This window comes from Helianthus annuus, chromosome 4 (assembly GCF_002127325.2).
Source record: "Helianthus annuus cultivar XRQ/B chromosome 4, HanXRQr2.0-SUNRISE, whole genome shotgun sequence".
NCBI classification, from domain to species: Eukaryota; Viridiplantae; Streptophyta; class Magnoliopsida; order Asterales; family Asteraceae; genus Helianthus; species Helianthus annuus.
The window spans coordinates 204,756,823-204,828,911 of record NC_035436.2 but is presented as its reverse complement, the minus strand read 5'-3'; the positions used below and the strand labels follow the sequence as shown (position 1 = coordinate 204,828,911).

Genomic DNA, 72,089 nt, shown 5'->3' with positions numbered 1-72,089 from the left:
TTTTTAATCAAAAATTTATGGCAAACCTTTACCCAATGAATCTGGCTGGATTTGATGTTGTGTTAGGAATGGATTGGTTAATAGCCAATAAAGCCAGTATTTTATGTGATCAAAAGACAATTCAATTAAAGTCACCCAGAGGTGAAAAGATTTCAATTAAAGGAGATAAACCCTTTAGATCCACAAAATTCATCTCTGTGATGAAAACTGCAAGTTGTATAAGAAAAGGATCTATAGTATATTTGATTTCTATAATCACTAACACTAAAGGAAAAGAATTAAAAGATATTCCAGTAGTATCCCAATTTTCAGATGTCTTTCCAGAAGAATTGCCAGGATTACCGCCAGACAGGGAAGTTGAATTTAGAATCCATCTGCTACCAGGAACAGCACCAATTGCCAAAGCACCTTACCGTTTAGCACCCGCTGAAATGCAAGAACTGAAGAAACAATTAGATGAATTGTTAGAAAAAGGATTTATACAGCCAAGTTCATCGCCATGGGGAGCACCGATATTATTTGTCAAAAAGAAGGACGGATCAATGCGTATGTGCATTGACTACCGTGAATTGAACAAAGTCACGATTAAGAATCGGTACCCATTACCAAGAATCGATGATTTGTTTGATCAACTTCAAGGAGCTCGATTTTTCTCTAAAATTGATTTAAGATCAGGATATCATCAATTAAAGGTACAGGAAGAGGATATTCCTAAAACCGCATTCAGAACAAGGTACGGTCATTATGAATTTACTGTCATGCCATTTGGTTTAACCAATGCCCCAGCCGCATTTATGGACATGATGAACCGAATATGTAAGCCATATTTGGATAAATTCATAATTGTCTTCATAGATGATATTCTAATTTACTCTAAAAGTAAAGAAGAGCATGCTAAGCACTTACACTTACTTTTAAGCTTGTTAAGAAAAGAAAAGCTTTATGCTAAGTTTTCGAAGTGTGAGTTTTGGTTAGAACAGGTACAATTTCTCGGACATTTAGTGAATCATGAAGGAATTCATGTAGACCCAGCAAAGATAGAGGCAATCACTAAATGGAAAACTCCTGAATCACCAACTGAGGTTAGAAGTTTCTTAGGATTGGCCGGTTATTATAGAAGATTTATTCGAGATTTTTCTAGGATAGCCATTCCTTTGACTAAGTTAACCTGTAAATCTGTTAAGTTTGAATGGGGACCAAAACAAGAAGAAGCCTTTAGAATTCTTAAGCAAAGATTAACCCATGCACCTATATTAGCATTACCAGAAGGAAATGAAGATTTTGTAATTTATTGTGATGCTTCTAAATTAGGTTATGGATGTGTATTGATGCAACGTCAAAAGGTTATAGCTTATGCCTCTAGACAACTTAAGAGTCATGAAGGAAATTATTCAACCCATGATTTGGAATTAGGAGCTATAATTTTTGCCCTTAAGATTTGGAGACATTATCTTTATGGCAGTAAGTTTACCATATTCACAGATCATAAAAGTTTAAGGTATGTCTTCGGGCAAAAAGAGTTGAATATGAGACAACGACGCTGGATGGAATTGCTTAGCGATTATGACTGTGATATCCAGTATCATGCAGGAAAAGCTAATGTGGTGGCTGACGCTTTAAGTCGAAAATATTATGAAAAGCCAAGAAGGGTACGTTCTCTTAAATTAAATCTGCAAGTAGATTTAAATGAACAAATTAGAAAAGCACAAGATTCAGTAATCAAGGAAGATACTGAAAAATTAAAAGGAATGATTAAGGAATTAGAACAAGGAACGGATGGAATTTGGAGATTCCATAAGAAGAGAGTCTGGATACCTAAATTAGGAAACTTACGTCACCGTATATTAGAAGAAGCCCATAAATCTAGATATACGATGCATCCAGGAAGTGATAAAATGTACCAGGATTTAAGGAAAAATTTCTGGTGGATAGGAATGAAAAAGGATGTAGCAGCATATGTTTCTAAATGTTTAACTTGCTCACAAGTTAAAGCTGAACATCAGAAACCCTCAGGTTTGTTACAACAATTAGAAATGCCAGTGTGGAAATGGGAATTGATAACAATGGATTTTGTTACCAAATTACCCAAAACAAGAAAAGGTAATGATACAATCTGGGTGATTGTAGATAGGTTAACCAAATCAGCTCATTTCTTACCAATGAAAGAAACCTTTAGTATGGAACAGTTAGCCAAATTATATGTAAATGAAATCGTTTCTTTACATGGCATTCCTTTATCAATTGTTTCTGATAGGGATAGTCGTTTTACTTCTCACTTTTGGTCAAGTTTTCAAAAAGCAATGGGAACCAGGCTAAACCTAAGCACCGCTTATCATCCTCAAACAGACGGACAAAGTGAAAGAACAATTCAGACGATGGAAGATATGCTTAGAGCTTGTGTAATTGACTTCGGAGGTAACTGGGACGAACACTTACCTTTGATAGAATTTTCTTATAATAACAGTTATCATATAAGTATCAATACTGCACCATTCGAAGCACTATATGGAAGAAAGTGCAGAACCCCAGTCTGTTGGGCGGAAATTGGAGAAAAGCAACTATCTGGACCCGAGATAGTACAAGAAACAACCGACAAAATTATTCAAGTTAAAGAACGACTGAAAGCCGCACGTGATCGTCAGAAGAGCTACGCTGACAATAGACGCAAACCGTTAGAATTTCAAGTAGGAGATAAAGTATTATTAAAAGTTTCACCCTGGAAAGGAGTGGTAAGATTCATTAAAAGAGGAAAGCTAAGTCCCAGGTATATTGGACCTTTTGAAATCATCAGAAGAATAGGACCTGTAGCCTATCAGCTACGACTGCCAGAGGAAATGGCAGGAATACATGATGTGTTTCATGTATCTAATCTTAAAAAGTGTCTAGCTGACGAATCACTCGTAGTTCCTCTTAAGGATATAGAAGTTAATGAACAACTCAAGTTTGTAGAAAAGCCTCTACAGATTGAAGATAGGAAAATTAAGAACCTCAAGCATAAAAGACTAGTGTTGGTCAAAGTGAAGTGGGACTCCAAAAGAGGACCCGAGTACACGTGGGAACTTGAGTCAGAAATGAAAAAGAAATACCCACACTTGTTCCAGTAGATCTCGAGGACGAGCTCTAAAACAAGGTGGGGAGGATATAACAACCCTCGGTAAAACCGACATCCTCATAATAATTTTAACGCCCTAATATATCTTGAAATAGCCCAATGTGTCTTTATATGTACCCCGTATGTGAAAACCGAGCCCCAAAATATATTATATTATATAAAATAAATAAAAGTTAAGTTGAGGCGGGCCGCATGGACCTCACCTCAACCTAACGCGGGCCGCGCGAGTAGGAGAACCAGACATGGCCAAAACCTCAAGCCCAAGCGGGCCGCGTACATAGTTGGATAAGTGAAGGCGGGCCGCGAGTGTCCTGGTTTGTGGCACAACCCGGAAAAGCCACGTGTCCAACTCGTGTCGAAGCTATACGCTGACCGGACCAAGCTACGTGTTGACCGCCTGTTGACGCGGGCCGCGTAGACTTGGCCCAAACTCCACGCGGGCCGCGTGGGAGTCCAATTTCAGCAATATAAATAGGAGGCATCGGGCCTTCAGTCTGCTCGCTCAAATCTTTTCTTTCTTTCTTAAATTCTGAGTAGTGTACACTATACCCGGGTATTATACCCCCTAAAATAGCGAGGTTCTGCTACGATGTAAGTATTATAACCCCTGGAGACGTATTAGATACGCTGCCCGATTGATCTAGGGTTCCGTAACGGCTGTCGTGGTTCTGCCCGACGTAGTCGTTGGAATGCCGTCTCGGGAAGGGTATTACTAATGTTAAATTGGGTTATTATACTAACACACGTGCATTTGTGTAAATTATAGATATTCACCAGGAAATCATAAAGGAAAACCCTAAAATAGCAATGTGAGTAATCTCCTTTTTACCAACTGTTTTTACAAAACCTTAACCTTTTTACAACGCAATTTAGCAGTGATTGAGTCTTTGTAATTCTACAATTACTGCCGGTAAGTTGGGGTTTTGTATACAAAATTGGAGTAACGTTACCATTGGACGAAGAGTTAGCCAATGCGTAATATGACCCTCTAGTCAGACTTGACACTACTGAATGAGTAATTGGGTAGATATAAACATTGTAATCGCCCTCAATACTGTTTAAATTGAATTCATTAAATTGAGATTATTCACCAGTATTTTCCACTGACAAAATGTTTTTAAAACGCGTTTCAGGTAACAAAATGTGAAAGCCAAATAGAAGCCAGCTGGACAGCACTGAAGGCTTGGAAAAGTGGCAATAAAAGTTACCTAAATAAAAGAAAGCGTTTTATTTCAATAAAGTGGGATTTATCCCTGTAATTTAGTTTGTAATAAAAACTTGGGTTTTACCCATTTGTTTAATATTATAAAACGAGGTGGTTTACTCTGATTTAAATATTTCCTAACTACGGTCCTGATGAAAATTTCCGCTGCCAAATGAAATAATAACGTGATACCACCGCAACTGGCTCACGGCCGCCCGTTCCTGGGAAATAGGGATCGGGGGTTGTGACACAAACTAACTGAACTTTCAACAAACAATTGGTGACTGTTGTAACACCTCGAAAATTTTCGTCCAATAATGTATTGACACGTGTCATAGACTTTGCATAAGCGAAAACAAACTTTAGAGGGACTAAAGTTGACAAGCGGTGAAAACTATGGAACGTAAGGGTCCAAAGTGTCAACAATGGATAAATAGACTCTATAATAACCCTACATAATGTTTATAACCAGATAGTATGATAAAAGCGCCATATGGGGATTTGTGTATCTTAACATGTTCCATAGATTGCTTCCATGCCTGATTAGTATGGAGGTTTAATGCATGGGACCACGAAGATATCCCGATGGTCATATGGTACTAAAGTCAACTAATGGTATTCAAGGATGATATCCAGAATGGAATTTGCCAAAGTAAATGTTCCAGATTAAGGAATTCCTGGACTTGTGACATAAATGTGTCAGTTATCTGACACAGAAAATGATGGATGAACTGGAGCCTGAGATTTGGAAAATCTCTGTAATCTCCTTGTATCTTGATTATCTTCTTCTAAGATTACCTTGTTTACCTCCTGAGAGGCAAGTAGAATTAAGATTTCTATATCCCATTTAGGGTTGTATCTTTATGAATCCCCAAGTCGGCTAGTACCATCATTGGATAATTCGAAACCCCAATTAAGTAAGTTTTAAAATAAAGGATTCATATAGCCTAACTCGATATCCTGAAGAAATCGGTATCGTTAATTAAGAAAGACGGTTCATTTTGCTTATGCATGAAATACCGCAACCCAAAATAGGCAACAATTAAGAATTTCCATCAGCTGCCCAGGATCGTCGATTGTTCGACTAACTATGAGAATTAACTATCCCTTAAGATTTGTTTTAAGCAGTGATTAGAATAACCATCTCACCTTAAGATCAACTTTTCTATAATAGTTGTTATATAAGTATCAAGGCTGCTCCTTGGGGGACTTTGTATAGATGAGATGTTGACCATCTATGATTAGACAGAAAATCGATGAGTCCAATCCTAAGGACCTGAAAGTTGCCTTGGAAACAACGAATAAGATCGAGCAAATCCATAACCATCTATAAGTTGCCAGTATTCGGCAGAGAATTAAGGATTCATGGAAATAGCAAACCTCCTAAGTTCTTGTTAAGAAATAAAGTTCAGCAAAAGATATCACCCTGGAAAGGTGTGCCAATCTGTTAATTGTCAGGCTAGTAAGCTCTGAATATATGAAATCATTCGAAGTGATCGAATATATCAAGATCAAATAACTTATGAGCTAAAACTCATTTAAGGAGCTTAGTGGAGCTCGCAATGTATTACACCCTAAGGGTTAAAGGATATGTTTCGCCAATAAGTCAAGAAGCACTATCACATAACGGTTGGAAGACTTGTGATATAATGATAAACCCGTATCGAATGCGGATCCAAGACGCAAAGATTTTCACTTCGATGTAGGTGATAAAGTGTTGCTTAAAGTATCGCCCTGGAAAAGGGGTGATGCGATTGGGTAAGAAAGGCAAGCTAAGCCCGAGATATATAGGACCTTTCGAGATTGTCGAACGTGTCGGGTCAGTCGCTTATAAGTTAAACTTGCCTGAAGAGCTTAGCGCTATTCATAATGTGTTCCACATCTGTAATTTGAAGAAGTGTTTCGCTAACGAATCACTGGTTATACCGCGTACAGATATACACATAGATGAGAGTTTGAAATTCGTGGAAAAATCTTGGTCGATTGAGGATCGACAGGTGAAGAAGCTTCAAAGGAAGCATGTGCCTATTGTTAAGGTCAAGTGGGATGCCCGTAGAGGTCCCGAATATACGTGGGAAGTGGAATCCACGATGAAAGAGAAATATCCTCATTTGTTTCAGTAAATCTCGAGGTCGAGATTTCTTTTAAGGGGGTGAGGATGTAACACCTCGAAAATTTTCGTCCAATAATGTATTGACACGTGTCATAGACTTTGCATAAGCGAAAACAAACTTTAGAGGGACTAAAGTTGACAAACGGTGAAAACTATGGAACGTAAGGGTCCAAAGTGTCAACAATGGATAAATAGACTCTATAATAACCCTACATAATGTTTATAACCTTAAACGGATGGATCATAGATCATACGAAGCGGAAATTGCACGAAAGGGAGGAATTACAAACTATAGGGGCTAAAAGTGTCAACATGTTGAATTTATACCTCTGAGTGAACTTTTGGCAGACCCGAAGCTTTGTAATGCTAAAATATACTCACTAGAATATGTGGTAAAAATTTCATGAAGTTTCGTTATCGTATGAGAAAGTTATGGCCAAAACCGTACTTGAGGGGTTAAAAGCGTCTACGTCGAATTTCATGGCTTTTCGGGTGAGCGCAAAGTTATCCGAGGACATTACCATGTTGGTAAATGTCCCAAGGTTCTTAAAATTGAGGGTTTACGAGTCAAAATAAATAGCCGAAACCTCGCGTGTAAAGACAGGGACCAAAGCTGCCATTTTTAATCAAAGTTTGGCAGCCCCAGGTGCAGAATTCGCGATCAGCTGCTGTTGAGTCCGAATTTTGAGTGTTTGACAGCTATTATCACCTCCCTTATGCACCAATGGATGGACATGCAAGTATAGACACTTGTAGACTCCTTACAACATCTGATTTCCTTTATAAATCAGATCAAAAGCTCACATTTTGGGCACTTGTGTTGTAACAAAGAACACCCACAACTTGCAAGAACTCACAAGACTTTTCCAGGAACAATCTGATCGACAAGGCAGCCTCCAAGTGCTTTCTAAACTTCACTAGGACCTTTGTAAGCATTCGTATCATCCTCTAATCCGTTCTAGCATAGATTATTAGTTAAAAGTCAAACCGTTGTTCATATAGTTTGACTTTTCGATTAAACGAGTTTGGCTCTGTCATTTCTCAAATTGAAACCACTTATAAGTTGGTATTTATGTGGGAAACAAACCCTCAAAAGGGTATTCTCTGATTCCCACTCTAAGCATGCTATTTGTCGAGTCAAAGATGTTCTTAAAAAGTCAACAGAAATCGTTTTTGCGAAATACAGCGTAAATGGTAATGTAGATGACATGCAATCAGTTTGATCATCAAAAATAACTTATAATGAATATAAGAATGTGTTTTATCATAATCAACTCGACAATCTTTAGTATAAACTCGGATCGGAACCGAAAGTCCTATAAAACGACTTTTTCGTTGACTCTCGATTCGGATCCGTGCATGCATGTTTGAGATCTGTATTAGAGTTTATTTTTGAGCCATTTTTATTTAGTTTAACTTTCTGGAATTTTTACATCTTGAGTCTATGCTTAACCAATTCATATGCATGTTTCCGATTATGCTTAAAAGTTGACTATTTTGCCCTTTTTGATATAAAACGTGATTTTTGGAAAAGTGAAAGAGTAGAAATCTTTATTATTAATTTATAAACTTGCACCGAAAATTTGAGATCAATTGGTGGTCCAGATTTTGAGTTATGGCCGATAGCGTAAAACTATATCTTTATGTTAAATAAACGGCGCATTTCGCGTATAACCTATTTCAGGCCACGTTTTGATATAAAACTTTTTACCCACTGATGTTATATAATATTCTGGGATTTTTGAAGATTTTTATTTTTGGCTGATCGGATCATACGTCGCTAAGTCGATTCGGTTAATGCCGGTTTTGACCGTTTAAGCCATAAAATGAGTTTTATACATTCTTTTGACCCCAAACCTTTTTCTACTAATTTTATTTATTAAATAAATTATTTTGAGCATTCTGGAAATATAAAAATCTCAGCTTTCTTTTAAAAACCCGGAAACGGCTCTAAATCGCATTTTTAAGCGTTTTTAGCGCATAGTAAGCGTTATACTCATATTAAATATATAAGACTCATACCTACTGATGTATTTAGCATATTTTCATATAATAACAGTAAGTATAAGATTTCGAACTCAGATTTCCAGTTTTGACATTTTTAGCCCTTGTGAAATTACTAAAATACCCCTACGGTGCATAGTTTGATTTTAAATGAAAAGTTTTGTATATGGGTCATACCCTACTGTTATAATATGTCAAATTAAGTATATTTACTGTATAAATCAGACCTGTAACTCAGATTTCCAATTTAACTCTTTTATAATCTTTTAAATGACCAAAATGCCCTTATAAGGCATAAATTGAATTTAAATTCATTCGGGGCATAATAGGACATAACTTACTGATATTATATCATATTTAAAGCATATTATCTCAGGGAACTTGCATATGACTCATTTGGCCACCCGTAACGCTCTTTAGCGCTCGGTTCGGTTTACGTAACTAGTTTGCGTAAATTGACCGAAACGGGTCAAACGTTATCATTTTTATCTCAAAATCCAGAATGTATTTAGTATACCCATATTATGCAAGTATTCAAACTTGCCGGGTCTAAATCACATTCTATCCGGTCTTTCGCTTAATCGTGCGCTTGTACCGTATCATCCTTAAAACTAACCGGTCTAAGCTTGGGCTTAAATAAAAGACCCGTTAGGAATCTAATAGGTTATTATAAACCTTTGTTCCAGAATAGGAGGCCCAGTAAAAGCTATCTACACTTACCAATTGTGATTCATACTTACTCAGGTAAATACATTTTGACTTATTTTCCCTATACGGGCTTGGGGTACGGTATATAGAATACCGCTTGATCGAGCGTTCAATTCTTGCACCCCTGGTATGCAATTGGAATAGTTTGTCCGACTCGTTTAAACAGTCTTGTTTTACTTTAAGCATTTGGGGGGTTATTGACCGTGTCCCGGATATCCTTGGCATTATCTTACGAGATGGCCACGACCAGAGCACGGGGTGTAGGCGTACACCCGTCGTGTATAACTCTTTAATGTGGTGTGTCTACTAATCTTTAACCCGGACAGAAGATCCCGGGCTACCAAACGTACGAGTAGCATGTAATTCGTTCACAAGTTTATACTGCATAATTATCCCAAGTTATAAAAATGTTTTATGCCATGTGCATTTAAATCAATTTTCAATCATTTTCAAAATGAGTCAGTTAACTTGTATTTACCAGTGTAAACTGACGTATTTTCCCAAAAGGTTAAGTGCAGGTACTACACGTACTAGGCTGGCTGTCTCCTAGAGCGTCCACAATAGTCTCGCAAGCTCGGACGGCAATAACTGTTGAACAATTATCTTATTTTATTTGATCCGCCTGTGGATCCGTTTCAACTACATATGATATTTATTATTACATTTTAATTAAAGTTGAAATGTATCTATTTCTGCTTCCGCTGTGCATTATTATATTGTGTTGTTTGTCTATGACGATGCCAACCACGTCACCTTACCCCACACCGGGCCCAGCGGTGACACGTGGAGATCGGGGTGTGACAGGTTGGTATCAGAGCCAACGCTGAGTGAATTAAACACTGTCCTAATGTGTTTAATCTCAGTGACACAATTGCACATACTTGAGTCTAGACTTAACATAGGAATACTCCCGATTCTAATCTGGAAGTTATTGCTTCCAATTATTTTATATATTGGATACGTCGCCAAGCGAAGGAGCCGTAATAGGAGTTCTCCACACCCGGAGCCCCGAGATGCTGAGCTTCGTACCACGGCTAAAATGAAATGAACATCCAAGGAGAAAGCATTCAGAAATAAAATAACGAGGAAGAGGCTCCTTTTACTGAAGATCGTTTCCTTAGAAGGCTTTATAACGATATTTATCTTTTGGTCCCTTTGAGGACAACATCATCTCTTTTAAGTCCCTTTTTGGGCAATTCAGTATTTTTAAAGTCATTGGAATACCTTATCAAAATTTCATTTATTCAATATATAAGAATATAATATATGAAATAAATTAAAGTAACATTCCTTTTTGCAAGATCTACCATTATTATAAGATGGCAAAATCTAAAAAGGGACAAGACCTAGCTCAGGTGTCATTTAAGTCAGAGCCAAGATGGCATCTCCATAATTAGATTCAGATCCATAATTAACGTCTCAACTTAGGATTGATCTGCGTTATGTTAAAAAGAGAATCTTAGGGGTGAAACCTAGCCACGTGTCGTCGCAGGCATGGCCAAGATGGTAGAACCTGTCAAAAAGATTCCAAATTTATGTTAACATCTGAAAGTGTGTTAACATGTTGGGCAAATTGTGATGCAGTATAAATCACACAGGCCAAATTTGAAAATTGGGATTTATTTAAAAATTCCCTGTAAGTAAAACAGCCATCCATTAAGGATGAAGTGCCTACGGGTAATAAATTTGAAAATTGGGATGTATTTAAAATTCCCTGTAAGTAAAATAGCCATCCCTTAAGGATGAAGTGCCTACGGGTAATAAATAACGTCCTCTGGGACTAAGAGACAGTAGAAGTCTGCAACTCACTGTCAAGAAGGGGTAATGAACTGTAACTCAGACCCAGATACCTCGATTCTGTGGAAATCCTGGTTATAAATTAAACTTGTCTACGTGACTAGGCTTTTTGAGCCATAGTTAAATTTTTAAATAAATTTAGGATAATTATAATGAAAATCCTGAATAAAATAAATATGTTTCCTTTCCTGCCAGTATTTATAATAAAAAGAGTCTCAAAGGGTATAACCTAGCTGGAATGTCGTTAGGGACCTGGCTAAGATGGTAAGACCCGTTTAAAGAGATTCAGATCCTTATTAAACACTTGAAAACGTGTTAACACTCCCGACAACAGTGATACGATAAAATCGCGATTGTCACCTTTATATTAGGAACTTCCAAACCCCTTAATTAGCCTATATGATCGATAGGAATCATGGCTAATAAACGTCGAACATGATGTACACATTTAAACATCCACCTGGGATGTATACCTACGGGCAAAGATGCATACAGGAAAACGATAGTTTTATTTCATAACTTCTTGTCAAGACAATGAATTATGAAATTTTCCGATCCAAAGGAATCATTGATTATGTTTTAAAATTTCCCTAGTGACAAGGCATCTGTACCATCGAAAAGTCCTATGGAACAAGCCGTTGTGCTATATAAAATGTCACTATGACATTGACAGTCGTGGCTTACGTCCCCTGTCTAGTAAGTATAAATGATTTTATTCCATTTAAACGCCAAGGATGGTTTATTTAAAAACCTAGGTAAAACATGATCGAATAAACTTAATACTATCTATTGGCCTATATGGTTTGTTGCACCATGGCTATTTAAATTATCAAGTTCGACAATTCCCTATAATTAAGTAAGCTATTACTTCTTGGTTTGTAGCCTTCGAAGCATCATCATGGCCGACCCCTCTGAAACTCCCAATCATCCAGTTAATCAGAATGATGATGCAAGACAGAATATAACGAGCACCGAGTTACAGACTATGATAGATACGGCCGTAAACAACGCTGTGGACCGTGCGTTGAAGGGACACAAGCGAAAGTCCGATGACACCCCGAGTAAGGGTTGTAAAAAGGGTAAGGCCAGTTCAAACTATAGCCAGTTCAAGCCAAAGGAGGCAAAACCCAAGTGTAAAACCTGCAAAAGAAGACATTGGGGGCAGTGTCGATTAAGCCAAAAGATAAAGCAATGTGGCATCTGTAAAAGAGCTGGCCACCGGTCCCACGAATGTAGGGACATGAAGGATGCAAAATGTTTCAGCTGTGGTGAAAAAGGGCACATCGGTACTAATTGCCCTAAGGCTGCCAAGAAAGGAGCAGCTAGGTCTGGAAAGGACTCGAAAGACAACCGGCAGTTAGATAAAAAGCCCAAATGCAAAATCTGTAGGAAAAACCACCTCGGGAAATGCAGATTTGAATCCCGGCCTTTACTCTGTGGAATTTGCAAGTCCAAGGAGCATAAGACCTTGGATTGCAAGAAGTTTAGAGACGCAACCTGCTACGGTTGCAAAGAAATAGGGCACATCAAAACTAACTGCCCGAATAAAACCGAGAAGCCTGGAAAGACTAAGAAGAACAACGCTGGAAACCCTCAAATGGATGCTCAAGAAGCTAATCAGGATGCCAATATCGCAACAGGTAATTCCTTTATCAATAACGCTCATGCTAGAGTAATACTTAATTGAGGTTCAGATAAGTCTTTCATAGACAATGGATTTTATAAATCTTTGAATCTGTCTGTTAAAAACTCTAAGCGTTAAGTATAAAGTAGGATTGGCCAATGGTACCCCAGAAACTGTTTCAAATATCAGATGGATATATCCGTTAGGAACCATCCTTATCCTCTATCCTTGTTTCCGCAGTATAGGAACTCGGCATAATAATAGTAATGGATTAGTAATCCTGTAACCAAATCTATAGTCAAGGTAATGAGAAGCAAGTAGTTATCAAGAGTTTCTATGTTAAGCCCTTGGCAATTCAAGGAAGACTCATGGTAAGGACTGCCTGAGCACTTGTTGAATCTGGTATTTAATACCAAAGCTTCGAGTAGGGAAAACTCGTATAAGGCAAACAACGGTCGCAATGCTAGAGATGCGACAAATGTTATCGGTGCATAGAGAGTAAACCTCAATATCAAGGGAGTTAATCTCCAAATCGGTAATTATCGCAGCCATTGGAAAGGCTGGGAGAAGAGCCATGAAAAGGATCGAGGAACTGAATGTTGTTTGCTGTTTGCTCTAAAACACATGTCGCTGCTCATGAGAAGAACCTTATTCGCGCTTCAAATGCGAAGAATGAACTCAGCAAAACCATAAATGGCAAGGAGCCCATTCTTTTGGATGTACTTAAAAGTACTTCGTCTCGGGGAAGTCCAGAGACTTCAATGAGTAAAAAGGGGCCATCGATTGCAGGAAATTAATTGAGGAAGTAGAAACCATTAGGTGTATCAGTGGTTAAGTTGAAGAGAGCACTGTAAGGTATGCGTCACAGCCATTTGATGGTAATACCCTTAATTAATGAGGACATTAATGAAGTCCACAAGAAAGATTCTCTTATACACTATGGGATGGACCAAGTGTTAAGGACCTTATTAGAAATATCTATTATTCGCATCGAAATGGAAGAAGATGGAATAAGAATTTTCTGACTCTCACCACAAAAGTTAGGCTGTCGACAGTATGTCGCAGATTTTAATTCATTGGCTGAGATAGTACCCTATTCCTATCACCCAAAGCCTAAGCTTAATGCAATAGTTATTTGTGGTTAGCACCGGCGATAAGAGGGCACATTAAGGTTCAAAGCCTGCTTGTCATAAATCCATTATGGATCTACCTCAGCTACTCGCGTTATATGGATCTAGAAATAACCAGTCAAAGCTAAGACTGCCCCGAAAATTGTTAAAGATTCTGCAGCTGAGTTTGAAAGGATTAAGAATAGAGGCGTTTTAACCCTCCCGATAAATGATTAGAGGCAGTTCGCATTAATAATGATATTAGATAAATCCCCTATTGTGATTTTTAGTACTGAGAATTTCGTTTGGGTTCAGGTACTGATAAGTTTCTCATAAAACCATAAGCTTAGCAAACTTTTAGAAAATATCCCGTAAGAACCCCAGATATTAAGTGTAAGGTAAAACTTACAAGCAAGATCGTAAGAACCATTCCTTCTGTTCCCATCAGAAACCTTCAGCCGTAAAATTTTTGAAGTACCTTCTCTATAAAGGAGGTGCGTCGGCATATACAGTTGATATCTCCTTGATCTCAATCGATTACGAATACCAGATAGTATGATAAAAGCGCCATATGGGGATTTGTGTATCTTAACATGTTCCATAGATTGCTTCCATGCCTGATTAGTATGGAGGTTTAATGCATGGGACCACGAAGATATCCCGATGGTCATATGGTACTAAAGTCAACTAATGGTATTCAAGGATGATATCCAGAATGGAATTTGCCAAAGTAAATGTTCCAGATTAAGGAATTCCTGGACTTGTGACATAAATGTGTCAGTTATCTGACACAGAAAATGATGGATGAACTGGAGCCTGAGATTTGGAAAATCTCTGTAATCTCCTTGTATCTTGATTATCTTCTTCTAAGATTACCTTGTTTACCTCCTGAGAGGCAAGTAGAATTAAGATTTCTATATCCCATTTAGGGTTGTATCTTTATGAATCCCCAAGTCGGCTAGTACCATCATTGGATAATTCGAAACCCCAATTAAGTAAGTTTTAAAATAAAGGATTCATATAGCCTAACTCGATATCCTGAAGAAATCGGTATCGTTAATTAAGAAAGACGGTTCATTTTGCTTATGCATGAAATACCGCAACCCAAAATAGGCAACAATTAAGAATTTCCATCAGCTGCCCAGGATCGTCGATTGTTCGACTAACTATGAGAATTAACTATCCCTTAAGATTTGTTTTAAGCAGTGATTAGAATAACCATCTCACCTTAAGATCAACTTTTCTATAATAGTTGTTATATAAGTATCAAGGCTGCTCCTTGGGGGACTTTGTATAGATGAGATGTTGACCATCTATGATTAGACAGAAAATCGATGAGTCCAATCCTAAGGACCTGAAAGTTGCCTTGGAAACAACGAATAAGATCGAGCAAATCCATAACCATCTATAAGTTGCCAGTATTCGGCAGAGAATTAAGGATTCATGGAAATAGCAAACCTCCTAAGTTCTTGTTAAGAAATAAAGTTCAGCAAAAGATATCACCCTGGAAAGGTGTGCCAATCTGTTAATTGTCAGGCTAGTAAGCTCTGAATATATGAAATCATTCGAAGTGATCGAATATATCAAGATCAAATAACTTATGAGCTAAAACTCATTTAAGGAGCTTAGTGGAGCTCGCAATGTATTACACCCTAAGGGTTAAAGGATATGTTTCGCCAATAAGTCAAGAAGCACTATCACATAACGGTTGGAAGACTTGTGATATAATGATAAACCCGTATCGAATGCGGATCCAAGACGCAAAGATTTTCACTTCGATGTAGGTGATAAAGTGTTGCTTAAAGTATCGCCCTGGAAAAGGGGTGATGCGATTGGGTAAGAAAGGCAAGCTAAGCCCGAGATATATAGGACCTTTCGAGATTGTCGAACGTGTCGGGTCAGTCGCTTATAAGTTAAACTTGCCTGAAGAGCTTAGCGCTATTCATAATGTGTTCCACATCTGTAATTTGAAGAAGTGTTTCGCTAACGAATCACTGGTTATACCGCGTACAGATATACACATAGATGAGAGTTTGAAATTCGTGGAAAAATCTTGGTCGATTGAGGATCGACAGGTGAAGAAGCTTCAAAGGAAGCATGTGCCTATTGTTAAGGTCAAGTGGGATGCCCGTAGAGGTCCCGAATATACGTGGGAAGTGGAATCCACGATGAAAGAGAAATATCCTCATTTGTTTCAGTAAATCTCGAGGTCGAGATTTCTTTTAAGGGGGTGAGGATGTAACACCTCGAAAATTTTCGTCCAATAATGTATTGACACGTGTCATAGACTTTGCATAAGCGAAAACAAACTTTAGAGGGACTAAAGTTGACAAACGGTGAAAACTATGGAACGTAAGGGTCCAAAGTGTCAACAATGGATAAATAGACTCTATAATAACCCTACATAATGTTTATAACCTTAAACGGATGGATCATAGATCATACGAAGCGGAAATTGCACGAAAGGGAGGAATTACAAACTATAGGGGCTAAAAGTGTCAACATGTTGAATTTATACCTCTGAGTGAACTTTTGGCAGACCCGAAGCTTTGTAATGCTAAAATATACTCACTAGAATATGTGGTAAAAATTTCATGAAGTTTCGTTATCGTATGAGAAAGTTATGGCCAAAACCGTACTTGAGGGGTTAAAAGCGTCTACGTCGAATTTCATGGCTTTTCGGGTGAGCGCAAAGTTATCCGAGGACATTACCATGTTGGTAAATGTCCCAAGGTTCTTAAAATTGAGGGTTTACGAGTCAAAATAAATAGCCGAAACCTCGCGTGTAAAGACAGGGACCAAAGCTGCCATTTTTAATCAAAGTTTGGCAGCCCCAGGTGCAGAATTCGCGATCAGCTGCTGTTGAGTCCGAATTTTGAGTGTTTGACAGCTATTATCACCTCCCTTATGCACCAATGGATGGACATGCAAGTATAGACACTTGTAGACTCCTTACAACATCTGATTTCCTTTATAAATCAGATCAAAAGCTCACATTTTGGGCACTTGTGTTGTAACAAAGAACACCCACAACTTGCAAGAACTCACAAGACTTTTCCAGGAACAATCTGATCGACAAGGCAGCCTCCAAGTGCTTTCTAAACTTCACTAGGACCTTTGTAAGCATTCGTATCATCCTCTAATCCGTTCTAGCATAGATTATTAGTTAAAAGTCAAACCGTTGTTCATATAGTTTGACTTTTCGATTAAACGAGTTTGGCTCTGTCATTTCTCAAATTGAAACCACTTATAAGTTGGTATTTATGTGGGAAACAAACCCTCAAAAGGGTATTCTCTGATTCCCACTCTAAGCATGCTATTTGTCGAGTCAAAGATGTTCTTAAAAAGTCAACAGAAATCGTTTTTGCGAAATACAGCGTAAATGGTAATGTAGATGACATGCAATCAGTTTGATCATCAAAAATAACTTATAATGAATATAAGAATGTGTTTTATCATAATCAACTCGACAATCTTTAGTATAAACTCGGATCGGAACCGAAAGTCCTATAAAACGACTTTTTCGTTGACTCTCGATTCGGATCCGTGCATGCATGTTTGAGATCTGTATTAGAGTTTATTTTTGAGCCATTTTTATTTAGTTTAACTTTCTGGAATTTTTACATCTTGAGTCTATGCTTAACCAATTCATATGCATGTTTCCGATTATGCTTAAAAGTTGACTATTTTGCCCTTTTTGATATAAAACGTGATTTTTGGAAAAGTGAAAGAGTAGAAATCTTTATTATTAATTTATAAACTTGCACCGAAAATTTGAGATCAATTGGTGGTCCAGATTTTGAGTTATGGCCGATAGCGTAAAACTATATCTTTATGTTAAATAAACGGGCGTATAACCTATTTCAGGCCACGTTTTGATATAAAACTTTTTACCCACTGATGTTATATAATATTCTGGGATTTTTGAAGATTTTTATTTTTGGCTGATCGGATCATACGTCGCTAAGTCGATTCGGTTAATGCCGGTTTTGACCGTTTAAGCCATAAAATGAGTTTTATACATTCTTTTGACCCCAAACCTTTTTCTACTAATTTTATTTATTAAATAAATTATTTTGAGCATTCTGGAAATATAAAAATCTCAGCTTTCTTTTAAAAACCCGGAAACGGCTCTAAATCGCATTTTTAAGCGTTTTTAGCGCATAGTAAGCGTTATACTCATATTAAATATATAAGACTCATACCTACTGATGTATTTAGCATATTTTCATATAATAACAGTAAGTATAAGATTTCGAACTCAGATTTCCAGTTTTGACATTTTTAGCCCTTGTGAAATTACTAAAATACCCCTACGGTGCATAGTTTGATTTTAAATGAAAAGTTTTGTATATGGGTTATACCCTACTGTTATAATATGTCAAATTAAGTATATTTACTGTATAAATCAGACCTGTAACTCAGATTTCCAATTTAACTCTTTTATAATCTTTTAAATGACCAAAATGCCCTTATAAGGCATAAATTGAATTTAAATTCATTCGGGGCATAATAGGACATAACTTACTGATATTATATCATATTTAAAGCATATTATCTCAGGGAACTTGCATATGACTCATTTGGCCACCCGTAACGCTCTTTAGCGCTCGGTTCGGTTTACGTAACTAGTTTGCGTAAATTGACCGAAACGGGTCAAACGTTATCATTTTTATCTCAAAATACAGAATGTATTTAGTATACCCATATTATGCAAGTATTCAAACTTGCCGGGTCTAAATCACATTCTATCCGGTCTTTCGCTTAATCGTGCGCTTGTACCGTATCATCCTTAAAACTAACCGGTCTAAGCTTGGGCTTAAATAAAAGACCCGTTAGGAATCTAATAGGTTATTATAAACCTTTGTTCCAGAATAGGAGGCCCAGTAAAAGCTATCTACACTTACCAATTGTGATTCATACTTACTCAGGTAAATACATTTTGACTTATTTTCCCTATACGGGCTTGGGGTACGGTATATAGAATACCGCTTGATCGAGCGTTCAATTCTTGCACCCCTGGTATGCAATTGGAATAGTTTGTCCGACTCGTTTAAACAGTCTTGTTTTACTTTAAGCATTTGGGGGGTTATTGACCGTGTCCCGGATATCCTTGGCATTATCTTACGAGATGGCCACGACCAGAGCACGGGGTGTAGGCGTACACCCGTCGTGTATAACTCTTTAATGTGGTGTGTCTACTAATCTTTAACCCGGACAGAAGATCCCGGGCTACCAAACGTACGAGTAGCATGTAATTCGTTCACAAGTTTATACTGCATAATTATCCCAAGTTATAAAAATGTTTTATGCCATGTGCATTTAAATCAATTTTCAATCATTTTCAAAATGAGTCAGTTAACTTGTATTTACCAGTGTAAACTGACGTATTTTCCCAAAAGGTTAAGTGCAGGTACTACACGTACTAGGCTGGCTGTCTCCTAGAGCGTTCACAATAGTCTCGCAAGCTCGGACGACAATAACTGTTGAACAATTATCTTATTTTATTTGATCCGCCTGTGGATCCGTTTCAACTACATATGATATTTATTATTACATTTTAATTAAAGTTGAAATGTATCTATTTCTGCTTCCGCTGTGCATTATTATATTGTGTTGTTTGTCTATGACGATGCCAACCACGTCACCTTACTCCACACCGGGCCCAGCGGTGACACGTGGAGATCGGGGTGTGACAACTGCTCAGCAAGAGCCAGGAAGTTTGTTTATCATAAGAACAAACACGAATAAGAAACTTCATTTGTTTAATAAACAGACTAACATGAACATGTGCATCATTCGTTCATTTATGTTCGTGATTTTCGATAACATGTTCGTTCATTTGTGTCTGATAGTTCACTAGCGTTTTTTGTTTTTATATATTTTATTTCAAAATACCTCAAAGATCCCACTAATAAAATATTTAATGAATATTAGTGTTCATTCCTGTTCATCAACTCTTGTTTGTGTTCGTTTGTCTTCATTTATGTTCATGAATGTTGTTCAATCCTAAAATAAACGAACATGAACATAAAATCTTGTTTGTTAAGTGTTTATAAACAATTTGCTTTTTAATGGAAATTCTATCATACTCCTTCAAATGAACCGAACAAACACAAAGAATCAGTTTGTTTTAAAAAAAATATAATATATTTTTTTGAACTCCAAGGAACGACATACCAACTATCATGACATCGGGCACTGTGGCCAAGGTCAACTATTCGACAAACCCGACCTTCACCCGTCCGAAGGCACGACAGTGAAATAACCGGTAAAACCTCGTCTTTCATCCAAGACGAACCGGTGCCACCCGTATTCCCCCTTTACCTAGATGCCGTAGAAAATAATGCGGAGAGCGAGAGTGGGAGTCGTCGAATCACTTTGTTTTAAAAAAATATACTATAATACCAACAAATTAAAATTACAAAAAAGGAAAATAAGAAAGAAAAGGGCGAGCCCTAATTTGTTGAAGATCGCCGCTCACAACTACCAAACCGATCTCTTTTCATCCCTCCGGTTCCATTCAGGTGACTTCTTCTTTTCTTCCACCTATACGTATACATATATATGTATATCTTTTATATAGAACTTCAATTCTATCAACTGCTAAAATCTATGTGAATCACATCAGCTTAGTTTTTCAATCAAATCGACATAGACAAATCATTTTGTTCGTAAAATTTGTATTAACATTCTTTAATTTTAGGAGTAAGATTGTGCTATTGTTGTACAGTAGATACCTGAAAGCATCTGTTATATGTGTTTATGATCGATCATATTTAGGGTTTCAAACGAACCAAACGTTCGGCAAACAGTTCGTGAACCGTTCGGCGGGAAGTTCGTTTGTGTTTGTTCGTTTATTAAACAAACGAACACGAACAAGAAATTTCGTTCGTTTAGTTAAATGAACAAACATGAACAGAGGTCGTGTTCGTTCATTTATGTTCGTGAACGTTCGGTAACGTGTTCGCTTGTGTTCGATAGTTCATTTGTGTTTTTAGTTTTTATATATATTTAAATACTTCAAAATTCTGACAAATTATATATCTAATAAGTGTCGGTGTATTATATTTTCTGTTCATGAACGATTGTTTGTGTTCGTTTGGTTCCATTTATGTTCATGAACATTAGTTTGTTCTCATTTGTGTTTGTCGACGTTCGTTGCCTAAAATTAACAAACAAACACAAACAAACACGAACAAGTTCATTTCCTTAACAAACGAACACGAACATAAAATCTCGTTCGATAAGTGTTCGTGAACGGTTCGCGAACACATATATTTCTTAACAAATGAACACGAACAAGGTCTTGTTCGTGTTCGTTCGGTTCGTTTGCAGCCGTATTCATATTAGTGTAGTAGAGTATAACTTTTAGGTCAGTCAGTATATATGATTTGGATCTTAGTTTCTGAAACTAATTATATATACTTTTGAACATAGAACGATATGAATCTGCTGAAAATTGAAATATTGCTAACTCTATTCAACTCGTTTGGTAATCGGAATCAATTTTAAAATGAATTTAGAAACAAGGAAACGAGAAGTAAGAAGACTAAAACCGCAAGATTTAGGAGTGACCGAGTGAGCATTGTTGTCAATTGCGAGTTGCAGTCAATAGCGACAACCTACCTATCATAGTTTTCAGTAGTGGCTATAGCGATCGCTATAGCGCGCTACGTAGCGAAGCGATGTAGTGTCGCTATTAGGGTTATAGACTTATAGCGACTGATAGCGAGAATAGCGACAATTAAATGATTTTTTTTCATATAAATAGCAATTAAATATAGCCATAAAATAGCTGGATTATAGGTTTTTGTTAAATATACATGTAAAATAGCACATATAGCAGGGCATTTTGATATAATATACATATAATTTTTTTCTAGTGTCGCTATTTATAAAATAGTCGCCCGCTATTTATCACTATTCTCCGTGTAGCATATAGGTACCTTATCGCTATTCGCCATTAACAACTATGCTACCTATATGCTACATAGCGATAGCGATGATATATCGCCCGCTATTTTATGTTTTAGCGATAAAGTAGAGAAACATAAAAATACATGTTATCGAGCAGTGGAGATGAGGAAAATACATGTTATAAGACCAAACATGAGGTATTGAGGAGTGGAGATGAGAAAAAAATGAAAAAGAATAAAACAAATAAAAACGTTGCTACTTATCGCTATATACTGTATGGCGACATATGACCTATGCGCTAACTGCTAAGTAGCGCGCTATTGACAACTATGCAAGTGAGACTTATGGTCATTTACTCATGTGAAATGAGATGCTAATTAAGGGTCAACTTGCTCGTTCTAGACCTTGTTGAACACTATGGTGGTTCTTTTCGGCTTTAGGAGCTTTAGACACTTGTTTCTTGATTGAGTGACCTTTTTACTACTTGTATTTAATTGGCTCGTTGTTTTTGCTTTTGTGTATCGTCTTATTGCTATTGCTCGATTATTATTGCCTCATAAACGTAGGCTAATTGTTACTGGTTTGATCATATAGGTACCACTTGATTGTTGTTACCAAATTGCTACTGCCTTTTTGTGACGACCTTATCATTATAGACTTGCTCTAGTTCTATGTAGTTAATATTCCGATATATCAACCGATATATCAGTGATATATCGGTTATCGGTCCCTTGCCGAGATAGCGGTACAAAATATTGGTCAGAATATCGGTAGCGATAATATCAGCGATATTGTCCGATATTTGACCGATATAGGACCGATATTTGATCGATAAATCACCGATTTTCCCGATATCAATACCATTCTTCTTATTTCTACCGTTCATTTTTCTTCTTATTGTTGCTATTAGTGTTTTAAGTCTTAATTGTTTGTTGTTACTGTTAAATGCTAGTGTTTTAAGTCTTAGTCAGTTCTTACTTGTTACAATTGTTAGTGTTAAATTGCTATATATATAAATTTAGCATGATATTAAAAATACCTATATCCCACCGCGATAACCGATATCTCAAATATCGGTCCTTGACCGATATCCGATATTTTACCGCATTAACTGCTTAGCTCTAGTTTAGTAAGTTACTTTGGGTATGCAACCTATTAAGTATAAACTTCTTTTTTTGGGGGGGGGGGGGGTACTATAGACCTGCCATGGTGGCATAGTCATCAACTCCCCATTCACCATTGATCGGTACATGTGGGTCTGCATGCAGTGTGGCAACACGTTTTTATCTGGAGGAACATGACAGACGAGCGTTTTTGCTATCATTTTTGGATTGCCGTACCCCATTGTTCCAACTTTATTAAAATTTGAAACATTTAAATATCAAGGACACGTTTTAGCTTTATTTTCTTTTCGTTAGGTTTATAAAGACCAATACTGTTATTGATTAGATTTTTTTTTTTTAAACAAACTTTTGTAGCAGACTTTATTTTGCAAGGTTATGTTTTACATTGTGCTTTCTTATTCGAGAATCGCTAAATTTAAAATCTTTTTGCATGAATATTGTTTCAGCTGTATATTATTTATTAAGCTTTATTTTACGTGATTTAATATATTATTTATTAAGCTTTATTTTACGTGATTTAAGGTGGTCGGAAGACATAAGATGAGTGGTTTCAAAGCGTACAAAGCATGCGTCCCGATAGCATGGAGTCCCAATCTATACATAACCTTGGTTAGGGGAATTCCAGGAACCAGGAGACTTCACAGACGCACTTTAGAAGCATTGCGCTTAGGAAAGTGCAATCGCACTGTCATGAGATGGAACACTCCTACTGTTAGAGGAATGCTCCAACAGGTTCTCAAAACCTGCAGTTTTTTTTTTTTTTTTTTTTGGAGTGAATTTCATGAATTGTCCTTTATCTTTATACCAATTTTCAGGCGCTGTCCTTTATGTTTAAAATTGACGAGTTTTGTCCTTTATGTTTTCATATCATACACGTTTTGTCCTTTATGTTTTCATATCATACACGTTTTGTCCTTTAGGCCTAACCCAGTTAGTTTTTTCAGTTAAATTTGGTCATATGCTTTGCACATGAGGGCATTTTTGTCAATTCAAAGGTAAGTTCAACGACAGATTTACAGCTCAAAGCTTCTGCAATCTTTGAATTGACAAAAATGTCCTCATGTGCAAAACACATGACCAAATATTTAACTGAAAAAACTAACTGGGTTAGGCCTAAAGGACAAAACGTGTATGATATGAAAACATAAAGGACAAAACTCGTCAAGTTTAAACCTATGTTGTCAAAGACGCAAGGCGCAGGCGAGGCGCATCGGCCTCGCCCGGAGCCTAGGCGCAAGGCGCAAAAAAAGCATGGGCTTTTTTAAGAAAAGCGCACATAGAGAAAAAAATATAAAAAATATGTTATGCTTTGAAAATAAATAAGATTCCACATATAAAATTAAAAAAACTATTATATATGCCATTTAAGACCATGTAGCTAATAGTCGGTTTCATTTTTTTCAGTTTTCCTGCTTATCCACTGCGCCTCAGCACCGTTTTTGCGCCTAGGCGCGCGCCTTTTTGCGCCTCAGCAGCGCTTTTTTCAAAAAAACCCATTTTTGCGCCTAGGCTACCACCAGGCGCTATAGGTGCGCCTCGCTGCGCCCGGGCGCCTAGGCGCGCGCTTTTTGCGCTTTTGACAACATAGGTTTAAACATAAAGGACAGCGCCTGAAAATGGTTATAAAGATAAAGGACAATCCCTGAAATTCACTCTTTTTTTTTTTGGGAATTAATAGGTTTAGGTTAATCATCTAACTTCCAATGGTTTACTTAGGTTAAAAGGTTGGTTGTCATTGAGACCGAAGAAATGTTTAAGGCACGTAAAGAAAACGAAGCAAAGCATCGTGCCATTCGTCCGCCGTTGGTTGTGAGCCATCTTCCCGCTCCTGCAAGTGTTCCACCTCAACAGGCAGCCTAATATTCTATGTTTTATGTAAGGAATTAGCCAGTTTTATTGCCATTTAGGGTACATGGTTGAGTTTTAAATGCAAGTAGAAAATTTACATGGTTCATCCTTGGTTTTAAAATGCGCGCATAATGCGTGATGCGCCCGATGCACTAATGAGAGTGCATCGCAACAGCTGATGCGATGCGTTTACGTGATGCGAGAATATTGCGCGCATTTCGCATAATGCGCTCTGATGCACGCAACATTGTTTCTTATGCTTTTTTTTTCCAGATTTTATGAACTGTGTTCGGTTTTTTCCATAATTAACATCTTAGTATGCTTGATTTGAACCAAAAAACACAACTCTTATCTTCTAATTACGTCAGTTGTTTTACTTTAAGTATGTTTTTATAAGTTTTTATGTATAAATAATTTTTAACTATTTTTTTATAAAGAACGCATCACATACGTGATGCGCTCGCATCGCGCATCACGCATCAGATTTTTGGACTAAACGCATCGGAGCGCATCTAGCAATTTAAAACCAAGGGCTCATCTTGTTCTTGTGATTGACATTTATCCTTTTTTCTATTAATCCATGTAGGATGTTTTTGAGTATCCGACGTTTATTCAGAGCTGATGTGTCAAGGGCAGTTCGATTTAGTTGAGGTACGCCTAAATCATAATTTAGAGAAAAAACTGATTTTGTTTTTATTTATTCTGTGGGCATATTTGTAAACGCCAAGACTAAAAAATATGAGGTAGTTTGATATTAAATGTGCTTCGCCTAACATAGAGAAGGTCAGCTCGTTCACATTTTTGTGGTCGTAATATTTTTTTTTGAACATTTAAAAGAATTAGCCGTCTCGGGCCAATCTTATATTAGAGGTGCAAATTAAGCATGTATGAAATCATTGTTTATATCACAACTTCATCTGAAATTTTCTAGAGAGCTCTGGGTTTTAAAAAGTGCGTATAGGCACTAAGGCGCAGGCCTTAGCGGCTAGCGCCTCATGTCACCTGAGGCGCCTTTTCCACAGAGCGCAAGAAAAACACAATTTTTGGGTTTTTTGGGGGTCAGAAGCGCACGCCTTGTGTACTGTGGGTCTGTCGGTGTTGTTATGTTGTCTTTATGCATCAACGTGTTGTAAAATAGGTTTTTTTGGCTCGTCCATGTAGGTAAAATCACATATAAACCATAGTTATTAAAAGCCATTGCCTCTTGCGCCTAGGCCCAATTCCTAGCGAGGCAAGGCAATTGCGCCTTAAGTCAAGGCAGTTGCGCTTTGATTCTCCAGGTGATGGTTCACGCACAAATTCTGGCGAGATTCCTAGATTCTTGAGAGTTTTCGGCCAAATTCTCTAAATTCTGGCAAGATTCTAGCTAGATTTCTACTTTTATCAAACGAAACTACTTTTCTACACTAATAAACTAGCATTTTGTAACTTTTATACTATATACACGATATTAATTGTTATATAATAGCTTTAGTTTATTTTATTTGAAGAATAGTATTAACTTTCTATTATATAAAAATATTTTTAGTTTTTTTTTTGTTGTACGCTTTTTTTTTTCTGATGCCCGCGCTTTTTTTTGCGCCTTGCGCCTGGGCCTCAGGAGAGGCCTATGCGCCTTGAGTGCGCCTAACGCCTTTAATAACTATGATATAAACCTTATTTATAGTTGTATTTTGGATGAGGGATGCTAAAAACCTATGAGATATATATAAACATTTGTATAATCTCCTTGCGCCTCTGTACGAAAAGTCCACCGCTTTGCCCATTGTTAGACAGCGCATCTCGCTTTTTAGAACCAAGAGAGAGCTACACCCATCTTAGGTGCTTGGGTTGATATATGAACATTCAAGATAAGTTATAATTTTAATACATTAATTTCTAGAGCATAACAATGTGCCGATTATAATATCTAGACAGTTAAAAAACTAATCATTAAAAACACTTATAAATCACAATACAAACAACTCAAAAATAACATAAGCATCTACGCCAAAACGTAAAAAATATCTACTAAGCTTCAATGGCTGTCTTCTTCGCCTCAACGTCATCAACCATTTCCGTATTCGATATTTTCCAGTTTTCGATATCCTTATTCTCATCGTTACGATCTCCGTTAAAGTTCTGCACTTTATACCGGTGTCTAGATGCCAAAACCAAAAAAACCAAAAAATTTATAGCTCCCAGAATCGCAAGCAGCCAATAGAAATTTTCCAATTTACCCTTGTTCAAATCGTTCGTTAACCAACTTCCGTTTGTTGCCATGTCGGTCAACGTAACCAACACGCTACTCATAAAATAACCCATCGCTAAAGTACTCAAAAAGAGCCCCGTACTCATTGATTTCATCCGTTCGGGTGCTTCTCTGATAAAAAATTCAAGTTGGCCCACGTAAGCGAAAGCTTCACCCGCACCGACCAAGAAAAACTGCGGGACCAACCAAAAAGCCGAAAGTTTCTTCATTTCGTTTTGGTGCGTTTCTCGCCGTTTTTTCTCAACAATAGCGGAAGCAACCATGCCTATAACCGAAAGAACTAGCCCGATTCCAACTCTTTGTAAACTCCTGAGCCCTTTTGGATCGTGGGTTATCTTTCGGGCTAAACGAACAATGACGCTCTCGTTAAGAGATGTAAATAGGAGAATTGATATAAATAGGAAAACCGAAAATGAGCCTGCGGGTATGCTAAAGTTTGCAACTTTTCGGTTCATGATTGTAGCTTGCTCGATCGTGAATGTGTTCATCTGAGAGTAGACTGTCCAGAAGAGTATACATGTTGACCATATCGGGATTAGACTTATGACCATTTTGACTTCTTCGACTTGCGTTACGGTTGAAACTAACCATGGGTTATTTCGATTTTGATCCGAATTTGCATAATCAATTAATATGGCTGCTTTATCAAGAGACCTGTATCACCAATTGTATAGAAGAAAATGTTAATTGTTTTTGAGTTAATTACTGTTTTTGTCCCTGTGGTTTGTCAAAAATCACTATTTCAGTCCATTAGTTTAAAAATTGCGATTTCAGTCCCTATGGTTTCACTTTCGTAACCATTTCAGCCCTTGTGGTTTCACTTTCGTAACCATTTCAGTCCATTTATTTTGTTAGTACAGGGACTGAAATGGTTATGAGGTGGACTGAAATGGTTACGAAAGTGAAACCACAGGGACTGAAATCGCAATTTTTAAACTAATGGACTGAAATAGTGATTTTTGACAAACCATAAGGACGAAAACAGTAATTAACTCATTGTTTTTTCATGAAACAGTTTTTTTTTTTTTTTTTTTTTTTTTTTTTTTTTTTTTTTTTTTTTTTTTTTAATACATACCTGAATTTAGTCGTGTGTGGAACTTTCGAGTTGCCGTACTCATTCAAAAAGCATGGGTTCGCAGGGTACGGGTGATTCCTATTTTTTATAGCGAGAAACACGACTCTCCATATAACCGTTAATGGGCTTCCTTGCGGTTTTTTAAACCGATACTTAGCGGTCCCACAAATCAACACAATAACCGCAATGATCATAGTCCCGGCTGAAATCCCATACCCCCATCCTCTACCCACATTATCTTGTATATAAACTAAAACCGTCACTGCAAAAAGAGACCCGAGGCTAATACAAAAGTAAAACCGATTGAAAAAGTACACCATTGCCTTTTCCTCCTTAGGATTGGAAATGTCGAATTGGTCTGACCCGAAACCTGACACGTTTGACTTTATACCGCCACCACCTAATGCTATGGTGTAAAGTGCCAAATAAAGCATCGCGAGTTGACTTCCGCTAGCTTCTATGCAATGTTGTTTTATCCGGTTGTTACAATGTGGCGGTTTCATGCTCGAGAGTGTTGTCGCTAGTGTCAATAGTGTCACACCCTGTTTCATAATTAAAAACTTAGGGTTACTTCAAAATTTATAACTTGTTTTGCTGTCGAACCCGGAAATTTTAGTTTGCAAACCATGAACCAAATTGACCAAACCTCAAACCGGCTAAACCAACTAATTTGCTTTGGTTCGGACGGTTGGGTAGGGCTGGCAATAGATATCTATATAAGACACGATTAGACCTGTTTACTTAAAAAGTACACAACATGATTTATTACTTTTTTTAAAATAAATAAAATTATGATGTTAGGATCCATCATTTCTTGTTTTCGGTACATAAAACATAAAACTGTGTTATGGACATGAGATACAAAGTAGTTAAATGAGTTGTATTCATGTTTAATACTTGTGTTATATGCGTCGTCAGAGAGAGACCTGTTAAACCCGATAAGACATGATTTGCCAGCTCTACGGTTGGGTCAATATTAGTTGTTTATGAACATCTATGCGTTCAACAAGAGATTTTTTTTTCTCTTTTTAACGTTTTCATTGTCATTTTATGTCGTTGCATCTTAATATAAACGAAAAACGTGATATTTACCACTGCACAGATAGATGCGAAGATAGCAATGGTTAAATAACGACCAAGTTTAGCATCTGCCAAGAATCCTCCGAATAACGCTAGTATGTTTAGAGCTCCCATGAAGTTTGTCACCGTGTTTGCAGATTTTGATGACGAAAGATTCAATTCTCCAACCAAATACGTCACTAAATTCATCGATATCCCCATCACACATATTCTTTCCGAGAGCTCGGTTCCTACAAAGATACATACATCGTTTAATTAAACGCATACCCACAAACTCAAACAACATTTATAACTAACTACCTAAGATGAGCCCGGCTGCAAGCCACCCTCCGGTTTTCGATTTGTCAACAGGATTTCCTCTAAAATCAACTGCATCTTCGTTGTCGGTTTTCGAAACAGCCAAAACCTGTTTGAAAAAGAAGTTTAGAATCACAATGACAGGATGAATGTTGGTATGATATGAAGTTGAAGAGAAGAATTACCATTTTGGGAGTGTGTGTTTTTCTGTGTGTGTTGAAGTACAAGAATATATCTCTTAATATAGAGAGAATTTGTAGGACAAAAGTTAAAAAGAAGGTAGGGGAAAAGAAAGATATGCGATAAAAGATTTCTCTAGAATCAATCTCCCAAATCTTAGGTGGAGAATCCTGTTTGAAGTATCTTGAAATGTACCCGGGTAGTGTATCATTGGTCTCAGATATTTAACGTTAAAAGATATATTTATTAACGCACGTGTCTAATTTAGGTTCGAGGTGTTACATCATATGGTCAATGCCGAAAGGTGTTTTTTGATAACTTATATGTCGTCTTCGTGGATATCGTTATCCCTGGTTATATTTTTTAGAGGCGTATACGGCGTTCTATACTTGTCAAACCAAAAGACGAAGTCGTTTAGATCAGAGGGTGTGGTATACCGCCCTTGGCCAACTCAGCAACTTTGGCGCCCTATAGCGCCCCTCTCCCATTTTCCGGCCGCCAAAGGGGGTGCTATGGCATGCCTCTGCGAGTGGCTTGGCGGGCGTGAAAGAGGAGAGAGAGTCACAACCAATCAGATTTCTTCTTTTTTTATATATAGTAAATGGGGGCTTTAAAGGACTTTATTCCACACCGTGCAAGTTAACAATAACGCATCTCGATTATGTATCGCCTACATGGCGTGAGCTTTATATCACACCACCCAAACTTATTGCTGAAAACCAAAACTAATTGTGTAATTCCTTTTTTGTATGTATATACATTTTCCATGTCACATGTAGGCAAGATTTGGTAATGGAGGGCTGAACATAGATATTTTTTTATACAAATTGGGTGTTGGTATCAACTATTCTACCGACCAATGACAATTAGTGGTCAAATCATAACTTTAAAAAAATGATTGATGTTAGTAGAGCTGGTAAAAATGTGTTGTGTTAAGTAGGTTGAACACGAACACGACATGATACGTTTAACATGATTAGAGAACTCAAACACAAAATGTTTAAATACGTGTAATTCCTTTTTTGTACATGTACTTATTCTACGTAAAAGTGTAGGCAAGATTTGGTAAAAGGAGGGCAGAAGATAGATCTTGGTACCGTTGGCAAATCGTGTTGTGTTAAATGAGTTGACCACGACATGACATGTTTAACATGATTAGTAAATCCAAACATGACATGTTTAAGTAAACGTGTCATTTTTTAACACACCAACATGGACATGTTTAATACTTAGGTTACACGCGTGTTTAAGACGATTAAAGGCAACCCGTCTCAATAACATGATGACGTGACACGACTCGTTAACACGATTATATGTAAAAAGTTCGATAACCTAACACGTTTAACACGGTAATTGACACGATTAGCTAAAAACGGTTAAAAAAAATAATAAGACACAATAAACAAGGTAAAACAAAAGTTACCAAAGATTACAACCAATATTAATCTATAATATATTTACTAGTGAGTGCCTCCGCGATGCGGCGGGAAACACAAAATTTTTGCTTTGTTGGGTTTTGAGTATCCACCGTTATCGAAACTAAAATTATGGTTAATAGGATTTTAAGGGGTAACTTTGTAGAATAGTAACCAAGTTTTAAAAGTGTCCCAATTAGGTCACTCAAGTTTCAAAAGTGTTCCAATCAGGTCACTCAACATTCATTTTTCATTAAAATTAAGGGTGTTTTCATCCATTTCAAAAGTAACCATGGTGATGTGGATTTTTGTTTCTTTTTTCCCTTTTATTTGATGCTAACTTTGAGTGATGACGTGAATTGTAACTTGTTTTTTTAATTTTTAATGTAATTACAGTGTTTTTATTTTTAATAAATATAATTTCATATATTAAAATAATCCGACCCCAACATCTTATCTTCATTTTTTTCTTGACACATAGAAAAAAGGACTTGACTCGATTTGATTGTTAAGTTATCTAATTGAGACAAAAACGCTACGAGTGACCTAATTAGAACACTTTTGAAACTTGGTTACTATTCTGTGACATATTCCCGGATTTTAAAACCATTCGGTTTCGTTATTAGTGGTCATTTGGTTTCGTTTTTTCAGTTATCTTCAAAACCTTTGGCATGGGCTAAATTTTTTGATTTTTGGTTAAAAATTGAAATCAAGATAAATATATTATAACTAAGTATAACAAATATTATACGCAATGAAAATAATATGATTTAACCTCTTTTGTAGTAATATATATGGATAAACATTAAACTCGTTTAGTGAAAATAATATAATATAACCTTAAATAAGAGTATTAAGTCTTTGTAGTAATATATAGAATATGTATGGTTTGGTCGGTTCGGTTATTATTCTCAATCAAAGGCGAAAGCAAAGTCACCAGTCTTCTTCTCAGAAATGCATGAAATTAAGGTATAAATATATGAAATGAATGTATAAATACATGGAATGGTTTGGTTTGATTAATTTGATATACATGGACTGAAGGTATAAATGCTAGAAATATACGAAAATATGAATGGTTCGGTTCAATTTGATTAATTTTGGTTAAACGAGTGTACAATAAAAAACCAATAATTGATTTTTGGTTGATTAGTTTTTGGTGAATCGATTGTTAGTTAATCTAGTTTTTGGTTGATTTCGGTTTAGTTTCATTTGTTTTCAGTTTGGTTTTGGTTAACGATTTAGTTACTGCTCACCTTAGACATTGTTAATCGTGTAACATATCAGATTTTTTTAATTAAAAAGGCTCCATTAATATTATACTTAAATCAAAGAGAACAAAATGCGTGTTTTTATTATGTATTGAAAAAATTATTAACGTACGAAAAAGTTATGTTTGTTTAAAAATCGTAAGGGAGTTAGTTTTTTATAAGGGGATAAAATGTAATTAATAATTAACTAATCAAAATTTTGTTAAAAAATGTGAGATTAAAGTGTAATAAGATAATGGAATTAAAATGTAATTAATGGTTAAAAGACCAATTTACCCTCATTTTAGGTTTGTACATTATGCATCAAAGGAAGAAAGTTCTTATTTTTTGGGTATCTTAAAATACCATTCACTCAAACGCTACATTATTATATATAAAAGTATAACGACGTTAATTTTAATGTTGATTTTAATGTGATCCAACTATAAAAGCACTTCGTGATGATAACGTGTTGTGAAACAAACCTTATAGCTAAACAATATGAGAAAGAGATGTAGGGAGAAAGATGTTTATATATCATTGATAGGCACAACAATATAATTAATATATTTATAATAATGTAAATATCATGTTAGCTATTTAGTCAATTGGAGACTTCTTACACAATTTTGGGACTTTGAATCAATGCAATCCAAGAGTGATTTGGAAATATTGTTCCTTTTCACAATCACATTTATCTCAAAAGCTTATTCGAATTCTACTTTCAACATTTGACAATTTAAAGAAGGAAACTTTAAAGCTATCCGTATTGTTCTCATGCGCAAATCGCTTTCTAGTTCTTCCGTCAATTGGAAGTGTTGCACAACCTTTGGATCCGGATATGAATCAATGCAATCGAAGAGTAATTTGGTAAAATATTGTTCTCTTCCATTATTGGATAGACTCAAAAGCTTATTCGAATTCGATTTTAGCATTTGATCATGATAATGTAAAAGCTATTCATATCGTTTTCATCCTATTGCAAAGCATCCTCTTTATAGTACTTTTAGACTTTTGGACCATTATGCATATAAGATGGACTCAAATAAAACAAACAAATATTAGTGTGGAAATATTTGTTTGACAAGTGACTTCAAAAATGTATCATAATAGTAATAGTAATAATAATAAACTATTGTGAAACATATCTTTTTTTTTTTCTAATAATGTTTCTCAATCAGCAAAAGAACCAATTTGAAAATTGATTGAAATACAAAAATGTACTTTTTAAAGCCGTTAGGGAATACAAAACAACTCATTCTATGGAAATCATCTAAAAAAGATGTTTAATAACTTATGTACATAAAGTCCAGGGCTTTCTTGGTATGCCACATCAACAAACAAAACCCAAATACACCATAACACTTTGGAGCAAATTGGGACTTTGGGTAAATTAGTTGGGGCTAGCCAGGGCATTGTGTGGTGCAAAAGTAATATAGTTGGTTGGTGACATAAAGATTCTTTTATGAAGTAAAAAAGAATGTACTTTTTAAAGCCGTTAGTGGAATACAAAACAACTCATGCTATGAAAATCATCTAAAAAAACATGTTTAATAACTTAGACCTTTCTTATCAAGTGAATGATTCGAATATATAACCATCTTTTTCAGCCTTTAAGGGATATTCTTCATTAAGAAGCTCAATGTGCTATCTTATTTTGTATGTCCTATTTTTATTCGTGTATTATACGATCATACGATTATACTACATACAGTAGAAACTCGATAAATTAATACTCGATTATTTAATAAACTCTCTAAGATAATATTTTTTGCCGGTCCCAACTCGGGGATAGGGTGCTAAATTAATAATTCGCTAAAATTATAAGATAATACATTTTTGATAATTTCTTTAGACCCCATATAAAATATAAATTAATAATTCCTTATATATAGCATATTACATGAATGATTTATGAAGGTCTATTGAAAAATGACTCAATTGTCTTTTGTTTTTTGTTGAAATCAATTTCCCCTTAAATCTCGTCTCTAATTTTCCTTAGTATGGTAAGAACATCTGGTGTTGTTTTCTCATAGCTCAACAAGAAATTGTTCAATGTGATTGCTACTTTAATAGCTTCGTTTCGCGAAGGGGGCTCCATTGTAGAACTTTCATCATCTTCTTCATCGATATCATATTTATTAATTCCAATAACGCTTTCAATAATTTCTTCTTCGTTTCATGATACATTGAACATAAGAAGCATAATAAGGTGGGAAATTGAAGGTTTCTTTCAAATTGGGCCGTTCATTTGATATACATGCATTGTATACAATAATTAAGTGGAAGCTTGAAAGGTGTTTGTAAACTAAGTATTCTACTATAAATTAATAAAATATTAATTAATATATAAATTAATAATTATTAATTTATCGATTAATTAATAACTCTTTTAATTAATAAATTTTGATGGTCCCAAGTGTATTATTTTATAGAGTTTCTACTGTAGTGTGTGATCAGGCAATGAAGATAGGTGGTTATGAGGGTGGCGGTGGAGGTGGTTACCCGCCACCAGCAGTGACCGATAGGTGACGCTGGCAGCAAGTAATGATTATCGTTTTGGACGTTTTAGGTTAGCAAGTTTTATCATGTATCAAGAGTTACTCAAATTAATAAACTTATTTACAAACTCATTTTATGAAAACTAAGTCATGATGATATAATTTGGGTACAAACTCATTTTATGAAAACTAAGTCGTGATTATATAATTTGGGTAAAGAATCATGTACAAATAGCTTTATTATATAAAACGTACGAAATACATGAAAAGGTAAAAAAACACAATGACATTTTCGTAATTATTTTACTCATAATTACCTTACAGGATCAAAATTATCTTACAAGATCAAAATTACCCTACAATATCATTTGTAGACTAGTTATGATGCTCTACAAAATTACCCTACAAGATAAAATTACCCTACAAGACTATTTGTAGAGTAATTATGGTACTCTAAATAATTACCCTATAGTATCAAAATTACCCTACAAAATCATTTGTAGGGTAATTTTGATAATTACTCTACGAGTAAATAATTACGAAAATGTCACCGTGTGTTTTACCTTTTTCATGCCTTCCGTATTTTATACGATAAGACTATTTGTATTTGATATTCAGCCTATATAATCTGCATTATTTTATTGTTTAACACCATGTGCAACATAAAAATCTATATCAAATCTCAAGCTATCTATTGATAAAATTATATATAATTCTAATTACACGCTTTAAAACCATTTCAATTAAAAAAATGATAGATATTGATAGATCTATCACCTCTAATTTAAAACAAGTCTTGTAAAGATTTGAAGATCACGTAATAGTGGTGATTTTAGTCGACCATCGTTTATGTTCTAATTATATTTGTGCTTTATAATAAAGGTTCTAATTATATTAATTAAAATAATATCTCTACCTGTATGCCTTTTATATGTTTGCATTGTGGATTACCAAATATCTAACTTATTTATTCATATCCTAAATATTGGTGGGGAGGTAACACATGATATCTTTTTTTAACTTACCCACCTACATAATAATTATATAGTGGTAGTGTATCCATGAAAGAACTTTTTTTTCATATACAAAAATTGTGTCAACTTTGATGATGTTAGCACTAGTGAACTATGTATTCATGTATTCTTTCTCAATGATTTTAGTGTTATGAAGGTCATTTTAATTTAAATAGACTTTTCTTATTATTAAAGAAGAAAATAAATAAACAAACATTGTTACAAGTTAGCACGTGTAGGGTAAACATTTATACAAGACTATTGTTATTTCTGGTACATATGAACCCGGTGCTCGGGGGGGGGGGGGGGGGGGGAAGCGCCCTAGTGTATATTCATCTAAAAAATATATATAACATATAGTGTTGAATTGTATTTAATTTTATCTACAATTTGATATAAATTCTATAAAAAAGCGGAGTTGTATCAAAGATGAAATTATCATATCACAAATGAAATTTTAGGTTTGGTATGGCTCTGTTTGTTATAAACATTTATATTAAAGTGTAGATAATAATAAGTACACCACAACACTAGTCGGTTACTTTTAGTATGTAATCTATATAGTTTTATATAGATTCCAATAAACTGAAATTTATCCAAATATGAGTCGTATTCAATAGACCTCTACTTATATATATATACCACATTTATACGATAGTCTAAAAACATCGTAGCATACAGAGTTTGCCAAATTTTGAAAGTATTCAAGAATCTTGCATTTAAACTTTGGGTGGTGTTCATTGTCAAGTTAACTTGACTGGTTTTGACGAAACTTATGAGCCAAACAGATAATGCCAGTTTTTGAGAACAAAACTAAACCGAAACAGCTAGGTTGGTTGGGTCGCCAGACTGGCCAAACCATTTGGTCTTGGTGGTTAGCAGGTTTGGGACATGGTTTTTTTAACACGGAATTGTAGTATTAGATCTTTGAAAATTCAATAAAATGATAGGTTTTAAAAATATCAAACATTTTACCTTTTGTGTAGTAAAGGGTCTACAAAACAAAATTTGTAATATAATTTATAAATTAATGCATACAAGTTTTGTATCAGGTAAACATAAAACTGGGCTTCACCATTAAACTTAAGCCACTAAAAATACTATACATTGCTCATTGTATAAGCTTTCACTCAATAAGATGTATGTAAATCCGCATTCTGTAAGTAATTTAGTCTCGCAAAAATCCCAACAAGTGGTGCCGTGTTATAGGTACATGCTTCTGTTTGCATGTAATTTCCTCTATGATCAAAAAACTCATCATTATGGTTGGGTCCACCAACTAAGGCCCCGACCACTATATTTGGGTTCGGGTCCTTAGACCCGTACCAAGTGTCATAACCTTGAGTGCACCCAATGAACCCTTTGTTCTCTCTATAGGACACAATTGATGCACCTCTATGGTGGACCCTTGTAGGGAACCTTGGGCCAAAGCCCACTAGATAACTCATGTTCATTGGGTTAGAGCCCAAAATATAATCCACTTGAGATATTGAAAACTGAAGAAGCTCTTGAGGGGTTACATCTCCTCCATGACATTTGAGCTTTTTATGGTTAGATTTATGGAGTAAATCTGAATACACCATTGTCAAAAATGACCCTGAAGAAACGTATTGCATGTTGTTCCATTGTCTAATGTATATGAGCCCGCTAGGGGTAAAACCGGCATTGTTCTTGGTACCGTTGTTTTTGTTTAGACATGAACAAATGTAGTACTCGGCTTTTGATTGGTATTGATCTAGAATTCTTTTGTGCTTCGCATGTTTTTCTTCGGTAAGCAACTGCATATAATGGACACGGTTTATTTGTCGGATTACGTTTTCGAACTAAAAAATGGTAACAATTTATTTAAATTTAAACTTGAAAAAAAAAACCTTGAAACTAAAAATATATCAACAAAAAAATGAATCCCATTTCAACATGAAAATCACATACCAATCATGGAGGAAAACAAAAGGTAAGTGATCATTCACATTAAAGACTACTTACCATATGGGCTTGTCCACTAAAGGGTCCACTCACTTCCAGTCTTTCATCAAAATTATTATATGTATTTTAAGTCGGTTATTTAAATGGTTGTAAAAGTCCCGTCTAGACTCCGACTACTCCCTGATTACTCCCTACAAGGTAGGCTGCCGAGGCCCGAGTATTGTTCGCCTAGGCTGATTACTCCCCAAGTAATCTCCGCTTAGGCCGAGTACTTCCCGAGTACTCTCAAATCCGACTAGGGAGCACCTAGCAACTTTTGCAATCATGGTTATTTTAAAACCAGTTGATTTTTGAAAACCAGACGGGACTAGTCTATTCAACAGGTTAACCTAGGAACCATTGGCGCATCTAGTTAGATTACGAGCTAACGAATATAACACAAGTAAGCTGGTTGGTTTTAAGTAAACTGGACAAAATAGATGTAATACTAACCAAAACCCATTGAAAAATTACTGCTATTTACCAACTTTCTTTATAAGTTGTCGGTTTTTACAAGAAAACTCTTTTGAGAGGCCCAAAATTTTAATTTAGGAATCCATCACTCATATTTGAATAGTATCCCCTTCATAGTTAAAACATAATATGAAGATCAATGATCAAAGTCAAACTCATCTTGCTTTTAATATAGCTTTATAAATTTGAGCTTTGACCACTGTCATTCAACTATAATGAGATGTTAAGCTTTTTGTTGGCATATTATAGGTTATATAGAAACTTTTGATTTAACATGTGATTTAACAGTGATTCTTAATAATCAATTTAATGAGAAAACTGTCTTTGATATAAGACCATAGGTAATGGTTAATGCCCACTAAGGGGCATTTTTCACCACATCATCATCATAATGCCCTTTTAAAAAAGGTGTAATGGTTAATGCCCATTTCATTTATTACTTTCCATTATTTTTCTTCTCTTTGGGTATTATTATAGAAATACCCCTCACTCTTCATGCCCCTATAATGCCCATGAGTAATGATGTAAGGGCATTATCAAAATCTTTCATGCCCTTATAAAGCCCCATTACATATGGTCTAAAAGAATATGCAAACTGTTAAAAATTTGAGGAAATTAAAGTAGTAATTTCCTCTATTTTAAAGTAATAATATAAAAGAATATACAAATATCAAAACTTGTTATAATATCCTATTTACTTTAAAAATTAGTTATAATATCAAATATACCTCCGGACTAGGGAGGGTTATCTTGAGAACTAATGAAAACCAATCGAAATCAATTATTGTAATACAACCCACATGATACTTAAAATACAACATTAAGAATAGCATTTACTCTTCAAATAATTCATCCATTCTCTCAAAATCACTTTTAATAAACTTTTTACACATGTGTAAATATAACAAATTTTACATAGTAAATGGCAAACTTGCACATGTTTAGTTATTTTATTTACGAATACATGTAAATTTAAACGTGTATTTTTTGGAAATTTGAATGGTATTTGATCAAGTTTTCACTATTCTCACAAAGTATGTGTGTAAAAAGGCAACAAAAATTCTAATCCAGTTTGCCAATTGGATAAAAATAACAATAAAAATGGAACCTTAAAGACACAGATACAAAAATTTTTATTTTTGAATTAAAGTGATAAAAGCGACCTAAACTCATGCGCCATTTTAGTACTTTACTCTATTATTAAATTGTACTTTTAGGTGAGAAAAAATTTTTTAATGATGGAAAAAGTGTGGAAATTTAAAAAGAATGCATGGTAGATATGGACATAAAGAGTTGAAGCCGAAATACCACAATTTTTTGAATGGCAAAGACAAAAGCATCATCCCCATGTGCTCATGACCTTCAAAATAATTAGCCCACACATCTACTATTGCCCTCCTTGTGAATGAGTTATATTACTTCACTTTATTGCATAATTTCTGATTGTGGGGTTGACTGGTTTTTAAATTTTTATTTAAAGATGACTTATAAGCTTATATGTATCAGATACTCCCTCCGTTCCATTAAAAGTGTCATATTTTGAATTTTCAAAGTCTTTATTTATAAACTTTGACTTTAATTATATATTTTTTGTGTTATATAAAACTTGATGAAAATTAACCCGATAAAAACATTTGTAAAACACACTCAAATCATATAACTTTCATCAAGTATTATCTAACACAAACAAAATTATTTAAGGTCAATGTTTATAAATAAAGACTTTGAAAAATTCAGAATATGACACTTTTAATGAGATAGAGGGAGTAATAGATATATCAAATCTAGTTCTTACATGCTTAGACCATATAGGCTAGACAGACTATAAAATGAGTTGGTGAGTTATAATCACGTTATAAATAAGTTAAATGTAATGTTAAACGGTCGGTTAAACTTATGCTTTTTATATTTTGTATTTTTTTTTAGTTATACCTCTTGTTTTACATCTAACATGAGCACAACTTATTTATTAAATGTAGTAGACAAATCAATGAATCATCCCGTTCACAACCCAATCTAAAACCTAATTATTTTTGTGTGAAGTTTTAAACTAGTTGGTTTATGCCATTTGAAAAACAATCATCATTAATAATTAATCAACTTTAATTTAATGCTATCATCTCTAGAGTAATCTCTATTAAAAATTTAATCAATCATATGTCTACATCATTGCTCATCAAAATTCAATCCTACAATGAGTATGCATTGAAGTTACTAATATTAAAACTACTAAAGTGACGAATCGGTGGATCATTTATTTTCGGTATGTTCGGTGGCGATTAGAATTTGGGCGGAATTCAGTACTTGGTGCAACATTCCACCAATATTTGCTTTCGATTTTAAAGATCTGATGGAAATCCATAACTCTACTCAAGGAGATAAAACAATGAAAAAGATTCTCCGAGGATTGGTTATTATATCGTGTTGGTGCATATGGAAGGCCAGGAACGATTTGGTGTTCAACCAGATTAGGAGAAATTCTCAAGAGATTATGATAGAAATCAAAACGAAAAGCTTTGGGTGGCTAAAAAATAGAACATCTTGTAATTATATAAGTTGAAAGTAATGGTGTAAATATCCCATGTATATGTTGTAATTTTGTCCTTTGCCCGTTTGGGTCGAGGGCGTTTGTTCTGTTTTGCCTTTTGCCCGTTTGGATTGGAGGTTGGTTTTAATGAAGTTTTATTTTAAAATAAAAGTAAAGTAAGTGTTTAGGTAGTTGTGTAACCAAAACTTTGACCACACATATCACAAATGAAAATTATCCATATTTGTTTCAAGTACTCTATTATAGACAAATTAAAAGGTCAAATTACGACAAAAAAAAAACAATTTTTTAACAAAAGAAAACAATAATCAAAATGATTTTCCTAGAACAGAAAACCGATCCAAAAACCAACTACCTCATTCTGTTCGGTTTAAAATCAAATAAAAAACCGAAAATGTAATTCCCACCGTATCCTTCAACTTTTCTTTAGGAATTTTAATTTAACACTATGTTCCCGAGTCATTTAACAGGGGGAGGTGAGGGGAAGGAAAATTTTCTCTCCTAATCTCTTCAATTTGGGAGGATGGATATATGGTCATATTTTCTTCCCTTTTCTCTCCCCTCCCCCTGTTAAATGAAACTCGGAAACATGGTTTTTCATATTTTCATCTCTTTTCCTTCTCCTCCCCCTGTTAAATGATACTCGGGAACAGAGTGTAAATGATGTCATTTCAACCGAAATGACTCCAGTCACACTCATTAAAAACATGTTGATTATGGGGAGACTAAAAGTACCACAAGTTTATTATTAGTTTTGTGAGTTTAGTCTAAAACTAAAACCTTTTAAGTTGAGTAATTTTAGTTTTGTTGATATTTTTATTTAAAATTAAAATCCTGTCAGATTTTTTAATTAACATCCAACTTTTTTGTTTTTTTTTTCTCCCTTTTAATAAAGGGCAAAATGGTCAGATTTTTTAATTTGTTATAAGAAAACGTTAAAAGACCATTTTGCCATTCACTAAAAGTGAGGAAAAAGACAAAAAAAGCTGAACTAAAATGGCATTTAAATCAATTCAAAATCAGCAAACATGTTATCATCACACAAGTGTTGATATGTGAGTGGATGGAAATTACTATTAGAGAGCGTACGTACCTTGGATACGAGGACTTGAATACCCGCATATTTAACATCCCAGCTGAATTCAGTGATGGACCACCCAACGCCACCGAATAAATGGGCGTTATCGATGACGTAACTCAGGTAATGGTGGTTGTCGGTGGCTTTGTACAACCATATAGCCGCCCACAGGAGTTCGTCTTTGTACCCACTCACTGATGTGTAGTAATTCTTTACCACTCCTATACTTGCATCGTATTTTCCTCTAAACTTGTCTCCAAATTCAAATAACTACAAAAAAAATATATACGTATGTAACAATTTTTTTTATTGTTTTACGTGGATGTCATGTAGACTCTTCTATCAATGTAAAATACTACCGGTAACAATTTATATACATGTTTATATCATCTTGTATATTTAAAAAAGTTATCTATGTTACTTTTTTTACACATTTGGAATGTCATTGTTTTAACTTTTTTATAAATACATTAGGGGTGTTTAAGATCGTATTATCCAGTTTTTGGATATTCGAAAATCGGATATCTGAACATTTCGAATAGTGAATATTAATATCCGAATCCGTATCCGAAATTTCGGATATTTTAGATACGGATTTTTTGATATTTCGGATTTGGTTTCGGATTCGAATGTTTTTGAACACCCCTAAAATACATGCAATTTTAAGAGTATAGAAACTATAATATGTCAAAATTTGGGTTGATAGACGATGGCATTCCAACTTAGTTTCAACATGCATTAAAGCTGGATAGTGTGGTTTAATATAACACCCTAGTACATCAATGTCACGTACACAATAAACTTTAACTAACCTATTCATTAACAATTACTATGTTGTGTAACTAATAATTAAATAAAAGAAAAAAAAAAGAAAATACGTGATTAATCTATTGAGAGTGGCTCCACATCTTTCTCTCTCTCACGCCCCTTAAAGGCTGAGTTGGACGAGGGCACTAGCCAACAGTCCTACACTGTCCAGTCTAATGGTTAAACTAGTATTAAAGTTTAATATTTGTCTTTTTTTTTTCTTATAGCTACTTAAACATTTATACATCATAAAATTTATTTCTAACTAGTTATATATCTTAACTTCTAATTATCAATAGCATAAATTACTATGTTATATCATGAATTATTTTGAAAAAAGAAAAAGAAAAAAGATTTTATGTGGTTAACCTTGATTTGAAAAATAATATACCTGTTGAGCATGATGCAATAACAAATGTGAGTAATGCGGGTTTGTTTTTCTGAACACAATAGACGCCGCTGCCATAGCGGCTGCGGTTTCTCCGGCAAGATCCGACCCGGGATTCTTCTCGTCAATTTTATACGCTTGTCGTGACGTTGTCATATCCTCCGGTCGCTGCCAGCAGTAGTGATCAGTGTATCCGTCACCCACCTGTCACCATATCAAATCATCAATAAAATTTTAATTTTTAGAAAAAAAAAAGTTAGAGTAAATGACCAAATAGTCCTTGAGTTTAGGTTATTTTGCTACTTTAGTTCAAAAATAATACTTTTTATATCTGGTCCATTAGGTTTTATTTTTGTTGTTATTTTCATCTAATTGGCAAATATGTTAAATTTGTTGTCCTTTTTGTCATTTTCCTTATTTATATAGAGTGTATGATCGCCAATTAATGCCTGAACTCCATCATGAATTCCATCATTTAAACGAGAAAAACGAAAAAAATGGCAGAAATTTATAACTGAGTTTGCCAGTTAGATGTAAATGGCAATAAAAATGAAACCTTGGGGACCTAGATAAAAAATGTTTCATTTTTAGATTGAAGTATCAAAAGTAAGATAAACTCAGGGACCATTTTAGCATTTTACTCGAATTTTTAACAGTAATTTTTATATTTGATAGAATAAATACATTACAACCTGCACCTATAACTCTAACGGTTTGACGTCACAAACTTTTGGTTCTGTATGGTTGTTTATTGGTTTGGTTTATTCAATTGTAACCGAAACTGAACTAATTCGAACCGAACAGAGCCTAGTTCACTAACCTTCAAACCGTATAAGAATTCGGTTAGTTGTTTCGGTTCAGCCCACTTTTCATTACAATTTGATTTCATTCATTTTCGGACCGGTTCGGTTTATGATTAAATTAGCTTCAAACATGTTTTTCGCTTTCGTTCAAACTCAACTTTACATTTTAATCAGTTTCAAATCGAATAATGAACACCCCTAACGAACAACATACCTCCGCCCATAACACATTGGGACTGGTATGAGCTTTAATAAAGTAATCCGTCCCCCATTTTATCGCCTCCATCGCGTGCTGCAACTCTCCGGCACCGGCAATATATTCACCGTACTCAATAACACTCCACGACAACATCGTTACCGTAAACGCCATCGGTAACCCGAACTTCACGTGATCTCCGGCGTCATAATAACCTCCAACCAAATCCACCTGCTCAACAACAAATTCAATAAAAAAAACCGTCAAAACATAACAAAATTGTAACAACAATGACGTTACGTACGCCTTGGTCAATGCCGTCAGTGAGGGCGGAATTGTCCCGCCACGTGAGGCGCTGGTTGTACGGAAGTCTGCCGGAGCGTTGAGCTTCGAAGTAGATTAGCGATTTGGAAAGCGCGTCTGCGTAGTTGTGTGAAGCGGTAGATGTGGAAGTGAGAATGGAGAAGAAGAGAGATAGAAGGAAGTAGTAATGGTGGTGTGAGATTGATAATGGCTTCTTCTTCTTCATCTTCTTCTCCATTTTTTAATTATTGTTATGTTATTTCTTCTTCTTCTTCTTCCCTCCTAAAGAGATTTTAGAGGGAATCCAGGAGTCTCTGTCTGTCTAGTGGTGGTCGTTTTATAAAGTCACAAAATGATAAAAATATTCTTACCGTTTAAGAGTTAAATGTTATTTTAGTTCTTGTGCTTTGAGTCATTTTAACAGTTTAGCTCAAAGTTTTGAAACGTTTTTATTTTAGTCCAAATAGTTTCAAGTGTTATCATTTTAGTCCACTGGGTTAACTCCGTCTATTTTTTATGTTAGCTAGAAGGGTAATTCGAACATTTTATATGGTTGAATTGCCCTTATAGTTAACATAATTACATAAAAAATTACTGAAATGACCTTCTGGTTAACGAAATAAAAGGATGGAGTTAACTCAATGGACTAAAACGACAATGTTTAAAACTACTTGGACTAAAATGGTGATGTTTCAAACTTTTAAACTAAACTGGCAAAATGACCCAAACCACAAGGACTAAAATGACATTTAATTTTTTTTTTTTAAATAAATATGAGTAGGGTATACGAGAATTGGTTGAGTTTGTTGAAACTAGTAAACCGAACCTAGGGAGTTCAAGGAGAAGCATGCCATTACAAAAATCATTAAAAGGATTAGGTCTTAATTATTCTGAGTAAGACTGTGTATTAGTTGCAAAAAAATATAGAAAGGATTGGATTTCTTGGTATAAATGGTGTTGGTCTACAACCATATGTTTCTAGTTTTTTTGCTTCGATTTTGTTTTATTGGTATGGGCATTTTTGGTAGGGGTGAGTTAGGTTTAGGGTGGAAATGAGTCAAGTCGTTCATGAGCTACTCAAGCTTGGTTTGTGAAAAACCTCGGTTTAGCCGAGCTTAAATGAACTAGCTTGAACCAAGGGCGGACCCAAGCCCAGCCAAGGTAGGCGGGCGCACCCCCGGGGAAAAAAAATTTAGTGCTAAGATCCGTCGAAAATCCCGTCCGCACCCCTTGGAATTTTTCGACCGAACCCTTGAATTTTTCGTCTGCACCCCTTAGGTAAAAAGTGTTATCAATTTATATTTTAATTTTTTTCTAGTAAACACTTGTTTAAAAAAATACTACCTAAATTATATAACTTTTAATACCTAACTAACTAAACCCAAATACTCATACCTTTACCCACTTATAATTCCTAACTAGCTAGCCTACTAAGTCTTAGCTCATTAACCAAACCCAACAATATTTCAAACTATAATAAAATAACTAAAGCCCAAAATCTTTAGAAATTCTCTCTCGCTCTCTCTCTCTCTCTCTCTCTCTCTCTCTCTTGCGTCCCTGCACTGGCAACGAACAACATCACCCAGCGACAACAGTCCAGCAGCCAGCGACCACCTTAATCAGCCACCATACCACCGTCGTTTGACACCAAATCTTACCAGAATCCGAACACGGGTAAGTTTCTTTGTTATTTTGATGATTTTGGTTGATATTATAGGAGAAAAAAGGGTAATAAAGTTGTTAAATAGGTTTGAAATTTTGGGTGTTTTGACGTTGTTTAGATGATTTTTAAGGTGATTATGTTGTTTATATATTTTTAGGATGATTACAACTTACGTTATGATTTCTAGCGCCTGAATAGTTGAAAATTAAAATTAAAATTGAAACATTATGTTATGGAGCGATAAACTTATGTTATATAGAGAAAGAATTGCTTAAGAAATTAGCTTTAGATGATGTTTTGGATAGATTTCAAAAAATGAAAACCCGTAGGGTGTCGACGTTTTAATTATGTTTGTAACAAGGTTTGACATGTTTTTGATGATTATATAAATTTTGTTTGATGTTCGTTTGTTTTACGTGACCCGACCCGATACGAACCGGTTTTTTTACTTATATATCTAGGGGTCTAAAATTTTTAAAAATGTTCCGCACCCCTATGGAAAAATTCTTGGGTCCGCCACTGGCTTGAACCTATAAGCTTTACTTATCGACTTTAATCCAGCTCGCGAACTTAAACAAACATTTTTTTATATAATTTTTATTTAATTTATTTATCATATTCTACAAAATTATGGTTAAAATAATTGAAAGTTATATATATAGGAAAAGGTAAATGAGAACCACTTTAGTTGTGAGAACCATGAAACTAGACCTTTCAAAGGTTTTTTCAAAAAAAAAAAAATTCTCAAAAATCTAAAAAAAAATCACTTCTTCCAGCAAAAAAAAAAAAAGTCACATGCAAAAATTTACATCGATGTAAAAAAATTATTGGTGACGTCATCGTTTCGAAAACAAAATTTACATCAGGCATAACTACCGACTCGAACAAATTTTTTTACGGATGTGTTTATAACATTTTCATCTATGTTTGTTCAAAAAATGGTAGCTCAACTCGCACGCGAACTAGGGTTTCTCATAGTTCTCATAACTCGTGGTGATTCTTAATATATTGTGTTTGTATCAAGTTTATAATTAAAAAAACATATATAATTTACTATAAATGTAAATAAACGAGTTTTTAGAACTCGTGTGTTGCGATGGGACCATTAAACTGTACAAAATTGGACATAAAAACGTTGAATCACGCACGGACGCTACGGGTTATCAATTCACCAAATTTAAACAATGAAACACAACCCACAAAATAATGTTTTTAAATCTGGATCATCAGATCAGTCGAACTAGTCAAACCGCTTTAAGAACGAAATATAATAACATAATTTAATAAATATATAGATACAAAATTAAAAGAACAAATTGTATTTCATATTAAAAATAAGTTTACCTGGAGAATGTACTAAATTTATATAAAAAACAAAGATAATAAAAAAAAGTTGTCATTTATTTATATAAAAAATTAATTTAGTATTGAGCAATGTGTGTGAAATAGAGGGGGAGAGCGTGAGAAACATATAAGAGACTTTGGACCAATGAAAACAAAAGAAGTTGAATAGTAAATATGTGTGTGGAGAGAAAATTGGTAAGTTATATGGGGGAAATTAATTACAAAATAATAAGCAAGTTGAGCGATTAGTGATCAATGCATTCGTCACCCACATGCCACGTTATTACAAATATTAATAACACTCACCTCAATTCAAGATGAACAACGATTCTCCACCGGTAGCAAATGTTTTTCCATTTACCGGAGGAAATCTTAGTTAAAATAGACTCCTCTAGCAAAAATAGACTAATAGGGTCAGTGGCGGAACTAGCACATTAACTCATAGGTATCCAAAAAAAAAAATCACCGTGCAATCATACAATATTAAAAAAAACGACAATAAATAAATAAAGTAAAATAAATACCCAATAGACATAGTTTAACAACGAAAAAAATAAAAGTATAAACATACAATCTTCAAAGGCTGGGCTATTATTTAGTTATTTGTGTTAATTATTTAGTTTCTAATTGGGCTTATTATTGATTTGTATCATCATCACCAGCTGGGCTTATTATTGGTTTGTAAAAATTTCTTTGAGTGGTGTCCTCGTAGTTGTTTAGAGGTGTCCTTTGTATAAAAATAAAAAGAATAATAAATTTTACACTATTGGTAAAAAGTTGAGTCGTAGCCCAGGCTACACCTGGATATAAGCCAGGTCCGCCCCTGAATAGGGTCAACTATACCCAACCAATCTTCATAACATACTGTTACTGTATAGGTAGAGCTCGTTGTAAAAGACACATTATCAGAAAATTCATGTGTAGAGCCAAAGAATCTGTACCATACAAGTTAGCAATAACATTTATCAAATGAAGTAAAGGTTGCAATGTATAGAGAAGACCTCACCGTTTAAGAAGTAACCATCGAAACAATGGAATCCACTATTTGTTTGTCATTACTTAGAATTGAGTAGACCTCATACACCTAACTCTAACGTATCTTTTATTTCATTTCTTCTACAATAATTACAAACGCTTCTTTAATTAAGGGTCTACTGCTAAAATTCAATGCGTAATCTTAGCATTGAATGTGTATGCTTGAATTATCTTATTTTTCAATTATTGAATCATTTCATTTACCAAATACAATGTTAACAAGATTAGTCAATAATTTATTTCAATGCAACAACAAGCTACTATTTATAACAAGTAGTTTTGTTAGTCGGTTAATTGGTCAAACACATTTTATTCATGAAATGTATTTTTGTTAAAGACTTGGTTAAAGAAAGGCTAAATTAAGAAAAGACTTAATTAAAGACTTAAAAAAGACTTAAAGTAATAAATTTCAAAAAGATTGATACAACCACTATGAGATTAGTGCATTAACCACTTGTACAAAACAAACATTCATAGCATGGTTGTTACTTGTTTGTAGCAACAAGACGATAACTCCATGAGGTACATAGATATAGTTTTTCTAAGCATGTTAACGAATTTAATGTTTAGTAAACACTTCGCAAGAAGTTAGTTTTTTCAATGAACAAACAAAAATGAAGAAAAATGTTCAGTTATCTACAAGAATGAACATGAACACATGTTTTGTTCCTTCATTTACGTTGGTAACATCTGATTATGTTCATTTGTTTTCCTTCGCTTATGTCTATTTAAATATTACTATAAAAGTTCAACGTGTGTGACTGTGTGTGTTATAATTTTTGTTACAAAAGTTTATTTATATTTGATCTTTTATGTTCGTTTGTGTTTGTTAATTTAAGTTGGGTTCTCTCATTTATGTTCGTTTATGTTCATAAACTGTTCATCTAGAATGTTAATGAACGAACATAATCGAACACAAATAAGTTCATTTTCATAACGAATGGAATGAACAAGAAGATTCGTTTGTTCAATTTTTCGTATTCGGTTAAAGTGAAATGAACGAACGCGAACATGCCTCCGTCCTTTCCGTTTGTTTACAATCCCAAGCCTTTTAAGTTTAAATGATGTTACCATTTGTATTTCTAAATTTACTTTAAGTTATTTAACCAATACTTGTGAGTGTAGGGTACACAAAACTTTGTCCAGATATCTAGAAACTGGTATACATAACCGGCCGTTTTGTAGTTTTGTATAATCGTTCATGACATGAATTTTTGTTCAGGGACGTATGGGTATAGTCCAAAATCGATTCTTGGTTTGATTTTAATTAAACATTGCTCAAATTAAAAAATATATATATGTATATGTATTGATCAGTTTGGGATCTAACATGTTCTAAAAACGCTACCCAACAAGCACTATAAGGTGTGACTCTTAACTTCTAGGCTTGTATTAATAATTAAGCTAGTTACACAAATGGTTCATGTGGTTCGGGCAAAGTTACAGGCATGGTTACAGAAGTCGCTAGTTGCTCGGCTAGCTAGGGAGTTGTGAGTACTCGGCCAAGACGGAGAGTACTCGAGGAGTACTCCGACATGTTAATTATAAAGAAAATAGTTTTCGGGAAATTATATGTATGTCAAATATCATAAGTTTTATTAATATTTATAACAAATACATGTTTAAATAGAAAAATATTGAAAAATATTGGCATTTCATTATTTGACAAATGATATTTATTTTTTAATATGATAGACATAGATTTTTTTTTTTTTTTTTTTTTTTTGTAACTCAAACTCGGTTGACTTGACCAACTAGATCCAATTTTGTCCGAGGTTGAAAGTCAGACCCGTCTCCGGAAATGTTAAAAAAAATAGGCCCTGTGCAAGATAAAAAAAAACCGGGCCCAATTGTGTAGCCAGACTTTTTTGAACATGGGGTTACAATGTAACTTTACATAAACAAACGTACGTTAATAACATTTCTTTGGTTTATGTATTGCAAACCGTGTAACAAGTTTAACTTGCTATTGATAAGCTGGATATTTTTGCCAATGAATATCTGTTTTGAGTTTTTTTATATATAGTAATGAAAATTTTAAACGAAGGGAAAAAAGATGTTAAAAACTGAAAAACAGCTTTTATTTAAAACCACAATTTTTTTTTAATTCTTGTTGTGTGTACGACTTAAACTTAAGAACTCTCACTTCTAAACTCATATATATTTAAAGGTTTTATCTTTACCAAAATATCACCACTCATTGGTACCTCATTACTACTACAAATAGTTATATTTGGTATTATGATTTTTTATTAAATATATATAATATTATATCAAATTTTGAGGGATATGAAATGGGTTTAAAGCTTCCAAAATATTACATTAAAAAAATATTATAGCTATGAATCATAGTGGTGGACTTGGAATATTCCATAGGTCAATGTGGTTTTAGTTTTTCCCTATTGACCCTTGATTATTAGATATTATGTTGAGATAATGACGAATTCCTCTTGTACTTAATAACTAAACACATGTCCCTTTCTTAGAATGTCCGGTGCCCATTTTCATCATATTTATATTTCCCACTAACTTATTATTGCACGTTTTCGTCTCATCATGTTACAAGTTTGATGTTTTAATAAAAACCAAAGGGCAATTTACATTTTTTCTCCCCCAGAGTTTGTTTCAACTTTCAAGTTGTGAAAATCTTTCCCATAACTTACTTACTTAGGGTATGTTTGGCAAAAGTAGCTGGTGACTGTAAGCTGGTAGCTACTAGCTGTAGTTTTTTAGATATATTTGGTGTTTGGCAAAGTAGCTGACATAACTAGAAATTTAAATAGTTTGTGCATTAAAAAGTTCATTATCTTTAGAGGTTAACATAATCATTTTTTTCCCTAAAAGTTTGTATCTCCTTCTAAGCGCTACTAGTAGGAGCGTTCAACCAAAAGTTTCAAGCTCCTTTAACCAAACAAAGCTTTTTATTGAGTAGGAACTTTTTCTTAAAAGTTTAAAGCTAGAAGCTCCTAAAAACTCTATGTCAAACATACCCTTATTACCCAACTTAGTCACTATTTTATAAGTGTTGAACCTATAAAAGAACAGATGATTGTAAAACCAAAATATACTAATCTGATCATGAATAAATCAAGTCATGAAGATGTACTTCTCTCAAAGATAGTGAATCTTGAACGCTACGAAAGATCTGTTGAAAAGTTGAAAGCTCCGTTGATGAAGATTAAAAGTATGTTGAAGATCAAAGCTTTGATGAAGAATAAAACACTGATGAAAAGACTAAACATCTATTTAGTCTGAACAGATGTTTTGTGTAAACAAACAAAGGTTTCTTAGAGCAGATAATAATACTATAACAAAGTGTGTACACATTCGTTGAGAGTCTTAGAACAGATGTTAAGAATGATCAGATGTTTCTAACATCTGAGAATCTTTTTTGTTAAGAATGTTAAATGTCACTACCAATGTGACGTCAGCCCTGGTTATCTAATAGATGTTTGTACTTACTACAAATACATCTTCTCTGTTAAGAACTTAAGATCTATTTATCACTTTCTAACATTCCTTTCGTACGAACAAAAAATTAGTGACTAGGTTGAGGGAGAGTGAGATTCATACTTGTAATCTTATGATTATATTTGAAATATACTATGACACACTTTCATATTTGTGTTTGTGTTTAATTGTCGCTGCATTCATTTAATTTCTTTCATAATTAAATATGATCAACTACACTTCATTGTTTCCTTGATAACACACACAAATACACACTCAAATCTTAGCAATTGGTATCAGAGCTAGACTCCATGAAATTTGATTTAACAATCAATTTAATACAAAGGACCAACTCACGTAATTGGTAACCAATATGTTCGTTCAATCGAATTATCAAATTAAAGTATCAATTTAACTAAAGGTTTTTAATCCACTATGTTTTTCAAAAGATCAAAAGGATGTCTCAAAACAACCACAATCCTCACAACACTGGATTCAGCAACAAGCCTCTGATACTTGTCAGGTTTGAATACAATATCTGGCAACATTGAATGGCACATGTTCTTGCTCAACAAAACACTGGATGTTGGAAATCCATTATATTCGGACCACATATTCCAATGGTACCAAGTACCAAAGATCTAAAAGTTGAAGAGCCAAATAAACTAGAAAACTATTTTGAGCAGGATTTTCAAAAATTTGAGTTAGATGCCAAAGCTTTCATTATTGTTGTTATGGCTCGACCAAATGAAATCTATGATAGATTATTACCTTGTAATAGTGCCAAGGAATTATGAGATGCTTTGAAAGCACAATTTGGTGAAACAGAGTAGGTAATTGAAAACAATTGTGAAATACTCAACCAACAGTATGCGACCTGTAAAGTAAGAGACCTTGACTCAGCAATTTGAGAGATTCAATGGCTTGATCACTGAGTTAAAATTGGTAGATTTAAAATTTTCCAATGTCACTTTAAGTCATAGGTTCCTTAGGTCATTACATAAAAAGTGGGATTCTATTGCTATTGTTATGAGAAACTCACCAGGATTTAAGGACTTTACCTTGACTCAACTTCATAGTAAGCTCTTAACCTATGAAAGGTAGCTTATTCAAAAGAAAAAAATCTAGGAAACTAGAAAAGTGTCTAATGATTATGTCTTTGGTAACACAACATTTTCGAGTCAAGAAGAATCATCATCTGGAACAGTAAATGACCAGGGTTATGATCATTTTATTGATATAACAAATGGAATTAACTATAACAATAGTTTTTTACATCAATGTAAATTTTTACATTCGACATTTTTTTGTGTGTGTTGGAACAGGTGGTTTTTTTTTAAAGATTTTTGATATTTTTTTTGAAAGAACTAGTTCTCATGGTTCTCACAACTTAAGATGATTCTCATTTGAGAAAATGTCTTTAGAAACAATATATGAAAACTTTTAAAAAATACGTTTTTTAAAAACATAAATTTAAAAACAAGCATTTTTTTGAAAAAAAAAACGTTTGCAATCTTTTTTTACACTTTTGAATTTGTTTTGTAACAATAAAAATATTTTTTAAAATGATGATTTGTATAGGGGGTAAATGTTACAAGGTTTTATGTGATTTTATGAAAATAGGGTATAAAAAGTAGAGGGGATACATTTAGCCTACCCCATACAAAAAATATCCTCACTAATTAGTAGTCGATCTTGGCTACAGCATCCGGTGTCACAGTGGTTGACATATCATTCCTTACTGTTAAAAAAAATTAGATCAATATCTAATTGTTAATTGATTGGGTGGCATCTATAATAGCCCTAGATTTAATATTTGTATGGACCAAATTTGTTCCTACGGTTTTTATAATTAGTAAAGTTTGTACCATATCTCACCTTAATGACTTTAATTAAGACTTTAACTAATATATAACTAGATTTATTAATTGCACTTGTTTTACTATTTACTAAGAAAGCCTCACATGTTATAAGAAAAATTACACACAATGTATATAGAGAGTTGGATTAAGGCCGTCGGTGGCGGAATTAGGTGGCAGCGGGCGGTGGTACGGTGGGGCTGGCAGGCAGGCAGGGGTATATTTTGCTATGATTTCCTTTTTCTTTTGGACTCCTCTAAATAAGGAAGAGGTCCAGTGGGCCTCATATGTCCTCCACCGACAATAATGGTCAAAAGCCTAAACTCAACTCGACAATTAAACCAAATTTTATGTTTACCTTTTTCTTTTCTTAGTTTTTTTTTAACGATAAAGAATCTCACGTGTAAACTCATCCTGTTTGAGGTTATGTCTAAGGTCGACTCATCGACCGCCATGAGAACGTGCTCCCCCGATGCGCGGGAACAGGATGTAATCCGTAAACCCTCGCCCCCCCCCCCCCCCGCGTCAGGTTCGAACCCGGGATTAAAGCCCTGATTCGCCCCTTCACCTAGATGTCCCTTGAAAATGGCTCAAGTAATCGAACTTACGTCTCTACTGGGAAGGGTAGACCAATTTACCACTAGACCAAGTTCTCAGGACTTTTTCTTTTCTTAGTATGTGTTAGGACTTGCTATGAGGAATGTGAGTGATAGCCTTAAAACTAGTGTATAAATTTATAAATATTTTAAAAAGTTGACAGGTTGCTAAATGAAAGTTTCATGGTTTATCGGTTTAACTAGTCAGCTAGGTTCAAAAACTTGTCGGGGTAACAAAGGAAGAAGGCAAGCATTGGTTGATTTCCACCACGTGGAGTAGTTTGTGAAATTGTGCCACTTGATGTATTCTTTTTTAATCGATTTATTCCTTGAATAGTGGTTTCTGATTTACTTGCAGTTTGGCGTTTTTATTTATAAATTGACGTTAATAACATAATGTAGTGTTTTAAAGAATTTCGAATATATAATTGCGACATGCTATTTTTTATCTATGATTTGTAACGAACTTTATTCATAATTGAATAGGTAAAAGATAACTTAGGGTTTGTTTGGTATGAAGTAATGAAATAAATAAGACAATGAAATGAACTAATCAATGAATGAAATAGACAACAGAATGAAATAAATCATTCTATTCCATTGTGCTGTTTGGTTACCATAAATGAATATCATGAATTATTATTTTGTACAGTTTTATAGGCAAATAAAAAAGCCAAGTAATGACATACCGATGCCATGACGATACGAACCAATTCCGACCGAAAAAACATTGATATCACTATAGATACAATCCGAGTCGTTAGCGATATTCATTTATATGGTTTTCGATTTATGTAAAACACGTGTCAATATCTATTTGGGCATATCACGACCAGGGGCGGACTTAAAGGTTCCTCAAGGTGGGCGGGCGCACCCCCGGGGAAAAAAAATTTAGTGCTAAGTTCCGTCGAAAATCCCGTCCGCACCCCTTGAAATTTTTTGTCCGCACCCCTTGGAATTTTCTGTCCGCACCCCTTGGAATTTTTTGTCCGCACCTCTTAGGTAAAAAGTGTTATCAATTTATATTTTAATTTTTTTTAGTAAACTCTTATTTTTTTTAAAAACACTACCTAAATTATATAACTTTTAATACCTAAATAACTAAACTCAAATACCCAATACCTTTAACTAGCCCACTACTAAGTCTTAGCCCAATAAACAAAACCAACAAATCAACAATTTTTTTATTTTGTGGTGGGTTATATATTTATGTTTTGTTAGTGATGATGATGATATTTTGTCTTTTTTGTGGTGGGTTATATACGATCAGACCTAATGTTTGGGTTTTTTTTAATGGTGTATATAATGTTTAGATGATTTTTAGTGTGATTTACATTATGATATCTAGTGTTTGAATACTTGATACATTATGTAATATGTTATGGAGCCATGAACTTATAGATCAATTTGTTTGTGATAGCCGATAGGAACCATGAGTAGGGACGTTATGGCGCGATTTCTCAAGAGGAAAGTTGATACATCTTCCGAATTCGTTGATGTGGATACTCTTCCTTCGGATCCTTATAATCGCAAGCCGATTGGATCGTATAACGTGAATCAACGAGATGAGATTAGAAGGGGATATCTACTAAGAGGACCATATCAACCATTTAGTTTGATGTTTTTTTGTTTTACATGACCCGACCCGACTCGAACCGACCCGATACGAACCAATTTTTTTACTTATATACCTTGGGGCCTAAAATTTTTAAAAATGTTCCGCACCCCCATGGAAAAATTCCTGGGTTCGCCACTGATCACGACTTTATTTTTTGTGTGTACTTTTTCCTTTGCTATACAGAGTGTCGATACCATACTGATACCATAATAAAGAGTTTTTTTTTCCAAAGTGGTGTTATAGGAGAAAATATTTATAACTATTTGACAAAAAGCGCATTCCATAAAGTTGTTACCTTTTCTGTTATTCTTAGATTCGTTAACTTTATAAACAACTATAAAAAATACAAAATTCACAAAATAAAATAGTTTCATATTCTTCTCAATTATAAATTCTTTTACTTTTTTTAAAGTATAATGGTTGCAAAAAAAAAAAAAAAGGTTCTAGGCGGGCCTATTCTCACATCTTACAATATCTAATTCTAATTATGAATTTATGATATCAACTCTTTTATGTCCACACTAAAAAAAGAATTTGAAAAAAAAAAACCTTGAGAATTATAACACTTCAAAAAAGAAAAAAATTATGTGCTTGAAAAATTAAAATAAGAAAATAGATTAGATCTATATTTTAAGGAGAATATATATTCGTGAAAATCTATAAAATACGTTCACGTATTTCATAGCTTAGATGCAAAAACTTATACCCAACAAATAGACATATCTTTTATTTTCAATTAATATAGAGTTTGATCAAACATTTTAGCTATGCATGTGGCAAAACAAAACGACACATGTTTGAATTGTAAGTCACTTGTTTTTTTATATATATGAAACTAGTAATATTAGTTTATTTTCTATGACATACATTATCTACTCATTGATAGATATGAAGGTTGAATAGGGGGTGACCTACATGAAGCCAGAAACCCATTGATGATGCTTATTAAGTATTGTGAAGTTGATGTTAGGTGCACCCATAACTTTTCTGCTTGTACATGCATTTACTTCAATTCTATGATTTCTATTTTAAATTATATATTAAAACACTCATGCCCTTTCATATTGCTTATAGATCGGTCCTAATTTTATCGGTAGGGTTGTAAACGATACCAGTCACTCGTGACATAAATCCTAAATAGTTCAGTCAATCGTGCACTATATCATAAAACTTTGGTTTTGTTTATAAAAGATTTCTTTATTCTTTATAAACTTCATGATAAATGCGACCATCTTAAGCGAGCATAAACTCAAGTTAAACATGTAACACTTATTATGGCATTAATGGTGGGGTGTCGTCCCTAACTTCTCACACCCTCACTCTTCCACGTCAGTAGCACATCACATTCTCTATTTTTTCCCTTTCCCGCCCCAATTTCCCCTAACTTCCCTAGTCATTAATTTAAATTAAAAACAAGAATATATGAAGAATATATATAAAACATAAATAAATCTTCTTCAAAGCTTCTACATGAGCTTTATACTATTCTCATTTGTGTCAGCCTTTACACACTCAACACACATAGACAAAGCAAAAGCAACACTCCACCTTAATGGTAAGATGGGTGTGGGTCGGGCAGGTTGGATAACACGTCAAAATTAGTTCAGGTGGTAAGGTATCCGTTTCAGTGCAAAACACGCCTACAAAAGGTTGGTTCATCTTTTAAAAAGTTGCAATATGTAAATATTGCATAATGTATTATTGCGACATAAGGTTTTTAACTTTTTATAACAATATTCTATATCTTTGAATGAAACGATTTAAGAGGTTATCATGAATTCAAATCGACTTTCAGACGACTATAACGGTTTGATCCCTTTAGCTAATCATTTGATACATTACTTATTTAGCCATTTTTTTAAGTTGAAGCATTTGAGATCATAAGAACCTAGACAATGTCTCCTCTGTTCCTTCAGGCATAAAAAATATAGTCCCAAGTGTTCTTATGTGATATCAAATGTGGCTTATATAAGGCAACGTTAGTTTAGATGTGATATATATCAAAGTGCCTGTAGTATATCAAGTATATCAAGGTGTGTACTAAAGGTGTTATTTAGGAGTAGGCTTAGAGGGTGTGTAAAAGACGAAAAGACATATTAGATATGATATATCGCTGCTAGGATTTACATATGCCATCAAATCTTGGTTAGTTGTTTGTGGACCTCTTCCCTTACCGCCCTCCCTTTTGTGACGTTTTTGTTTCTCTCTCTTCTTCTCCCTTTTGTCTTGCACCGCGACACATTGTGTGTGTATAGACAAAGTATTTTTATTTTTCACCTACCACCACCTTAGTCGTAGCTCCTCCTACAAAAAATCTGATATCGTGACTTTTATTGTTGTAGCTATGACCTTAGATTTATCATCGTTGTTTGCCATCATAGAGTTTTCTTACTATTTAAGTATTTATTGCGTTTTTCAAGATTTTGTGCTCTTATTCTACCGACTACTTTGTTTTTCGCTTGGTAAGCGTATGATTTTCTCCCACTCTAAGTGCATAGGAGTATGGGATAGATTGTATAACTTCATATTTGTTACACACATAAGATTTATCGTAATTATCTTTATCATAACGAGTTATAACAAGATTAAGTTTCCTTTGTATTAATCCTAGTCCTAGTTATACCATTATAAATAAACGGGACACGTTTTAGTTTTCTATAAGGTCAATTCGGCTTCAAGATTAACTTGCGGGTCTTATAGGAAGCCCAAACGCGTCCAAGGAACCGGCACCCGATTGAACCATTTTCTCCCTTGGGTGATGATACTTGCAATTTGACCCGTACTTCTAGTGGCAGATCCAGAAATTTTTTTTCAATGGGCTTCTTTTGGTAGATGCTCTAATTCTAGGACTATCCTTTGGATGACTATATTTGAATGTTGGCCCATATTTTCTAACATACTGAAACAAGATTCAAATATTATGAGAAAGCCCACTCATCTACACACATTTGTTATTTTTATGAATAAACAGATCGAACATGTACCATATGATATAGATGCAACCTCTACTTGGGTCTGTATTTAGGCCTAGGCCCAAATTATCACAAGTTTGATATTTTGACTTGGCTCATAAGACCATGCGTAGTGGGCGTTGTTTTTCAAAATTTCCCCCCAATATCGCCCCACTTCCACCCCCTGAGCGTGATTGGGCATGTTTTATGCAAAAAAAAGCCCCCCAGCGTGTTTTAAATCACGCCAAATGGGGGAATCAATTGACCAATCACATTCAACTTCATTTGTTTTGTCCAATAAGATTTTTTAAATGTTTTTTTTATTTTATTTTATTACGAACATAATGCCTCACAATCTCTACAACCCCACTACACCCCTTTTGTAAAAACGCCCAATAATGCCCCATTGCTGACTGGGCTGCCACATAACGTAAAACGCCCTAAAGTATGGTATTATTTACCCCAACGACTACGCATATTCTAATATAGTTTTCATTGACACATTCTCTACTAGAAAGTCTATGAATTTAACACCATATCTAAGTTGTAACTAAACTGGCAAAATATAAAATATATATAAATATGGACTATATACATGCATATAAGATTTTTTTTACGTCACACTAATAGGAAAAATTTTGAACGTTTATAAAATGATGTAAACCGTTAAACACTAAAACACACTTAAAATTTTAGGGCAATTGCATATTTACCAAACCCAATATTAGTATTGCATATAACACCCTCTTCAACTAATAAAATTGCATATTTATACCTTTTGATTTATTTTATTAAGAGTAAATAATATGATGACTCTTTTATCCTTAATTTTACTAAATTTAATTTTTTTCCATATTTACCCATTTTTTACTACTTTATAAATATGCAATTAAGGAGAAATATGCAAGTAAGAGTGTTCCTTTTATTTTATTATTATACAAGGGTGTTACAAAAATAGACGATGTAAAAATGTTCACCCACACACGCATGCTACGTTGTGTTAACTCACAAAATTTAGAACGAAATGTAAAAACGTTAAACCAAAGACGCACGTTGCGATGTGTTACATCACAAAATTTAGAACCAAGCATAAAGCAAAAAATTTGCGGAAAATGAAAACTATAAACGATCAAAATTGAAAATAAAAAGTTATGAGGATAGATTGCAAAAGATAAAAAGTTTAGGGTTAAAAGTAAAAAAAAAACAAATAGTTTTGGGTTAAAAGTAATTTATGAAATACTTTTGTGTGAAAAGTTAAAAAAAAATCACTTTTTTTAGAAAACCCCCAAAGCCAACGTTATGACCACCATATGCATAACCATTTTTCTTTGAAAACCCCCCAAAGCACACCCCGCGTTGCGGCGGGGCGTAAAACGGTGTCAAATAGTACTAATGTCACACAACCGTCATCGACCACCAACACTGACTCGACCTAGGATATGCGTGTTGCGACGAACCTGTCAAACATGGAAAAATAGAGGTAAAAACATTGAACCACAGATGCACATTGCGTTATATTAACTCGAAAAAATTAGATCTATACGTAAAACGAAAATTTGCGAAAGATAAAAAATATAAGTGACAAAAGTTGTGAAGTTAAAATTGCAAATAATGAAAAGTTTTGGGTTAAAGTTAAAAAACAAATTATGTAGGGTTAAGATTGAAAAAAGGTAAAAACCTTGAGTTAAAATTAAAAAATCAAGTTTTTTTTTTAAATACTCCCAAAGCACAAGGTATAACTAAACTAATGATACCCAAAACACTTTGTAAACTTATATATGGAATAATTTTATAATCAGTTACTAGTTACTACAGGTAATTGGGCCTGAAACGGGCCTGAATCACTGCAGGTTTGCAGGCCTTAATCTGTTCTTCATATCTTATTTTAGAGCATTATGTATTAGGCTTTCTTAAACAACCAATTCGACATTTGTTTTATTTTTCACAATGATTAGTGGTTTTGGGTCTGTTACCTTTATTTTTTATTTTTTCAGGAATTTTTACATGGTCCCATTCAATTTAACCATATAATTGGTTAACTAAAAAATATATTAAATTTTGCAAAAGCTTATTTTATGTTATAATATATGAACTTTATAGACATTATAAGTACCTTTCCCACTTTATAAATACATTTTATGGTATCCATTAGTGTCTTAAAATAATTTTGTTTAATTTAAATTAGTTATATTAAAACCTTTTAGACATATAAGTTTTTAAAGTTTAATTTAAATTAAAATAATGTTGTTTTGAGAAAATGTGTAAAAAACTAGGACGACACCATACATTGAGGAGAAACTAAGAGAAATGAGAAGAAAAATTGATATGGCGACCATGCGTACTCATCACCCCCGTAACCCGAAAGATGTGAGGTTATACGACGCGTGACAAATGTGTAAGAAATGAGAGTTATATGGGGTTATGTAACTTGAGTGTGTAGTGGAGTTATACCCCTTCAATTATATATATATATATATATATATATATATATATATATATATATATATATATATATATATATAGTGGAGGGTTCAAATGAGAAGAAAAATTTTGTAAGAATAAAAAGAATAAGTCTTAAACCAATAGAAATGCTCCATTTTACTTCATTTAATATGTGTATTTAATGTTATTAATAAGGACATATAGGTAAATTTCTAATTGTAATTAATTAGCTAACTAATTAAAATTGTAACTCATTTTTAAATATACTTTTTCAAGATAAAATAATTTAGGATGAAGGACAATTTTCGACATGTGTAGGATAAATTTTAGTATGTGTAGGATAATTTCTTAAATGTGTATGATAAATTTAGCTATGCGTAGGGTAAATTTCGGTAAGTGTAAGATATATGTAGGATCAATTTTGAAATGTGTAGGATAAAATGTTTTTTTGTTTTATTAATGAGAGATAACATAATTAATGGAAGGAGTTATAAGTTATTTAATATTTTACCATTATGCCCTTTCTTCTTTTTTTTCTCACATTAAATTTCTTCTAAAATAAAAAATTCTCATATATATACATACATATATATATATATATATATATATATATTGTGTGTGTCATGACGCCGCTATACATATCACCGGGGGAATTTTTTTGCCCATAGCGCCTCGGGGGGGGGGGGGGGGGGGTTGTGCCTAGGCACTATGGGACGTTTTAGGTGGGGGTGGCGCTATATGAAGCTCGACTACGGAAAGTCTTAGTGCTAGACTAGCTTACATGCTCTTTCATCACTTTTATTGTCTTTGATATCCTCCATTATTAAGATCAAATTTTGCCCAAATGTTAGGTGGCGAGGTTCATCATGTTCCCTTTTTTGTGATATATAACTTACCCTTTTTACCGCTATTGAAAACATGCTAGCATGTTTTAGTGTTTCGTATAATTATACAAAAGATTATCATTACATTAGATGGTAACAAAATGAAAGCATGTTTGATGTAATAATAAATTCTTTTTATTTTTAACTACAAATTGTTCTTAGTTTAAGATAAGAAACTAAAATTTCTATTTTCAATCAATAACATCTATACATCGAAATAAAAATGTCTTCTTTCAATTTCATGTTGGATAATTTACATGATTGAAGCAAAGTGACTTCCCTTTAGAAACACTATTATACAACTAAAACCATGAAGAAATTATTAATGGAAAAAAAACTAACAAAACATATAGTAGGATATGTGATTCAAGAACGAAGAATAAGTTTACAAGGTTATTTCGAAAACCATATAGTTGGATAACATTATACATAAAAGATATAGCTCGGGAGGGATAGCTGTTAGGACATGTAGAACTTGCTTCACTCTAAAACTGAGTTGCTTGTAAGGAGTATCTTGAACCGCATGAAGACAATCACGGGCTTGCAAGGTCAAGAAAACTCGAACAACCTTTATGAAGTTAGGAAATATAAATAGAAAATGTAAGAAGAATAAGCTCAGGAGGGGTACCGCCGGTATTGTTTTCAAAAGGTTGTTGTCTCTTGCTTCATAGAGTCATCATATCTAGCCAGATTAGCCATGAGTATAAGGAACATGACTTGGTGATCAACCATGGCTAGGACCCAAGTAGTGCATAGGGTGGAGAAGACTGAAGGGTGTTTTAAGGTTCAACACTTCAACATTCATGTGGTGAATGGAATGGATGATGGGTGCAAGCAATTTATATATGGGGTGGGGGTGGGTGGTTAAAAGGGGTTGGGTATAATTGAGTGTATGGTAATAAAAGAGGTTACTGAGGTGTCATTTTCTACATATAAGGACAGGGACAGGAAGCATAATGAAAGTTTGTTTTCTTGGTTTTTGAGAATTTGGTACCACAGTGTTTTTTAGCTTTGACTTTTCTTTTCAAATACCCCAACCTAACTACTTAAATTTTGTTTTAATAAAATGGCTAAGTTAAAAATTGTCAGGAGTTGTTATATGTAATATGAAAGTTTATATATGTAAATAGAACATTGATAAACGATCATGGTTTGGGTGTTTATGATTTGTGAGGTGGTAGTGTTGCAGCTTTGCCATTTTATACAAGAAAGTCTTACAATGGGAGACGATGGGGTTAGGGGTGGGTTTTAATAGGGTTTAAAAAAGGGAAATGACAATTTTACCCTTATTAAACTGAAGTTTTTAACTGAGCTTAGTTTTTTGAATTGAAATAGCATGTTTCGAGAATATCAGTGAGTTACATGGTATAATTTTGAAATCTACACTAAAATGGCATAAGTGGATAAATGTAAATGGCACTAAACACTAAAATAATATTAGAAAACACAAAGTAAATATTACAAATTTCTTTTGCACGTATCTTGAAAAATATGTTATAACTTCTTTGAGATGAAAGTTGTATGACATTTTAAGGCTTTTGATTTCATATTCATTGACGTTGATGAATGATGAGGTCAACATTTTAACAAAAAAGCATGTGTTCAAATTGTCACATTCTTTCGATAGCATCTATTAAACATATTTTTAGTATTAACTTTAAAACTTTCAATTATCAAGCCAAAAAATAACACAAGTTACACAACGACCACTTGCAACGACTATCGACCACTGACCCATCACTATTGAGAATTTGAACATTTGGACACAAAAAAAAAAAAAAAAAAAAAAAAAAAAAAAAAAGAGCAATGTGACAATTTGAATCCCAAAACATTTAACACACCCTTTTATGTATTTACGTTCTTGCGCACATATGTATTAATTGGAACCAATTAGGGCTTCCACCAAAATAGGTTTTGCTATTTTATTATTTCATTGTGTCTATTTTGATGGGTTTTATTTCATTGTGTTTTGTTTGTCTTTGCAATTGTTGCTAGTTCATCCTATAAACCCCACTAATAACACTATTCATTGATGTTGCTACTAACATTCACACATACCCAAAGCTACTATAAAACATCGTTAGACTCGTCACGGTAGGTACGAAGGTTTTCATTGTGACTAGCATCTGGTGTAAGAATAAATATTTGTTGAGGATAAAGAGATGAAAGCTAAAATACTTTCACAAAGTGATAGATTAGGAAAATTGAATGCATCTGTTCTCATAGAAGTAATTCTTATATATCTGGTCGAAGACTTATCTCTAGGCAACATTAAAAGTTCTTCTTCATCATTTTAGTTGTCGTCGGCGTTGTATGGTTGCACGCTGGAACTTTGGTTGTTGGTAATAAGCTTGCTCCGGTGGGTAAAGCCTAAAGGCATTATGCACCGCCGCACCGGATATCAGGCTCTCTACTAAAGACATGCTAATCTGATGAGATCTTAGGCATTAAGTATCTGACAATTTCTGTTAGGGTATATTTAGCGAACAATTAACAAGATTCTAGACTATTTTATATCCCGGTTCCGCTTATGAGGCCAGCCTAATTAATGTCCCTAATTGTTCAACTTTTATTGATTGATTTGGACAAAGGTGAGGCGATATATTCTTTCAAATTTCTGGTTATCAGTCATGAACTGATTCGAACGAGTGCCTACGAGAGCAACAGACCCAACAAACTTGCTTGTTAGTCTTCCAAGTTTTTTGATCGCTTGGACATCCTTTTGCCAGGTCATCCGAACGATCTGTTTGTCGGGGTTATGAAGCTTTAATATAAAACTTTAATTAAAAAAAAACCCGAGTTCAAACATATTAATGTAAACTAAAATTACATGGATAAAAAAATACAATATAGAATGTAAACCCCTTTTGGAGAGCTTGGAATGAAGTGGGGTTTTCGGTAGTCAGAATCTCAATAAAGATAGCTTTTTTCGATTGATGTTATTTCTTTTTCATGGTTTTCTAATCGTAATCATAAGTTGAATGTTGTTTGTTTCGAGCAGCTTAAAAACCCGTTGCTTTCTTTGTAATTGTTTGTTGTTTTCCCCAGTTAGTCATTTGCTAACCGGGAGTGGTAGTTGTATAGTTTGCTATTCAAAAGAATTGTAAACCCTTTTTCGTCCTTAAAAAATCCTTATTTCATTTACTCACAAATAAAACAAGCTAGCTGTGAGCGTTTTATGAGATGATAGATGCTTTTATAGAATATTTCACAGTCATGGGGCCAATAGTTTTCAATGTATCTAAAAATACCGTAATTCTCAAAGAGTAAAAAGTTCGCACAAAATCTCACATATATATTATTTCTTGGTGAATAAAGCTTTCAAAGCTAACAAATTCACTTATAACTTTTATGTGTAGCCATCTTAGGGGACGAGACACTGACGAAGAAATGGCGATGCTGTTGATGGGGAAAGGAAACACGAAGGGGTAGAGCTGGCGTGATAGCGCTAGGAACTCTACTAGGACAAAGAAAGGTGGAGATTTAGAATTAAAATTTTATTTTATGTTTGATGTTGTTCCATAAGATGGTTTATACAACTCTCATCATTGTGGTGCATCTAAAATCTTGGTTTGAAAATAGTTAAACACTTAAGTGAGAATCCAACAAGAAAGATGATGGGTTTTTTTATAAACATAAGCCCCTAGGTTACATTTAAGAGTTCAAGACTACTATTTTTTATGTTTAAAACATCTATTAGAGATTTATACATATAGAACAAATTTAGTTTACAACAAATGCAAACACTGGAGCACAAGAAAAATAATAATCTTACGAAAACATATAATCAGCTTTGCCATCAAAACATAGATTGTATAAATGCAATAACAGTTCCAAGTACAAAAAGTCAAAAACACTAGTCACCCATATGGGCTAAAAGTTATGACCCTTTTTTAAAAAGATTTCTATTTATAACTTGTTTTTTAAGATGTCATGAATGGGTTAAAAGTTACATAGGAACGTTTAAATTAAAATAAAATAAAATCACATGAAAGGTTAAAATAATAAAACCATTATCACATTAATGCAATGATTAATGTTAAGACAATGATTATATCGTAATTAAAAAGATGTTAAATCTTAGTGAAATGATTAAAGACAACGATTTTATTGTAATTAAAAAGATGTTAAATTTAAGTTCTAACTATTAGAATCATCATTATCATACTCAATAAATCTCACTAATAGCAAAGCTAAGGTATGGTCTGAACAGGGTAAGATATAGACAACCTTACCTCTACTTTGTAGGAAAAGAGATACTGCTTCCAGTGAGAACCTCGTCTCGATAGTAGTTTTGCATCAAGCAATTGACATAAGGCACATAACACTCAGCAATTCAGACAAATGCCGATTAGTGCATGTACCCCCTTGTCTTTCGGCTATCAACGCAACCACATGATGCATGATTAACCATCCCCCTATTTTAACGTTATTTTTCACGAAATTAGTAAAATAACTTTAAAATTAGTGATTTTCATTTAGTGGAATGTATGTATAATTTGATGGAGTGGATGTGAATGCTCTTACATTAGTAATCCCTCTTACACTCTTCATATGATTTTTCTCATTTTAATTTAACATCCCCAAAAGTTACACATACACATATACATATATGCATACACATATATACATACAAAATTTTCATGATGGTAGTAATAAAAGATGTGGACCCTTGGCACTCGATTGCTATAAAGAAAACAAAAGTGACAAGAGGGAGGAGAGAAGGAATTGAAAGGTGTATTCTTTGGTTTCCTGACAAAATTCTGATTGCATATACCCCTTCAACCAATTATCATACCAACTTCACTTAAATCAAAGATTGATATTCAAGTCAAATGGGTACCACCTTCACCTCTTAAATCAGAGACCACTTTTTTTCTTCATAAATCTTGTAACATAGTGGATTTTTGAACTTACTTATCGAAATTCTTGGATGCGTCACTAATTATAAAAAAAAAAAAATTACCTCTCAAATTGTTGGCGGAACCCTTTAGTGACAAGCTATGTTTTGTAGCGAGTAATTGAGAAAGACATTGTAGGTACCAAGCCACTCATTCTAGTTGGTAATGGACACACTTGAGTTAGGAAAATGAAATAAAGACCGTCGGTATTCAGGCTCGTGAGAAAGGTAGTATGTGCGTGCACATTATCCTTCACAAATGAAGAGGCAGATACAACAAAGTTAGTTGATTGAGTACGCATTGTGTGGAGCCATCGGGTTAGTGTGGTCGATGGAATGTGACTAGTGTTCGTGTTGTTGCAGGTGTCATATACAATGTTTCACGTAGTATCAAACCAAACTGATCATTGTCACCACTTATGATTGTTGATATCACTATAGTTCTCGCAATGGTAATTATCTAATTTATCTAACATTTATATATGATTGGATGTATTTTTTTAAATTTTGACACATATATTTAAAAAAAAATATATATTGTTGCAATAAATAACACTCATGTGTAGAAAACTCCAAATGGGTCTCTTCCACATGCTATGTCTATCCATTTTTTGATTTGTCCCTCCCTTTGCAGTTTCCCAATTCATGCAACCCTTCTATTTATTGCTCATGTTATGTCAATCTCATATGGCCCTTCCCCAATCAATGCCCCTATCCGTATATTCACTCTTTCACTTTTCATCAATTTACCATTTCACCACTTGGAAGTCTTGAGCTCGATTATACTTCATATGTTTTTATGATACCATATTTTTAAGCTTTTATTATAGTGTGTTAACATTTACACTCCCCTCTATCTCCCTCTCTATATACACGGATATATATAGAGAGAGAGATAAAGTGAAAATGGGGAAAATAAGATTTTAGAGGTGTGAGAATAGAATGAGTAATCAGCCTTCTTATAACGTGTCTCAAGCTATTTATGTTGCTCGCATTTGAGAGTCGCGTGTATCTAAGGTGGCAACGGCTATCACAAGAGTTAAGATAGAGTGCTTTGCCCGTGGGCATGCGCCCTTATCAAAGGGTATAATTCGTGAATCCAAGTGGGGCTCAAGGTGGAGTGAATATACGGAAAGGGGCATTGATTGGGGAAGGGCCATATGAGATTGACATAATATGAGAAATAAATAGAAGGGTTGCATGAAACTAAGGTGGAGTCTGTGTCCAGCGTCTGCTGTGCTAGCTTTCGGGAAAAGGAAAATTCGAGTCTGCCTGTGCGGCTTCGGTTGGTCTCTCTGGGGGGTTGGCGTGGATCTGGGATCCTGCTGTTTTGAAGGTTGTGTCTGTTGTTCGGAACAGATGTTATATGCTTTTAAAAGGTTTCATTATTGGCTGTGGGAGTCATATTAATCTGGTAAATATTTACGCCCCTCAGAGTTTAGCAGCGAAGCTTCTGCTGTGGAATGAGATTTCATCTTTAATTGATCCGGCTGTGGGGAAATGGGTTCTGGCAGGAGACTTCAACGCGGTTCGGTCCTCGGAGGAAAGAAAACACTCAATTTTCAAACCGGTATGCGCTGAGAATTTTAACAATTTTATATTCAACAATGGCTTGTTAGAATATCCTATGCAGGGTCGGAAATGTACGTGCATTAGGGACAATGGGAAGAAGTTAAGTAAGCTGGATCGCTTCTTGGTTTGCCCCGATTTTTTTAACAAATGGCCTTCGGCTTGCATGAGAGTTCTGCCAAGTAGGTACTCCGATCATTGCCCCGTCTTTTTGGAACTGGTTGAGCTTAACTTCGGTCCACATCCTTTTAGGTTTATAACTCGTGGATTGGCAAACCGGGTTTTGAGGATGCAATTAAGAATGCCTTGGAGGATTTTGAGTTGTTTGATCCCCCTGACTCGTGCCTCACAGCTAAATTTGCCCGGATTAGGTCTTCCCTAAAACACTGGAGGGACGAGTTCCTTGCGAAGGAAAATGAATCTGAAAGATTGGCTTTGGCTGAATTGGAATGTCTAGAGATTGAAATGGAAAATAGGGACCTCTCGGAAGAGGAGGAGTGGACTTTGGCGGAAAATAGGAAGCTCATTAAAGAAGTGGATAATAGGAGAAATTCTGATCTTAAACAAAGGGCCAGGTTAAGATGGGCTATTGATGGTGACGAGAATTTGAAATTCTTTCATGCTTCGGTTAATAACAGGAAAGCGGTCAATGCAATACATGGTATGTCTATCAATGGGGAATGGTGCACGAAACCAGCCAAAATCAAAAAACAAGTTCATGCTTTTTTCCGTGATAAGCTTAAAGAATTCCATCCGGTTAGACCTGAGCTGCATTCTTCTAATAGCAGTATGTTGGAGGAAGGTTTTTCTCTTCAAGAAATCAAGGAGGTGGTTTTCGAATGTGGTGATGATCGGGCCCCAGGTCCTGACGGGCTGAATTTCAGATTCATTAAGCACTTTTGGGATTTGTTTAGAGATGATTTCTTAAGAATTTTTGCTAGTTTCCATGGCAGCGGGGAGATTAGCATTGGTAGTGGGGCCTCGTTTATTACCCTTGTCCCAAAAATCGTGGATCCTGTTTCCCTAAATAATTACAGACCGATCAACTTGGTCGGAGTAAAAAGCAAGGTGATCTCCAAAGTTTTAGCCAATCGGTTAAGGAAGGTGTTGGACGGTGTAATCTCGATCTCCCAATCGGCTTTCTTGAATGGTAGATTCATTTTGGATGGCCCCATGATTGTTAACGGGCTTATTTCCTGGCTTAGGAAGAACAAAACAAAGGCTTTTTTCCTTAAAATTGATTTCGAGAAGGCGTATGATAATGTTAGTTGGAAATTTGTGACTGATGTCCTCCAGCAAATGGGATTTGGGAACAAATGGTGTGGGTGGATTTTGGGAATTCTTAGGTCGGCTAGCTCTTTAGTCTTGGTGAACGGTGCTCATACTTTCACCTTCAAATGCGAGAAAGGTATGAGACAGGGCGACCCCTTGTCTCTGTTCCTCTTTCTGGTAGTTATGGAGGCATTTTCGTGTATGGTCAACTGTGCTAGAGAAGCAGGGTCGCTGAAAGGTATATCCACTCCTAATAATGGCCGATTATGACCCATCTTCTGTATGCAGATGACGCCATTATGGTTGGGGAATGGTCTAGGCTGAAGGTTTCTAATGTTGTTAGAATCCTTCGGATTTTTCATGTATGCTCGGGGTTGAAAATCAACTTCGATAAATCCAATTTATATGGTATTGGAGTGGATTGGGTTGAGATTGGAGAGATGGCTAAGGAGGTTGGATGTCAACCGGATTCTACGCCTTTCAAGTATCTTGGGCTGAAAGTTGGTGCTAATATGAACAGGATTAATAACTGGCTCCCGGTTTATGATTTTTTTCGTGCTCGGCTTGCAAAATGGAAATCGAATCTCTTATCAATTGGGGGTAGGATGGTTATCATAAAGTCGGTATTGGAAAGCTTGCCTATCTACTACTTCTTTCTCTATAAAGCCCCTAAACAGGTCATCTCGGATTTAGAATCTATGATAAAAAAGTTTCTTTGGGGAGGGTCTAACGAAGGAAAAAAGATGCATTGGGTGGCTTGGGATCAGGTCTCGTGCGAGTTGAAAGAAGGTGGTCTCGGTTTAAAAAAACTCGCGTAAGTCAACATTTCCCTCTTAGCCGAATGGGGATGGCGTTACAAAACCGAACCAAGTAACCTCTGGAAAAGAATCATAGATGCGTTGCACTTTTCTAGAGTTGGCTGGGAATGTATCCCTTACAAAAAAAAACGTTAAATGGGGTGTGGAGTAGTATAGCTAAGCAGTTCATAAATATTAAAGTTGGGGATTCTCCGCTCCGGAATTTTTTAAGAGGAGATATTGGTAATGGCCAGAGTATCTCGTTTTGGCTTGACCCGTGGGTGTGCATTGAACCTCTAAAATCCAGGTTTCCAGAATTATTTAAGTTGGAATCTTTTAAAAAATGTGTGGTTGCGGACCGAATTTCAGATGCTGGCAGCGGTCTTCTGTTTCACTGGAACTGGAAGTCTGCGTTGACTGATCCGGGGACTGTTTCTGACTTTCAGCATCTGCAGGCAATGTTGGTGAATATTCAGGTCTCGGGAGCTGCAGATCGGTGGTCTTGGACGTCCGATGCGGCTAGGAAGTTCTCGACCAAGGCAGTTAGAAGTCTGATTCGTACGGAGGTTGATACTAGTGACATGTTTATTATGGAATGGTGTAAGTGGCTCCCCGCTAAGGTGAATATTCATACGTGGAGATCGGAAATGGAAAAAATTCCCACAGGAGCGGCGTTAAGAAAAAGGAATGTGCAGCTAGGAGATTCTATGTGTCCTTTGTGGGGTTCGGATGAAGAGTCTGCTGAACACATTTTTATTGCATGTCATGTGGCTGCGCTGCTTTGGAATGGTATAAGCTTGTGGTGTAAGATCCCCAACATTTTTGCATTTTCTATTAGGGACCTTCTCGGCATTCATAAGGAGCTCAGGGCGTCGGAGAAAAAGAAAGAAGCTGTCCAAGGTATCATAATGTTAGTGTGCTGGAGTATTTGGCGTGCTAGGAACAATTTTATTTTTGCCAATAAACCGGTTAGGATCGATTGTATTATTAGTGAGGTTAAGGCCCTTGGTTTTTTTTGGTTTACTAATAGGTCGAAGTATAAAGGGATAGGGTGGGATGAGTGGTGCTCATTCGTAAATATGTAATTTTGTAGTTTGTGGTTTGGTCAGCCCGTCTTGGGTCGGCTTTGTTTGTGAATGAAATATTACCTTTAAAAAAAAAAAAAAAAAAAAAAAGTGGGGCTCAAGGTGAGTTTTATGTTTTTTTTCTTTATTTCTTCAATTTTGTTTATGATGCATCAATAACCAACTTGTACCCTATATACTTTTGTTGACTTGCGCACCACATTTATTTCGACTCAAATCATTTTAGTAATAGTAATTTAATAAAATAACAAAAAAATGTGTTATATTTTTATTTGTAAAGCATTATATATTTAAACTTGAATGATTAATAAAAATTTAATGTATTAACTCACGGGACACATTAATGCATGTTTGTATCTCTTAGGTCATGGGGTATATTTAGGAGGTAAACAAACCGAACGAACACGACGTTCATTAAGAACTGAAACATGTTCAAC

General features: G+C 34.6%; 3 protein-coding genes across 3 annotated transcripts; 1 reads left to right on the top strand and 2 right to left on the bottom strand.

The window, feature by feature from the left end:
• Positions 1-20,079: 20,079 nt before the first annotated feature.
• On the top strand, positions 20,080-25,451 carry LOC110938139 (50S ribosomal protein L30). Its single transcript, XM_022180610.1, has 4 exons — positions 20,080-20,198; positions 23,238-23,447; positions 24,432-24,590; positions 25,150-25,451. The coding sequence occupies exons 2-3, from the start codon at positions 23,256-23,258 to the stop codon at positions 24,573-24,575; spliced, it is 336 nt and encodes a 111-aa protein (XP_022036302.1). The 5' UTR covers positions 20,080-20,198; positions 23,238-23,255; the 3' UTR covers positions 24,576-24,590; positions 25,150-25,451.
• Positions 25,452-26,468: 1,017 nt separating this feature from the next.
• LOC110938138 (protein NRT1/ PTR FAMILY 6.4) lies at positions 26,469-29,574 on the bottom strand. The gene is made up of 5 exons (XM_022180609.2): positions 29,452-29,574; positions 29,270-29,375; positions 28,982-29,199; positions 27,890-28,431; positions 26,469-27,468 (listed from the first exon to the last, which is right to left on the bottom strand). The coding sequence occupies exons 1-5, from the start codon at positions 29,452-29,454 to the stop codon at positions 26,574-26,576; spliced, it is 1,764 nt and encodes a 587-aa protein (XP_022036301.1). The 5' UTR covers positions 29,455-29,574; the 3' UTR covers positions 26,469-26,573.
• A 7,051-nt stretch (positions 29,575-36,625) lies between these two features.
• LOC110938137 (endoglucanase 11) lies at positions 36,626-44,499 on the bottom strand. The gene is made up of 5 exons (XM_022180608.2): positions 44,189-44,499; positions 43,903-44,115; positions 42,889-43,089; positions 41,706-41,960; positions 36,626-37,403 (listed from the first exon to the last, which is right to left on the bottom strand). Exons 1-5 carry the CDS (start codon positions 44,423-44,425, stop codon positions 36,756-36,758), a joined length of 1,554 nt encoding a protein of 517 aa, XP_022036300.1. The 5' UTR covers positions 44,426-44,499; the 3' UTR covers positions 36,626-36,755.
• Positions 44,500-72,089: the final 27,590 nt, after the last annotated feature.

Bases quoted from the DNA above. Each gene is read 5' to 3' on its own strand.
- LOC110938138 (XM_022180609.2), bottom strand. The intron at 29,200-29,269 runs GTAGTTAGTTAT...GTATCTTTGTAG, and splicing joins TGCAGCCGGGCTCATCTTAG to GAACCGAGCTCTCGGAAAGA. The intron at 28,432-28,981 runs GTAAATATCACG...ATTATGAAACAG, and splicing joins TCGCATCTATCTGTGCAGTG to GGTGTGACACTATTGACACT.
- LOC110938137 (XM_022180608.2), bottom strand. From the start codon at position 44,425: ATGGAGAAGAAGATGAAGAAGAAGAAGCCATTATCAATCTCACACCAC. The intron at 44,116-44,188 runs GTACGTAACGTC...GTTGTTGAGCAG, and splicing joins CTGACGGCATTGACCAAGGC to GTGGATTTGGTTGGAGGTTA. The intron at 37,404-41,705 runs GTACGTACGCTC...CATTATATGCAG, and splicing joins TTCAAGTCCTCGTATCCAAG to TTGCTTACCGAAGAAAAACA.
- LOC110938139 (XM_022180610.1), top strand. From the start codon at position 23,256: ATGAGTGGTTTCAAAGCGTACAAAGCATGCGTCCCGATAGCATGGAGT. The intron at 23,448-24,431 runs GTTCTCAAAACC...TGGTTTACTTAG, and splicing joins TTAGAGGAATGCTCCAACAG to GTTAAAAGGTTGGTTGTCAT.